At 40.9% G+C, this 72,089-nt stretch overlaps 1 protein-coding gene across 1 annotated transcript; it reads left to right on the top strand.

Moving 5' to 3' along the window:
- Window positions 1-40,339: 40,339 nt before the first annotated feature.
- RAB12 (RAB12, member RAS oncogene family) lies at window positions 40,340-65,955 on the top strand. Its single transcript, XM_075023018.1, has 6 exons — window positions 40,340-40,834; window positions 54,420-54,480; window positions 62,339-62,477; window positions 63,029-63,118; window positions 64,082-64,186; window positions 64,711-65,955. Exons 1-6 carry the CDS (start codon window positions 40,591-40,593, stop codon window positions 64,822-64,824), a joined length of 753 nt encoding a protein of 250 aa, XP_074879119.1. The 5' UTR covers window positions 40,340-40,590; the 3' UTR covers window positions 64,825-65,955.
- Window positions 65,956-72,089: the final 6,134 nt, after the last annotated feature.

Genomic DNA, 72,089 nt, shown 5'->3' with positions numbered 1-72,089 from the left:
AGGCAATATGATCCCAAATATGAATGACATTTATTGAAATGCAGCAAGAATCATGGCAATCTCTCCCAAGGACGGACACTGCCAGTGTCTGCCAGACATTATTTCAGCTGCTGTACTCTTGGAGACGTACTTTGCACAGGTAGGTCTTTGGGGATGAGAGGGGGAAAGGAGACAAGGAGGAGAGAGTTCTGCAGTGTTTCTTATTGTTTTACTGATATTACTTTTTTTCTTGTTCTTCTTCAGACATAGGCATAGTCAAACCCATGTTACAGAGTTAGTGTGATGTTGTCCCAAAAGGCATTCTGTGAACTACAATGCCTTAAAACTGGAGCCAGCTAAAGAAAGCACACCAAGCAGCTTTGTGTCCTCACTCACATACTACAGCTATCAGTCAAAACAAATGATAGAGAAATCCAGGCTTAGGTAAAACAATATTTTGTCAAGAGGAAAAAACAGATGAGGACTTCAGGAGTTATGAATAGAGAAAACATAAGGAATCAGGAGCAGAAAGAAGAGATGAACGTGGGGGACAGGTATTCAAGAAGCAGCATGGAGCTTATGATAGTTACCTGGAGGGTGGCATTTTAGAGGAGACAACAGAAAGAAAACAGCAGTGACAGCTACTTTAAGTTTTCGTAAACCAACTTCCCTTTTTAGAAGAAAGTTACACAATTACAAGCCCAGTACAGCTGCAGAACTTAAGGAGACATCAGCCCTAGATTGGGAGGAACAGAGGAAGGGATGTCTTCTTCAATCTCCAGTATATGAGGTACATAAATGAATAAAGAGATACTTTGAATGGTTAGTGTTATGGGTTTGTGTGGCACGGGGGTTTTTTTTGGTAGCAGGGGAGGGGCCGCAGGGGTGGCTCCTGTGAGAAGCTGCTCGAAGCTTCCCCGGCTCCAAGTCGGACCCGACTCTGGCCCAGGCCGAGCCCATCAGTGACGGTGGTAGCACCTCTGGGAGAATGGATTTAAGAAGGGGAACCTGCAGTGAGTGGGGGGAGTGGGATGTGAGAGGAACTCCTCTGCAGACACCGAGGACAGTGAGGAGGAAGGAGGGGGATGAGGGCTTGTCCCTGCAGCCTGTGGTGAGACGGCAGGCTGCCCCCCCCAGCCCATGGAGGGGAGTGGGGGAGTGGAGGCCCCCCAAGATGGCCGTGACTCCATGGGAAAGCCCGCGCTGGAGCAGTCTGTGACTGAAGGACTGCAGCCCATGGAAAGGACCCACCCCAGGGAAGTTTGGGAAGAGCTGAAGCCCACAGAAGGGACCCACATCAGGGAAGTTAATGAAGAACTGCAGCCCGTGGAAAGGACCCACGTTGGAGAGGTTCATGGAGGACCATCTCCCGTGGGAGGGACCCCCCGGTGGAGCAGGGGCCAAGTGCGGAGTCCTCCTCCCCCCGAGGAGGAAGGAGCGGCAGAGACCAGGTGTGGGGAGCTGACCCCAACCCCCATCCCCTGTTCCCCTGCGCCGCCGGGGGGAGGAGGTGGAGAGAACCAGGAGTGGGGTTGAGGGCTGGGGGGAAGGTGTTCTAAGGTTTGGGTTTACTTCTCAGTGTCCTTGTTTTGTTTTGATTGGTAGTCAATGAAATTGATTTTGTTTCTTCCCCAAGTTGAGCCTGTCTTTTGCCCATGACCATCAGTGATGAGTGATCCCTCCCTGTCCTTATCTCAACCCACGAGCCTGCCTTTGTATTTTCTCCTCATCCTGACGGGGGCAGAGGGAGTGAGCAAGCGGCTGCTTGGTGCTTTGTAACCGGCTGGGCTGAAACCACGACAGTTAGCCATATGTATCACACAACTCATCATCTCTCCGGGATTTGAAGTAGTGATTTTTGCTAAGCTATTCTGAAAGAGCAGCAATGGGATGGTGAGCAAGGTGATTGCATGCAGGTATTCTGTATCTTTTTAACAGCAATGCTTCGGACAGCTTCCTGGGCTTTTTATCAGCAAAATGAGTATCACCAGCAGGATAGCGTCACAGAGTACTCACCCAAAGCTTAAGGACTACATATAGTAAGATTAAAAAAATAAGCATAGAAAAAACTTCCTACCTAGCTGTACACAGTGTGGCTCAGAAGGGTCCCCGTGCCACAAAGACTTGATCTGAAGCTATGGAGCATCAAGACCACCTTCATTTTGGATTTCTTCTTCAGCTGGTTAGGGCTCATCTTTAATATCTCTGAAATGTTTGCTGCTTGTTTCACTGTAGGTGGGTGTTCTCCCAAGTCTAACTGCTTAGTAAAGGAAAGTAAGTGATTTGAAAGTTTACTTGAGGTTCTACAGCCTCATTAGTTTTCTGATTCAAAGGTAGTTTGGTTGCTCTGCCTCCCAGAGTAGCTTCTCCATGTAATTGTGCATTTGCCTTCAGAAACAGTGAGGTATGTAGGCAGATCACTGTAACAGAATGATTCGTCTTATCATTTTACATTTATTGTTGGTTTTACACTTATTTTATCAACTTGGAGCTACTTGGAGCTTTTTGGAACTACAAAATCTCGTGCAGCCCATATCTGATGCCAGACACTCAGCTTTATTAAAAGAAAAATAAAATTAGGAATAGAAGAAAAATATACAGCTTAATTCTGTTGTTTGATGCTTGTTAAAGAAGCCAATGACTGCTGTCATTTTGGGGGCAGAGTACCAGTAAAACCCAACAGACCATGTGAAAAATAAGGCTGTTTCTATTGGAGCTCATTTGTTTGTTTGTTTTTCATAGCCTAGACCTTGTCTATATGGTGAAATTGTAAGCTGATTGGGTGCATTTGCATTGCCTCAGCCATTCACATGCTCTACCTGTGGGAGCTTTCCATATGCCACTGGCATGAGGCACTCACCTTCAGCATCCTAGCCCACTTTAATGAAGGAACCTTTCCAAAACCTTGTCAACCCTTTGCAAACTGCAATAAACAGTAACAGCAAAATGCCTTCCTCATCCCTGGTGGGAATTTCCAAGCAGACTTTTCTGTGGAATGCTGAAAAGGCAGCTCCTGTGCTGGTTATTTCCCCAGATTTGCCTGATCTGCTCTAAGCCTGAAAGCCAACCCCTGCCACCCCCACTTCCTTCAGTCCACCTCTCCAGCTCCTCACCCACTCTAAGGGCAAGGCTGTCCCATTTCCCTGGTCCAACCTGACCGGGCAGAGCAGGAGAGCTGCAGTGCTACACTGCTTTCAGGTCTGTATCTTCCATCAGAGCCTCCAAGGGCCCTCCTGGAAGATGTATTGCCTCTGGTGCCACAGTTCTGCCTCTCATACCAGGATCATGTATAACCCGCCCCATGAGCCTCCATCCAGCTTCCCTCCCAGTCCTGTCACTGCAGCACATGATGCTCTTTCCAGGTAATATAACTTGAAATAGGTGGAAAGAAGATGTGAGGCTGGAGGAGGTTGGGGTCTGTAAACACCCTGCCATGATTTTGTTTAATATTTTTGATAGTACCTGATGCACAAAAGGTGGGCTTTTACAATGAAGAGTGAGAGCAATGTTTGCTGTAGCTTGTCTAAGGGAATGTGTCAGGGGAGATTATTATCTCATGTTCATTGACAGTCTTTCCAAGCAATGGTATTTTACTTCTGAAACTCTTCTATTGATGTGTTTTCAGTAGCAGACTTTTAATTGTATCTCTACAGTCGTGATATTTCTGGTAATTGGGTTGTTTGTGAAGATGTGCTCAGGGACCACAATTAAAGCATAAGTCTCATTCATGCTAGACATACATTAATCCTGCTGCCAGGCCTGAGTAAATGCAATCAGAACTCCTAGTCCTACAAACATTTACAATAATATCCTCTTATCTAATTCCACTTGCATAGAAAAAAATCAATCTGATAGTCACACACCTTTTGCATCTGAGCTCCTAAGTCCTTGTACATGTCATATCATGATGCTGTATTGGGTCTGGCTGGGATGAAGTTAATTTTCTTCATAGCAGCCCATATGGTGCTGTATTTTGGATTTGTGACTAAAAGTGTCGATAGCACACAAACATTTTAGCTATTGCTGATCAGTGTTTGCACGGCATCAAGGCCTTCTCTGTTTCTCACTCTGCTTCCGCCCCAGCGAGTAGGCTGGGGGTGGTCAAGAAGTCGGGAGGGGACACAGCTGGGACAGCTGACTCCAACTGACCAAAGAAGGGATATTCCATACTGTACAACATCATACTCAGCAACAAAAGGGCGGGGGGGGGGGGGGTGGTGGGGGGTGGGGAGCAATTTCTAGGAGACTGGCTGGGCACTAGTCTGCTTGTGGGAGGTGGTGGGTGAATGCCTTTGCATCAGTTGTTTGGGGGTTTTTTCCCCCTCTCTTCTTCCTCTTTCCTTCACTTACTAAACTATCTTTATCTCAGCCCATGAGTTTCCATGCTTTTGCTCTTCCTATTCTCTCCCCCATCCCACCAGGGGTGGAGGGATTATGCAAGTGGCTGTGTGGAGACTTAGCTGCTGGCTGAGGTAAGCCCACCACAGATGGCATAGAAGTGTTTGTAGGACTAAGGTCTACAGCTGTCAGTCAATGATATGCTTCAATAAAAAGTTTTAAATATGAGCTAACTTGTCATAAAATGAATAGGATTGCTGAGGTGCTTAAAAGTAAGCCCATGATGTATGTTATTAAAAGCATGTTTTTAAAATGATTGATCCACTCAAGTGATAAAAACATGGAATTGAATTGTGTGTGGTGGAAAATTTGGGGCAGATACTTGGCCTTCTCTGTATATGTACAGTATTTCATCCATTTTAAGTGTTGTCTATAACCAGCAGTTACTACCACAAAAAAACTCTGCTAGTGTTTTTGCTATGCCATGAATGACCGTTACAGGTGCAGCAGAGTCCTGCCTGAGAATTTCCAAACCTGCATGACTGTAGACGCTGTACAAGGAGGTGGCATTTGACCCTGATGAGTTGCTCCCACAGAAGCTATTAACTTCAGATAACTCAGAATGCAGAGCACCATGCTGGATCATGTACTTAATACTCATATTACACATCGGGTTAGTTATTACAGCCTCTGAAGAGGCATTGGGATGTATCCAGTCTTGTTACTCTCTGTATTTGTGACCTTTAGAAGTTGAGCTGAATGCATAGAGAACTAGCCTACTGTTGTGTCCCCTTGAAATTCTGATTTATACGGTATGTAACTATCAGCCTATAATATAAAGCCTTTTGAGGATGAAAAGTCTTGGGAGTGAAGTATAGTTACTGCCTTGCCACATGAGAAATGGGATGAAATTTGATGTTGGTCCTTGAAGATTTCATTATCTTCTCATCTCCATGTTATCCAGTCTACGTAGTTTGGTGGGAACACCTGTGAAACTCTCACGCAGCCGGGTGTAAGGAGAGTGACCTTTGTTGGCCATGTACAGGAATTTAATCAATATTACACACCACATAAAACAAAATGTAGCTTTTCCGTTACAGGGGATCAGCACAGATTCAGCCATGCTGGTGGATTGCAGCCTTGTATTTTGGAACGATTACAGTCTCCATCTGAAAACGACCAGCTTTTTAGCAAACCCACAGAGACAGCACAGCTAAACTGTCTGGCAATGGCTTGCAACTCTTTTGCTTCATGATATGCAGTTTGTGAATACATTTGCTTTCTCATAGTAGGATAAGAGCAAAATACAAGCCATCCCCCAAACTAGATACTTTTCACATCCTGGTACTTCTAGGCTGGCTGTACCAATCTCTGTCGAGATCTAGCGAGAAGATAGGACACGCATAAATCTGTATCTCTTTCAATGACAATGAGTGAATGAACTGCTATCAGTCTGCCTTCTTTAGGCTGCCTAGTGTGGAGCTATGCCTCAGTCTGGCAGCCAAAAGTGTCAGTAAGTGAGTGCTGTTGTAATTGATTTGAATAAAAGCTTTTGGTATATTAAACTGTACTGTCTTTCTATCAGATGACAAAGCCTGCTGGTCAAGTTGAGCTTTCCTCTCCTGTTGGCACTCGTCCCTTCCTTCCTCCCTCCCCACTGCCAACATCTCCTCTTGCCAAATCACTCTGGCCCACATTCTGAATATCTGACTACACTTCAAGGATCGGTCTGTGGTCATTCTGTGTCTGTTTTGATAGGTGGCTTTGCCAAACACGTGTTCTCCAGCGAAGGCTCTCATTCATGCTAACAGTATTGCTCTCCCGTCTGCCATCCCACCACATCTGTCAGCAGCGCAGCCAGGGCAGAGCGTCATCTGCTGAAGGTGGGCAGTTTTATTGGTTTGGATGGTGTTTACCTTCTGTGTTTTTAAACAGAGCATTCTCTCCCCTCCCAAAACCTCTGCCAAGAATGCTCTTTTTCAACACATGGGCTCGTTGCATGAGGTTTCCATTTAGCCGAGACTCTTAGGAAGAATTAGACACCCTCCCCTAACCAGTACTGCTGATACAACTGCGATTTCATTTGTTACACTTCATCTGGACTATAGAGATATAACTTAGTCCAACCTTGCACATAAAGCTACTAAATACTTCTTGTAACCAAGCAGTCAGAACAATATTATAATGTAATTTTCCACAATCAGCTGTGTCAAATGTACTGAGGTTATGGTGGTTACCTTCTAGAGGCGGTAGGGCAAGAGCTGTGTCTTCCCATTACAACTGATAAATGGCTACATGATTTGGCACCAGATTATTCAAGCAGACAAATTAACTTCAAATATTAATACATTCAGCAGCCAGTCAGACAAATTGCTTGTTCTACAAGTGCCAGAGTGGTCACAGGGGGATTTTCCTTCTGCTTTCAGGAAACCTAACCTTCAGAGCACTGCTCAGCCAGGCCAGCAAGCCCATCAATCAGCTAATGAAGTTGGCAGCAGTTAAATGGATCTTCATTTCTCTCTGGAAAGGGGCGGGGGGGTAGAAAAAAAGACTTGGCCAACTTGGCCAATGTCTACCAGGGTTGTCAGAAAGCTGTATTTCGAATGAAACACACGTGCCAAGGCTCTGACTCAGTCATTAAATCATGGCCACTTGACCAAGGACCTTGCTAGGAGTCTGCCTACCCCAAGACTGTTTTCCTGTGGCGACAGTGATGGCCACAGGGTGAGTCATCCTCAAAGGAGTCCATCTGCCTCCACAGGCTGATGTAGATGGTGTATAGGTAACAAGGCCCACCATCATGTCTCCTCTCCTCTTGCATATTTTACACCTAAATCCTCTTAGGAAGGATGAACCTACTGGTTGGTTAGATTTAAAGTAACTTGCTATATGACAATATAACTTAAACAATTGGGGAAATGGAGTTATATATATATATGTAATTATAGCAGTAGGTTTAAATTAAAATGCTCTTATCAGTTAATGAGAATGAAAAATCCCTGGATCACTTTAACTCTTTCCAGTTTTCAAGCTTCTGCACATTTACGTATTTTTTGAACAGCAATGTTCTCTTAAAACTGATGGTAACTGAGTTGAATATGGACTTGGAAGCCAGTCTATCGGTGTAGCATATCACTAGATCAAATAAACTAAAAGGAAGAAATACATTACCACACATGACACAACACTGGCTGTGTGAAGTAATTATTGTGCTCTTTGTACTCACTTAATTGTCTGGTTGTAGAGCTTCAAAAAACACTTCTAGTAAGGGAATATTTGAAGAAAGCCTTTAGGGGCGAAAACAAGAGACAAGATGACTGTTGCAACACAACCAAGATAAGATTACAAATATAAATTCTGTGTTCAACAGGCGGAAAATGTTTTTATAATTTTATCATTGTACTCAAGGCTTCCCTACAATTTATACCTTCATTGAGTATGAATACATTTTCTATACAACATATGGCAATGAACTAAGCCAATCAGGAGGCACAATTTGTGTTCTGAGCACTAGAGCAATTTCATAAATTATGCGATATATTTTGTCAGTAAATGTATAGATGGGAAAGTCATTAACATCACAAATGACACCTTATTGCTGTATATGTTAGCATATTTTTTATTATAACTCACAGGTGTGAAGCTCTAAATACACTTCGCATGGTGATGAGATATGTGCATCCAACTTACTTGATCTGGCTTCTAGAAGACATTTAACTGTACTTACCCATGGGGATGGGTTTGCTCCACCACTGGACTTTGAATTAGTTGCATTGCTGCTCCAGGACTAGCAGTAACCTGAAGCAAGCCATGGTCTGCTACCCATGCGGTGCATTCACATTACTGACTGAGAGAGGCTTGGTGGTGCCAGCACATCCAAGACACAAATATGCTTACAGACCTTGACTGTCCTGCGTCCATCCCTATGCTGAATAAATATGGCTAAGTCCTTTGGGACGAGAGGTGTGTAACTACTCCAGACTTGGTCTCCACACTTTAATTTAGATGTGAACGTCAATAATGTAGTCTTAATTTAAACAAAGGATTTTTATATCCCTAACAGCAGGGATATAGTGTAGAAGATCCTTTATCAATATCACACGGGGAATATGCATATTTAACTTGATTAAGAGATTGTCTTCCCTCAGAAGAGACCATAACAAGATAAAACCTCTGTGAATTGTCCTGATTGCTTGAGATCGAAGAGCAGTTTTGGTGCCTCGAGTAAGTGCATGCATCTCTGAGCCTTCATGGCTCCTTTGCTCTCCCCCTGACAAGCCCAGGATCCCACTGGGAGAAGGCTATCCAGAAGAACACACAGAGGCAAGCTAGTGCAAACAGCAACTGGCAAACACCAGCCTTGCTGAAGTTTACGCCCAGACTATTAGGAACTGTAGCCTTTTTAGGATATTTGTCCAGACAGATCTGGCTGTGAGTTAGTTTATTACAGGACAGACTTTGCATTCAGCCAGCACTGCACCACAGGCTCAGATGCAGCATGCACAGGACATGGCATGCTGCTCCACAGGCATCTCCTCTGAGCACCAGGGCTGCGACCCTGCCATAGGCCCCTGCAAGAACAGCGGTGCTATAAAATGAGCAGAAAAAAGGTCAAGAAAAGCTGCAGGTCCTCTGAAGGATGTTAGTAATTAATGGGAGGAGGCTCCCAGCAGCCAGGCCAGCACATGAAACTCACCTTCTGACCACTGACCCTGGGCTGTGCTTCTGGCCCAAGGAAAGCAGACTGCAGAGAGGGAAAGACAAGCTGTGCTGCACGTGGTAGGTGGACTTTGTTTTCCCTTTGCAGGGTTCATGCCATTCACTGCTGTTCTTCTTGGCACCTCCTCAACTTATTTTCCCAGCAGCTATGCAGATGCTTTACAGAAAGAAAGGGTAGCATCTAAATTAAACTCTCTCTCTGCAAGGTACCACAAATCACCCTCATCTTATTGTTTACATTAGACTGTGTGGTGCTACCATTTTTGGGTTAAGTTCTTTAAATGCAGTTATTTTACCCTAAGCACATACACATATATCTATATCTGGTTTGATATGGATTTTTTACTTATGGAAAAGGGCAACTGCCTATGAGTAGTTTAAGTCATTTATATTAACTTGCTGCCTAGACAACTATTCATAGATTTGTTCAAAAACCAAACTGATATGACTTCAAATATTTCTTCAAAAGGAAATTATTTTTTCACTATCATGTTTCCACTCCACACACCCCACCCCAAACTATTCTAGTCCATAAGCAAGTTTTTATTTCTCATTTGGAAGAGGAAACCACTACCACTCTCCAAACAATGATGACAAGGGTTCAGCATTTAGTCTGAAAGGAAAGGCAGTGGGGGAAAACCCATTGAAAATTTTCAGAGGAAAAGCCACTGCAGGCACCCCTTTTTGTCTGCAGCTACCACACGTGGGACAAGCTTACATTTCCGATTTCACTTCCAGGAAGCTTGTGCTAAGCAGCAGCACCACCTTGCTCTCGTATGTAAAACCCAGTCTCATCAATATTTTTTCAACAGATATTCACTGTATTAAAGAGTTTTCAAGAGACATCAATCTTCAAAGCCCAGCTTTCATCAGTGAAATTAATTTACAGAAATAACCTCTTCTCTGATTCCCTGTCTCATGGGTTAAGCCCTGAGCCTTGAGTTGAGGGAAAGGCAGAGGGAAGTCAAAACTACCCAACTGCATAAGGACACTTTCCCTCCCTATATGGCAGTGTTTGTAGTTGACGTCAGCCTACTCAGCTGGAACAGCATCACTAATGTGAGCATCATGCTCCCATTTGTCAGAACTTCTCAAAGTATCTGACAGCAGCAAAGCAGCTGGCTCTTCAGTGCCACCCCACTGCCCAAAGGTGCTTGCACCGCAGAGGGCTTCGATTCGTGGTGTGGGGACCCAAACAGCAGGACCTCGCCAGTCACTCAACCTAAAGCAGCTGTGGTGGGTACACAGTGCAAAACAACACTGCCACACGAGTGTCCTGGGGTTAATGACATCACTAATGATGCATCCTTCTGGAGAGCTTCTGGTGCTGGCACCCACTGCCCACTGTCATCCTTGCTTCATCCTGCACTGTGGGGTGTCGTGGTTTAACCCCAGCCAGCAACTAAGCACCACACAGCCGCTCACTCACTCCCCCCCCACCCAATGGGATGGGAGAGAAAATCAGGAAAAGAAGTAAAACTCATGAGTTGAGATAAGAACGGTTTAATAGAACAGAAAAGAAGAAACTAATAATGATAACGATAACACTAATAAAATGACAACAGTAATAATAAAAGGATTGGAATGTACAAATGATGCGCAGGGCAATTGCTCACCACCCGCCAACCGACACCCAGCTAGTCCCCCAGCGGCAATCCCCCGCCCCCACCCCCCAGTTCCTATACTAGATGTGACGTCCCATGGTATGGAATACACCGTTGGCCACTTTGGGTCAGGTGCCTTGGCTGAATCCTGTGCCAACTTCTTGTGCCCCTCCAGCTTTCTCGCTGGCTGGGCAGGAGAAGCTGAAAAATCCTTGACTTTAGTCTAAACACTACTTAGCAACAACTGAAAACATCAGTGTTATCAACATTCTTCGCATACTAAACTCAAAACATAGCACTGTACCAGCTACTAGGAAGACAGTTAACTCTGTCCCAGCTGAAACCAGGACACGGGGCAAGGGGAAAAGATTCCCCTCTCATACCGAGCTGTGCATGTAACACTTCTGCCTCTCTGAAGGATGGCTCTGAATGACAAACAGTATAAGCCAGGAATTTTGGCAAATTAAAAAGTTTAATTTATGAAGCTGCATAATTTTAGCTGCTTAGCAGGTGTGCCATTACTTGCTTATTTGAAAGCCAAAAGAGGTAAATTAGATGAAAATGTGCTTTTTAGGAGACTGTCAATCAGAAAGAACCACTGGCTCCTTCAAACCCCAGGTGTTTTGACCCAGTGGACTGTGCCACCATCAGGGACCTCCTAACCCCACGGATTCATGGCTGCCCATGAGAGCTGTTCATCTTGGTGGTTCAGGCAGCAGCTGACAGGTCTTTAACAAGGCAGCTTTCCCTTAGAAGGGCTCATCTCTTACTGCCTTTTTTCCCCAACAGAAGAGCTGATCACTGATTCTCAGCAGGAACTGGCACTGCTCCTTGGCTTCTTCAGTATCCTACAAATAGCTGCTGAGCAAAGCGATTCTAGAGAAAGAGAGAGGATAACAGTCTAGAGCCATTCCCGCCCAGTGTCATAGCAAAGTTCATCAGTCAGGAGTTTTCTTTTCTATCCAAAAAGAGTAACATTAATCTCTGTAACAGAAGAAAATTAGTCTCTCTGTGTGGCAAGGTTATACTATCACTCATGGCTGCTACTACACTTGCTCAAAAATCTAAAAACACCTGAAAAAATGAGTCATAGAAGGTCCAAGACCTTCAGAATAGAAATTGCTACAACACATATAAAGGAATAAAAGGCACTTTCCAGGTCTACAAGTGGTTTCAGCCAAGCACATTTGGGAGTAAACGTTAATACTCTGGTGGAGGAAGGGAATTAAGTGTCTATAGGAAGTTAGAATGGCACTCATTTGTAAGGCATCAAGGGCTCAGGGATCTGTGCTAGGCTACACCACAGACCCACGCTGGTCTTTTAGCTTGGTTGCGTCACCTCTCATTTCTCCAAGTGTAGGACACAAAGAAAAAAAAAGATCATACCTACCCTATTATTTAGTAATACCTTGGAACCTGGTGGTACAGATGTCATGTGGACAGCCATGAGATATCTTTAATTCAGCAGCAGTGAATACAGGAGTGGGCAAGCGAAGTGACCTTTTATGCAATGTGGCATAGAAACTGTTCCCTGCTCCCTTCCCCTGGCACTGAGCAGGGCAGGGCACTGCCACCCCATCTGGCTTATCTGAGGATGTGGGTTACCTGTCTGCTTATTTTCAAGAAGTAATCTTTTCAAAAGGTGCAGATTACCTGAGAGGTGGGAAGAAGATGCTATTTATTATTGAAGGCACATAGAAATGGGAGTAAAAATCAGTACAGCAAAGCTGTATTTGAAGCCTAGTTTCATCAGCACTCTGCAGACAGGACTTTCCTGTGACATGATACGAAACATTCCTGCCTACTTCTTAAAATATCCTTTTTTCTGTTCTATGTGAGTCGGATTGCTAATTTTTCTTCTCTTCGATTCCCATCTGTACAGGTCTCTTCTGCCTTCTCAGCCTTCCAAGCAGAGCACAGCTGTCAGACAAAGCAAGCTGTGAGAGAGAACCAAAACCCACAGCCCAGAAGGTCCCCCCAGCTGGACAAGATGGGCTGAAGCATCAGTCAGCTGGTCAAGAGGTCTCCTCCCATTTTCTGCACCAAGGTTTGTGCTGACCTCACCATGTCACTCCTTCCAGGCACACATTTCAGTCCTGCTGTTTCCTTCCCCTTTTCCCAGTGTATTAGGTTTGGTTTGGGTTTTTACAGGGTGACCAGGGTGGGGGTGGGGGTGTTGCTGAGTGAATCTGAGGCTGAGGGGAAATTCATCTTCCTACTAATTCCTGCTCATATTTCTAACTCAGTTGAATCTCCTAATTTACTGTCACCTCCACCTCTGATAACAGCTCCCTAATAGGGCATGAGATACCAGTGAAATGAACACTGGATTTTGGAGAGCCCAGACAAAATACCTCCTTTTGGTTTGTCATTGTCATTTATTTTTTGAACTTTCCCTCCCCTTAAGTCCTTGATTCAATCCGCAGCTCTCATGACAGTTTCTTTGCAGCTCAGATGGCTACTCATTTTTCACACCAGATTTTGTGACACATTATATCAAATACCTTACTGAAAGCTCAGAACTGTTTAATCGATTTCATTCCCATCATCCATTAATTTAGTAATTCTATCAAAAAATAATCTAGCTTGGGTGGTACAATTTGTTCTTTCTAAATCTGCACAGATTTTTTTCTGGGGGTTTTCTATCTCCCAGACATGGATGGTGCTCTTTTCCCCTTAGTATTCCATTATTGAACAACAGACTGATATTAGACTCACCAGAAGGCACACTCTGACAGCTGTGGCAGGTGGGAAGAGGTTTCAGGATCCTTCCAGTCATTTTACTGCAGTATGGTGGGAATTGGTAAACTAGATTTCAAGACAGGTGATCTCCTACAGCACATGGGGAATCTGGTGGTTTCAGTCCTATCATTGCAAGAATCCCGATTACTGCTTTCCCTCCCAACAGTTTTATATCTAAGTCCCCTGAATGTTTTTACCATCTTCTGAAATCCCAGAATCCATTTCACAATGCACTACATAGCCTTTGCTTTTAATCCCATAGGGTAACACTCAATGTTCCCAAACAGCAAAGCCTTTTTGTATCTCAATCAAACTATCAGCAGACAGCAGTTTTTAAAAGAAACATTTTTAAGGGGAATTATTTCTCATTTCCTTCCACTGAGACCTGGAGTGTAACAGGACAGGATAAACATAGTAAACTTGCAAACAAATTAGATATTCTTACACATTTTGGTCAAGCAACTTCTTCAGCTTTATCTTCTAGGTGAGTAAAGCACTATAAAGCCTAATGATGCAACTAAACAATGAACTGCTCACAGGCTGTCATTTTCAGTTCATCAGATGGGAATCTTTTCTGATCCTGGGCCCTTCATTTCTCAGCCAGGGCATTAAGCAGCTGGGATGTGTCACATTCAAGCTTTAACTGGTGTTCACCTGTTATGATTGCAGGTACTGTCCCTCAGTGCTGACCACTGGCCAACTTAACCTGCAGTGGATGGTTGCTGACCATGGACAAAGATTTCTTTTCTTGTGGGAGCCCACAGAGAAGCAACATTGGGATTAATAATTTTCAGGCACTTGAGTCAGGCACACTCAAGTGGCAGGTTTGAAATGCAATTGTTGAAGGGTAAGGGCTGTGTTTTACATTGGCATTAAAGAACAAGAGTTGATCACAGCCTTTTCTTGTGTGGAAAAAAATAAGCCTAGGGCTTGGATCTTGGTCTGAACTCTTCTGGGTAAGGAATGAGAAAACTGAGGGACTCTGTGCAGTTTTCTTTAGTTTTGTCAGTAAGATGACTAGAACAACTTGGTACTACGTTAATCCACCGCTAGAGAAGGAGGACATGACTATTAAGGGCTCTTTACTGAGCTCAGTCTTAGGACAGAACAGACTTCAGGGGACTGTGTTCACTGTTCCTCTTGAAATGCAGAAAGAAAGGAGGTCCTACATCTTTGGAGTCACTACCTTTGGATTATTTTTCAGCAGACTGTTTGAGGTGTAGATAAGTAACCCACTCTTAGAGAGAGATTCCTACAGCTCTTCCTGATCTTGTACATGTCTGGAAGCAGGTGCCACAGGGCAGTGTGGACTTGCCAGCTTAAATCAGTGTTGGCTTGGGGACCGCCATGCTCCAGTCTCAGGAGTTTTATTGGCCTTATTTCCCTCCCCATTACATTTTTTACTGAATGTTCTGATAGCCTAATTGCCATATGGTTTGCATTAGCTACATTTTTGCTTTAGACGAGCCATCTTAAAGTCTCTGTTAATGTGGATAATCAAGAACTGATTGCATGATGCCATGCGGGACAGAAAATGTTGAAAACAAATGATCTGTAACACATACTTTATCCCCTCCTTTCCATTTGCTGTTTTCTGGTCCCAGTCCAGAAATTTTTTCCTAGATGTTGTTGGGAACCACTCAGCTCCAAGAGCACCTCAGGCACAGCAGCTAGAGCCTGGCAGAGCTTGAGGAGCAGGGAGAAGGGAGAGCTGAAAGAGGAAGGGAGGGGGAGAAGCAAATACATGTATTTCTCCACTCTTACAAAAACTGAAAAAAGCTGGGCAAAAGGGTAGAAACTTCACTTAAAAAGCTCTGTTAACATTTTTTTTTCCAAAGGAAATTTTCCTCTACATCTTATGACAAGATCAGAGATGGTTCATATGTACTGCAGTCTGTGGTCACAAATCACATTCACGCTGAACAACCATTTTGATTTCTATATGCTGTCTCTTTGCCATACAGAGACACTATCAACACCTGCATGCAGACCATGGACCTCAGCCCAGCAGGAACTCCAGAGATGTTAACAAATCTCATCTAGCCTCCCCAGTCTCTGCTAGGAAGCTGTGATTTTCACTGTAAATAACAAAATGTCCTATACACACTATTTCTGAAATCTGAGGACAGCGAGACCACAGAACTGGCTGATGCCTGGCCTAATGTTTGCTACGACTTTCTGTAAAAGATCCCCATTGGGAAAGAGATTGAGAGCCTTCTTCCTGGGAGCGAGCTATCACAAACACCACACTCACTTCTTCCTGTCAGCCAGCTTCTCAAAACTTGCTTTCTGAAGCTCCTGAATAGCACTGCTCTACTCAATTGCACAGGCCATCATACACCATGACAGGAGGCACTACCTATCCTTCATCCGTCCAGTTCCCCTGCACTTCCCCAGTTAGGTTAAAGCTTGTCTGAAGGGCAACAGAAACACTGTGAGGGTCCCCACAGGGACAAAGAACATTTCCAGGGTGGGCTGAACTTATTTTATGATTCCCTCTGGCCCCTCTTTCCCAGGCCCTGGCCTCTACTGGGCTTTGCGCCCAAAGACAGATTTTTCTCTCAGGAAGGTGCAGGCAGCAATGTCTAGATTTTCCCTGTTTATGTCGGATTGGCTCAGGGCTTGAAATGATTAAAGGTGATTAGTCTGACCACTAAGGCATTTATTGCAAGCTTGCCAACTGGATCCCATCTGATTTTCATCAAGAAAAACAAAGCAAACCACCATTTCGATGACTTAGAATGAGGTACTGATTTATATTTATTTCAGTAGAAAATTTAAGCCTTTACGAAGAGGATAAAGTTCCACTGAGACTGAGTGACAGATCCTAACATAAGAAGCTTTAGCATTTTATTCATTTATAAGAGTGTATTTGTAGTCACTGTAATGCGTGACAATTCCAAATAACCATCTTTCTTTTAATGTGCTTTTATTGAAATAGAAGAAATATGTTAACAGAAGCCTGTGTTCATAAATCCAGTATTTGCAATGTATTTTATGCAAATAGCTATCCTTCAAGGTTACTGTCTGGTCTCCAAAGGTGGGGAGAGAGCTCTTACAGTCTTGCTAGAGTGAGACACTGAACTTGCAACCAGCAGAAAAAGGAGGGTTCAATCCTGATTTCCCCTTGGTCTACCTGATACAATGCATTGACCTCAGTGCTGACAGACTAACTCAGGTTTAACTAGGTCTGCTAGTGTTAAAAATTGTTTCCCTCACAGCTGTACTAACATTACCTCTCTTCAAGCTTGCACTGTGCCTCCTGCTCCATCCCTGCTCTACGTTTTCTCCTGCTTTTCTGGTAGCTATGCTGTGGTTTATGACTGAGTAAATATAAGGGACAAGTGTGAAAGGCTAAAATCTTTCATCCAGCTCTTCAGAGGTGAAAGAGCTAATGTACTAACCAGCATTGCCATGGAGTAGAGGCATCTTGAGATAAATGAACAGAAGACAGTATGAAACCAACATTTTGAAAAATGACCTATAACTTCAAAAGAGCATTAATCTCCCTACGGATAAATGTACTGAGGTTAGAGAACACTGGGGATGTTTAATGATTCAGCGGGAGAACTTTTCAAAGGCAAAAATAGGAGTAATTGCCTCCCTGGCATTCATATTTCTTGTTATTGTTGGGGTTTATTATTATTATTATTATTATTATTATTATTATTATTAAATATTTGTGTTTCAAAATTTCCTCTGCAGTGCCTAAAGGGGATGATGACAGACACTACGGGAAAGCTTAAAACAGATATTTTAACTATAAGGATGTGAAAAAAATAGAAGCAAATTGCAGGAAAACAGCTACATCTTTTTTTTTTTTTTTTTTTTTTTTTGTCTTAGATGCTGAGTTAGATCTCCAAACTAAATGTCTTCAAAAGTTGACCAGAGGATGACATTTCTGTTTTGTGGCAGCTCTTCAGGTTGTGACGTTTATTGTTGCTGCTGTGTTTTTTACTCTGTACAAGGATAAAAACAACCTGTTTCCATTGTTTGCACAAAACAGAGCTGTGTCGAAATGCCAGTTTTCAGTATCCGACACCTGCGCTTGTGAGTCCTGGCAATGGCGGGGCTGCCCTGGGACACACGGCTTTTATCTCTCGCTTTTCAAGCCTTCAGAAAAAGCCTTGCTGAAACAGATACCTTCCTGTAAATCATTTGACCAGTGAAGCAGCCTATTTCCTGTATGATAAATGAACAGCACGTACTAACCAGCTCTAACAGGCAGGATATGGGTGAGTGGCTCGAAATTGGTATAAGAATTGGAACAAATGGAATGAACTGAAGGATAGGAAAAATGCCCATTTGCAGTGTATTTCTTGTCACAAGAATAGAGATAGGTTTCTCAAAGCACGGTGATAGCCCCTCTTGCCCTAGTGTAGCATTTTTTAAGAGGGTGCTGCCACTGCAATCTCTGATTCAATGGGAACAGAATGAAAATGACACCAAGGGTATTTAAAATTCGCATCTCAAATATTTTTTTCTTTGCATATTTACACTCTTGATTGGCATTAGCATGCAGTCTAGTACCAGATGAAAGCACAGGCTAAGTTCATCAAAGATAACAAGTAATTCTGAGTAACAACTAAATGGCATTCCCAGGTATCTACATTTAAAAAAGGAAATGAATAGTTCTGGTTGTAATTACCAACTCAGGTTCCATATACAAAGCTAGCATTTATGAATATCCAACTAGGCTCTATTTGACTATGTTTGGTATGTGCCAGTTTACTTTCCTAATGCAAAAAAAAATCAGTCATTATCACTAGAACTGTTTGTTAAAGTTGAAAAGAGATAAATCATTAATAGGGATGTCATTTATTCATTACGGTTAAAATATATATATCCACTTGTCACTTGGATGAATCTAGTTTCTTGTCTCATCTCAGCTTATTGACATCACAGATGAAAAGAGCTTCCTTACTGCATTCCTGTTGGAGCTGGAAGCCTTTACAATGGTTTATTGATGAACTAGTATTTTGAAAATCAAGACTGCTGAGGCTTAAGATTGTAGTGACAATTACATGGTGTTTTGTTGCAAAGCTAACAATTTGCATGGGACTGATGACAGCTTGACATTAAGCAAATAAAGGATTATTATTATAATTTAGTACAGAATTTTGTAGAAAACACTGCCTTGGACCAATGCACAGTCATCTACTGTAGTGCTATGGTATCTCTTTCATGCAAAAAATTAACCACTTATATACCATTCAACTTGGCATTTGTAACTGCACGATGCAAATACAGAACTGCCAAGTCCTGTACGCACTGAGGCATGTGAGTAACTTCTTCCAGGGGATTAGTTCTGCTGCAGATTATTTATCTGTATGAAGGAACTCGTGCACCCCGATGCTTAGAGGACTGACCCTGGAAGACCTGCTATGAGTGTAAGTGGTAGCGTGCAAGCCTGAAAGATATTGTTGCTAGATGAAGAGATCTTTTTAACTTATTTATTGCTGTCTCTGCTAATAGCTACATCCTCACTAGAAAACACCTAAAGACATTAATTGTACTGAATATATTTTGACAGAGCACTGATTTTAAAATAACATCTGAAAATCATGGCACCACAACAGAGAACCAGGCAAGAGGCTTTTCCTGACATACCCAGTACTAGGTGTCAGGAACAGCTTTAAGACATTCAAGGTAGGTCTAAAATACTACATATGCCTGTCCTTATATCTACTGATAGGAAAACAATTGTATTCAACACAAAAAATATTGTGTGGCAAAGCACGATAAAGCCTGGGAATTCTGAACCTCAGCTCTTACACCTGTAGCTCTTTCACCACTAAGGAATTTATGGTGTACAGTGGAAAACATTTGTTCTTTCTCAGGAGATGCACTTTGGGATTTGGTGCTACAGCCTCTTGGCTTTTGATACATATTCTTCAAAGTGATATTAGTAGTCTCACTCAGGGTTAATCTTTTATTTGTCCTAGCTGGATGAGTGCAAGAGAAAACCAAGAGGGCACTGCCCACTCCAGTGCTACTCACTCAAGAGCAGCCTGATGCTGATGTGCATCCTCTTGGAACATGTGATTTGATGGCTTGACGGTGTGTCAGCAGCCCAACCTTCAGTATTTCAACTTCTAACTGAAAATTAATGGTCTTGATGTCTGATTAGACTTGATCGTGTGAGGACATAGAGGGACCCTCAGTTCCAATACAGGTCCAGCTGCACAAGCACTGGGAAGTCAAATTGTCCATTCAGTATATCCCTTGAGCGAATACCTTCATCAACATTAGCTTCGCATTACACCTTTCAGTTAAAATTGGGCATGTGCTGGTGGCACTCCTCAGCTTTAATAATGAGAAAAGAAAGGTCTCTGGTGCCCTGTCAGCTGTCTAGGAACATAAACTCCCCACATGGAGGGGGGAAAAAATGTTGCCTCTTCTAATGCTGATTAGCGGTGTGACATCTTCACAGAGACTGAGAGATCTAAGAAAATATTATACACTTTGATAAACCACATGCACCTACGTAACCTAGTATCACACTGGGGGCATGTATAGATTAATGATACAGATCTCACAAGATGAAATACATTGGCTGATGCTTTAATATCCTGAGAATATTATTCACTGCTGACTAAGTCAATTGAGTGTTTTTTTAAGAGGCAAGCATTTTTCTCAAACAAGTATCTGCTCCTCCTATCTCCACACTGCCTCTGAAAGCAATGAGGACATCTCCATAATTTTCCTTCCTGTTGTTCCCTATTGTGGCTTTACTTGTTGAGTCCATGTTGATGCAATTTCTGTGTTCTGTATGAGCCACTGTTTTGTGCTTTATCACTTAGGACTTTCAAGTATCATCACTTGAGTCACAGACTGTAAATTTCACAATATAGCAGTGATACATTTGAACACCACAGATGAAATTTATTGTGTTTTATTTTCACGTATACTGAATTCACTCAAATTGCTAACTTTTGAACATGCACTGAGTATACTGTTACACTTCTATTTACAAGGCATTGCTATTGTTTTCATTTTTAATATTCTATAGTTTAATCATAAAACAGTTTTTAAAAGACATTTTTCTTCCACTTAATTCTGCAAAGATTTGTAATTTTTAACCTAGAACAAGATCATAAGATTTCTACTGTGTTGTATTTGTTTCCAGTTGTCTCCATGATACACCAACTGTAATGATAATTTGTCCTGTGCATCCCAAAACATCACTTGCCAAAGAGCAATACAGCATATTGCATGTTCCAGCTGGCCAAGCCATTTTTGTCATTTTAAGTTTTAATAACAAATTTTTAAACAGAAATAAGTGTAACAACATATGTAACATACTTGTCATGTTCTTTATCCTTATTCTTTATATATTAAAAAATCCATTGTTCTTGTAAATATATAGCAGTAGACAAAAAAGTCCATGTTATGATTTACCAAAGATAAACATGGGAGAGGGCTGTAATTTCTCAAAGGCACTGCCCAGTGCAACAAGTCTGCTCCAGATCACAAGACACTCCTGCAGGACTGTGCTTACTGCTGTTCCCACTGCAGCAACACCAGAGTCTAGAAGCCCTTGTGCAACCTGTGCTGCACACTGCTGTCATGGTTTAACCTCAGCCAGCAACTAAGCACCATGCAGCCACTCTATCACTCCTCCTCCTCAACTGGACAGGGGAGAGAAAATATAACAAAAGGCTCGTGGGTCGAGATAAGGACAGGGAGAGATCACTCAACCAATTACTGTCACGGGCAAAACAGGCTCGACTTAGGGAAAATTAACTTAATTTATTGCCAATCAAACCACAGTAGGTAATGAGAAATAAAACCAAATCCTAAAAAACCTTCCCCCCCACCCCTCCCTTCTTCCCAGGCTTAACTTTACTCCCAATTTTCTCTATCTCCTCCCTGCCAGCAGTGCTGGGGGACAGGGAATGGGCGTTGCGGTTGGTTCATCACATGCTGTCTCTGCCACTCCATCCTCTTCAGGGGCAGGACTCCTCACACTCTTCCCCTGCTCCAGTGTTGGGTCCCTCCCATGGGAGACAGTCCTCCATGAACTTCTCCAGTGTGGGTCCTTCCCACAGGCTGCAGTTCTTCATGAACTGCTCCAGCACGTGTCACTTCCACGGGCTTCAGTCCTTCAGGAACAGATTGCTCCACTGTGGGTCGCCCACAGGGTCAGAAGTCCTGCCAGAAAATATGCTCCAACATGGGCTCCTCTCTCCACAGGTCCTGCCAGGAACAGGGTCACAGCCTCCTTTGGACATCCACCTGCTCCAGTGTGGGGTCCTCCATGGGCTGCAGATAGATATCTGCTCCACTGCGGACCTCCCTGGGCTGCAGGGGGACAGCCTGCCTCACCATGGTCTTCATCATGGGCTGCAGGGGAATCTCTGCTCCGGTGCCTGGAGCATGTCCTCCCCCTCCTTCTTCACTGACCTTGGTGTCTGCAGGGTTGTTTCTCTCACATGTTCTCACTCCTCTCTCCGCCTGCAGTTTCTGTCCTGCAGCAACTTTTTTCCCTTCTTAAATATGTTATCCCAGAGGCACTACCACTGTCACTGATTGGCTTGGCCTTGGCCAGCAGCTGGTCCGTCTCGGAGCTGGCATTGCCATTGGCTCTGTCGGACATAGGGGAAGCTTCTAGCAGTTTCTCACAGAAGCCACCCCTGTAGTCCCCCCAGCACCAAAACCTTGCCACGCAAACCCAATACAATTGGGTAGAAGACCCAGCTAGTTCCAAACTTCTCTGTTGGGTTTTCTGCAGAAGCAAGTGTACGTTTTCTTTTGCCTTATACCCACAGAGACACCAATTTCTTGTTTGTATTCACACTCTGACAGCACTCTTCCTAGTGCTGCTGAGAAGGCTGGCATTGCTGGACCGGCAGTGTTTTCATTGCTGTGCCACCTAGTTCAGTTCTGAGCCAGGTAAGTAAGAATAGAGCCCAATTCCTCAGTGTTTCCCACGGATGCACTGGTGATGGTCCATCCTCTGAGGCAGAAGCTGCTGACAGTGGCTAGGTGCAAAAACCATGCTACATCCATAGGTGCAAATGAAAGAAGCTGACAAACTCAGCAGAGACAGTCTTGCAAAGGGCTGGTGGAGAATGAAGAATCTTATTGCTCTTCTCCATGTTCGCTGAAGTATTTCAGCAGGTACATGGCTAGGACAGGTAAGTGTGCAAAGGGTGGAAGCAGAGTCAAGCATCCCAGGAAGAGTATAGAGTCTGTCTGATTGTGCAGAGATAGGGTTAGAAAAGCCAAGGCTGACTTGGAGTTGAGTCTGGCAAGTAATGTGAAGGACAGCAAGAAAGGATTCTACAAGTTCATAAACAGCAAAAGGAAGACCACGGAAAATGTGGCCCTGGTGCTGAATGCAGCAAGGGAACCGATGACAAATGATTTGGAGAAGGCTGAGGTACTCAGTGCCTTCTTTGCCTCAATCTTTACCAGGAAAACAGTCCTTCGGGAATCCCAGGCACCTGAGACCAGAGGGAAAGTCTGGGACAAGGAAGACTTACCTTGGTGGAGGAGGAACAGTTACAGAGCACTTCTTAAACAAACTGGATGTACGTAACTGCATGGGGCCTGATGGGCTGCACTCATGAGTGATGAGGGAGCTGACTGATATTGCAAGGACATTCTTAATTATCTTCAAATGGTCATAGCAACTGGGAAAGGTTCCTGAAGACTAGAAGAGAGCAAATATCACTCCTATCTTCAAGAAGGCAAGAACAACAATCCAGGGAACTACAGGCCAGTTAGCCTCACCTCAGTCTCTGGAAAGGTGATGGAGAAAATCGTGGAAAGCATTTCGAAATACATGAAGGACAAGAAGGTGATGAGGAGTAGTCAGCAAGGATTTACAAAGGGGAGAACATCCTTGACCAACCTGATAGCCTTCTACAATGATATGACTAGCTTAGTGGACAAGGGGAGAGCAGTGGACACTGTTTACCTTGACTTTAGTAAAGCCTTTGACATCAACTCCTGTAACATCATCATAGACAAGCTGACAAAATACGGGTTAGAAAAGTGGATAGTGAGGTGGATTAAAAGCCAGCTGAATGACAAGATCCAGAGGGTTGTGATCTGTGGCCCGAAGTCCAGTTGGAGGCAAGTCACTAGTGGCACAAGTCACAGGTCTCAATACTGGGGCCAATACTGGTCAACTTCTTCATTAATGACCTCAACAATGGGACAGAGTGCATCCTCAACAAGTTCACAGATAATACAAAGCAGGGAGGGGTGGCTGATACACCAGATGGTTGTGCCACTGTTGAAGGACTTCAACAGGAGAACTGGGCAGAGAGGAATCTCATGAAGTTCAACAAGGGGAAATGCAGAGTTCCACATATGGGGAGGAATAATCCCAGGCACGAGCACACACTGGGTGCAATTGGCTGGAAAGCAGGTTTGCCAAGAAAGACCTAGGGTTCCTGGTGGATAACAAGCTGACCATGAGTCAGCAATGCACCCCTGTGGCAAAAAAGGCCAACAGTATCCTGGGCTATGCATTAGGACAAGTATTGCCAGCAGGTAAGGTGATCCCTCCTACGTATTCAGCACTGGTGAGACCACACCTGGAGTGCTGAGTCCACTTCGGGCCTCCCCAGTACAAGACAAATATGGACTTACTGGAGCAAGTCCAGCTAAGGGCCATTAAGATGATGAAGGGACTGCAGCATCTCTCATATAAGGAAAGGCTGAAAGAGCTGGGACTGCTGAGCCTGGAGAAGAGAAGGCGCAGGGGGATCTTATCAATTTATGTAAATAATTTATGGGAAGGAGTGAAGAAGACAGAGCCAAGTTCCTGTCAGTGGTGCCCAGTGACAGGACAAGAGGCAAAGGACACAAATTAAAACACCTGAAATTCCATCTGAACACAAGAAAACACTTTTTTACTGTGAGGGTGGTCAAACACTGGAGCAGGTTGCCCAGAGAGCTTGCAGAGTCTCCACCTGTGAAGCTAAGCAAAGCCTGACTGGACATGGTACTAGGCAACCTGCTCTAGGTGGCCCTGCTTGAGCAGTGGGGTTGGAACAGATGGTCCCTTCTAACCTCAACTGTTCTGTTGTTCTGTAACAATGGATATAATCTGGCTGGTCCATCCCACAGATCTAGGGATCCTTTTTCGTTCAGTACCACCTAAAATGGGCCATTTTAATCAGATTAAGTTTTGCACCAGATTGTAACTGAAGGTTACCCTTCCAATGAAGACTGCAATCAGGGTGTTATAAGAGTAGTAGGGAAGGAATCAGCTGTGACCTCAAGTTTAAAACAGCCATTTCAGTGTCTAGTACATCATCTCACTTGGTGTTAGTCAACAGTCACAGTCTATCCCATGATTTCACATGGGCAATCAAACAATGGTCACATCACAACAAGTTAGGAGAATTCCGCTAGCATTGTCTGTAACCTTAGCTCACCACTGTGAAAGACGATTTACCTGAAGGGCAGTAACAAAAGAGGCCAGCTTGGCAACAAGAGCCCTTTATGAGAAACCTGGACAGGGTTAGGGCTGAGGAACTGCAAGGCACAACTTTTATCACAGTAATTTTGCTGTACTGCTCCTCAGGGAGCTGTAGAGAGAGCTAGGGAGTCTCAGAGTAGACACTTCAGGATCTGTAAGTTTATAAATACTTTCCCTGAACCAAAGTCACCATTCAGAACACCACTAAACTTTAGGAAAGTCTAGATTCCATTTTATACAGCTTAGGATCATTTCTTATTAGAGCTGGGAAGACTAGATATAAATCTCTGTTCAAAACAGTAATCCCCTTATATTTCATTACTAGCACCACAAACCTCTGAAGTGGTTTCTATCAGAACCATAATAACAATGGGTTGTGGCTAAGCTCTCTATCCCAAGTTCAGTCACAGCAAACCCACTAACACATTAAATCTGTGCCTGCCTTTGATTTATTAGTACTCCCTAAGCCTTTCCACAGTCAGGTACTGGGTCTGAGGCAGCAGCTAGCAGCTGAGAGGGAAGGAAAAATCTTCTAGCATCACATCTCTGCTATGCTTGACTATGGGAGCACTTCATTTCAGGACACGTTATCTTAACAAGCTGCTGAAGATAGCTGAAACTAATCTGTTATTTTGCCTTGCTAGGAATTGGATAGTGTGTAACTCTTAGCTGAGAGCTGGTAACTGACTACAAGGGCTCTTCTGCTCCATCTAGGGGAAAATTCAAAGAGGTGAATTTAAACTGATCTGTTCAATTTTTGTCCTCACACAGAACAGAAGGGCTCACGCAGGCAATTACTGAAGTGCAGCTAGCAGCCATGGCTAACAGATGAGGAGCAGCTAAGGATAGTTTCTGACTTTCTCCTCGGTTCCATGTGTCCCGGTCTGCACAGCAATAATGGGGGACAGTCTTAGATGCTGACCCAGTTTCTTACACCGCACTGTTAAATTTTCACTTAAGGTCCTAGGGGAGTTCAACTGGACTAGACTAGTCAAGTTAGACTAGTCTCTCTGCCTTTTGAGTGTCCAGGGCATGAATTGTCCTGTGCTGGGACTGTGTAGACCTGCTGAATGTCTCCCCCAAAATGGACACTGCCTTTAAAAGAACTGAAGTTTCTTTTAGCCTTTGCTACAGGCAGGGAAGTTCTACTTTTTACAGTCATCTATGAGATGAAGGATGAAAAATACAAAAGTTTGGTGCTTCATCTCTAGCAAAGTCAGTGCATACTTCTTGGGAGATGGCCTTTCCTAGAAGTCACTTTTGACTGTACCTGTTTAAGACTATTACTGCACACAGTTGTGGTTGATACTTCTATTGAGTATGTATTTTCCACATGCATATTCTCTCCCCACACTTCTGAACACATGCAAATCTTTGTTTCCAACCTGTACATTGGTCAAATAATAGCTATGTACATATATTTTTGCAAATAAATGGAATTTTGGAATGTGCTTATCTTCCTTTTAAAAGGCCAGCAGAAAACAAAATAGTACAAAGTAAGAACAAATGCTTCACTTTTTTCACTCAAATTTGGATATAAATTATTTTGAAATTGTTCTTCAGCTAAAAATGCCATTCAGTTCTTGAGTTGTCACACTTAGCATCTACATCACAAATACACTGTTAACTTGTCACAGGTAGGCATGGCTATTTAATGTTGAACCTTCAAGCAAGTGCTGTTATATCCTAGTTGCTTCCTGTAAGCAAATAATACCAGAACATCCTCCCCTCCACACACACACACACACACACACACACCCGTGATTCATTTGGTATTCTCCTCAGCTCCAATGGCACCATGCACAGGTCTGTACCAGTGAACTTACTCCCAGTCAGAGCTGAACAACTATTTCTAGAACAAGCTTGGGATTTTTTTACTATTTTTGTTGTTAGAGAGCCATCTTGTGGTGCATCTTATTAACAATAAATAATAATAAAAAAGTCTATTACGGTTCAGAAATTGTGGTCCACAAAGACTCTGGTGGTTTTGCATCTTCCATGTATCCACTCTTCTCAAAGCTCCTTTTGAAATGGTAATAACCTAATCTCAAATTGCACTTCTGAATCATAGCAGTATTTGTTAGGGACTGGGGAAGAGGACGTATTTCTCTTTGCTTTTTTAAAAAAAATGAATTGAAAGGGTTTGGAGTGCAAACAAATAGCTATGATTTACAGCACAGAGTTATCCCTTCCCTAACAACTGATGCATTGATCAAGGCAGGAGGCAGGTGGTCTAGCTTTGTTAATGTGATATATATAGGTTTTTGCAGCCACAAACTTATTAAATATTCTGAAAACCATTTAAATTCAAATAATGCCTGTTGTTACTGGAGTTATATTAAAAAAAAGATATTTAAAAATATCAAAAGCACATATTGAAATGTCATTTCAGATACTTGCAGATTGCAAGAGTTTTCCAGTGACAGGGATGCTTTACATTGTAATTAAAATTCCTGTTTTCAAACTTGTAGTTAACTGAAAAAGATAGACCCACTTGAACTAAAGTCAATAAAATAATTCAGAAACTGCTTTGAATTTTGGTAGATTTCCCATTCCATAAGATGCAAATCCTCACACAATGCTAAATAACAAAATAATGCAGTGTGCAAAATGTTACTGAGCCTCTGAAGAAGCAGTGTTTAAAGGAAAACCAAAAAACTGAGTCTTTGCATAAAACTAAATGTCTCTATGTATTGAAAGTTTTCCCTCTGCAGCCTTGAATAAGACCCTAACATTCTTCCTGTATGTATATAACTGTTCTCTTGTCCATTAGTAAGCTATAATTATCTATTGTCCTTTCATTGAAAGCAAAAAAGCACTGTGTAGCCAAAGATCATTACTGGTCCACCCTCTGCTATCAGTGAAGTCCATGAAAATTAAAAGGTAATTATAGAGTGTCTTTAGAATAGTATACAATGATTAACAACTGTTCTAAAACATTCAGGTTTAAATTTTAAAAAGCACAGCATTATGCAATTGCCTCTGCAGCACTTAATTAGTTAATCTCATTTACTCATCTAATATTTGTTCTAGGTGGGCAATAGGCTCTCATAAAAAGAAGGTCACAAGATAAGGACCATTTAAGAATCAAATGGGAAGGGAAAGCACAAGGAAGAGGAGCAACAGTGGGGTGAACCCTGAAGAGAAACTCTGCTTCAGGACATGAACTGGAGAGCAGACAGATGTGATTCTCAGAACAATGCTGAATACTTTTAGCTCAGACTTTTTCTAACGAAGTAATGAACAGTCCACTCAAGTGAAGTTAAGAACATGGGCCACTGCTGAAAAGGTATTCTGCTTTCTTTCAAACTGCCTGAAAGTTAGAAGCAATAATACAAGCAGAGATAGCCACAGACCTCATCACGACATTGCTCTGTATCCTTCTGTATCCTTCAACCATATCCCCATGTCCTTCTAGAAGTGTAGCTATGAAAAATGAAGACAGTATTCTAGTAATGCTGTTACTATTGATATATGTACTGGCAAAGTCACTTCGCCATTTCCCTTTGCTCCTTCTTCTTAAAACCTAGCATTAATGTTTGATTTTGACATGATCACCTACAGTGAACTTTCAACTCTTCTTTGAGTCACTCATCTACCAAGACAGAGTAAGCAACACAATGCAATATACGTACGTGAGGTGGCCCTGAAAGAGTTAATTTGAATAGGAAGGACAGAATAGCCAAAACCACAGCCAAGCAAAGTAGCCCTGCTGAAGAGTACTCGGCACTGGCTCAGATTTTGCTGTGCCTTCTAATGACCCCTAGTTACAAATGGGGCTCTTCTGAATCACAGTTCTTTGGACTGGGTAATTGTATTTAATTAGGTAACTCAGTCCTCTCTGTAAAGCAACTTGTTTTCATTATCTACTTCCTGGTCAATCTTTATGTCATCTTTAAACCATCCAGGCGAAGATTCTGTATCATCATCTACACAAGTGATCTTAAAAAGATCTGCTGGAGACACCCAGCTCTGTCAGCCTAGTATCAGTTGCATTTCAAGGCCTATCAGTAATCCAGTTTTAAACCTATAAGCTGTGCACACTGGTTGTCCCACATGAATCACATCTTTTATTCAGAATGTGAGGTATTATATCAAACGGTCATTGTTTAACCCCAGCCAGCAACTAAGCACCACGCAGCTGCTCACTCACTTCCCCTCCACTCAGTGGGTTGGGGGAGAGAATCGGAAAAAAAAAAAGCTAAAACTCATGGCTTGAGATAAGAACAGTTTAACAGGACAGAAAGGAAGAAATTATGATAATAGTAACAATAATAAAATGACAATAATAATGAAAGGATTGGAATATACAAAACAAGTGATGCACAATGCAATTGCTCACCACTCGCTGACCGATGCCCAGTCAGATCCTGAGCAGCAATCCACCCCTCCCCGGCCAACTGCCCCCAGTTTATATACTGGACATGACATCACATGGTATGGAATATTCCTTTGGCCAGTTTGGGTCAGCTGTCCTGGCTGTTACCCCTCCCAACTTCTTGTGCCCCTCCAGCCTTCTTGCTGGCTGGACAGGAGAAGCTGAAAAATCCTTGACTTAGTCTAAACACTACTTAGCAGCAACTGAAAACATCAGTGTGTTATCAACATTCTTGCTTACTGAATCCAAAACATAACATTGTACCAGCTACTAGGAAGAAAATTAACTCTATCCCAGCCAAAAGCAGGATACAAACCCACTGGAGAAATCCAACACTACTGTTTCAATACAACTGCCTTGTTCTATCAGATCCACAGTTCACTCTACCTTCCACGAAATTATGTTGATCGACAATTTAAGTTTATAATTTTATTTTTAACAAAATTAACAGGTTTGTTACTTTGCAGGAGATTTAAGCAAATAAGTAGATCACTCTGCTTCCTTCACTTTCTCTAGAACAATGCTGGAAATCCTCACTGGGATGTCTTCAGGTTTCCAAGATAATTTGAAAATTAGTGTTATTTAATATAATTTCAAGACCTTGAACAGCACATGAATTATCCATATAAATATATTTAATTTCAGAAGATGCTACCAGATATTCTCCTTTCTATTGTCCTTAGGTAGAAGAAATGTTCTGCTCTATCCAGAAAATGAGATGTTTGTTACAGTGATCTTGTCATCACTGTCATACAGAAGACAGTTTCACTACAAATAAAGGTCTACACCTTGTAAGTTGGGCAAACGTGTGATCAGACACGAGCCTGGCATTTACACACTAATCTCTGAACAGTGACATTCACTAAGCAGGTTCTTTGCTCAAGCTTGCCATGTGTAACTGAAAATAACACCGTTAAATAGCTGATGGGTTTTCAGGAATTTGGAATTTAAAGCTTTGACACCACACAGCTGGTCACTGTTCACTGTGGCAGGCTCTGCCATCACTAACTCTTCAGTACCCTAGACATGATTTAAAGCTGTTTTCTGGCAGATCTCCTGGAGAAGGGAATGATGCAAACAATGAGAATCTTCCCCAAATCATGCTCATTTTTACTGCTGGAAAACAAAATGCACACTACAATAAAGTAGTGACATGGACCAGATGAACTTAACTGTTCCCACCTCCAGTACATACCATTTTTCTTTTGACCACATTTGTATAAATGTCATACAACGCTGCCAGTATGAATAGCTGATGCCAAGTCTCTTGCTCTGCAAAAGGAGAGAACATCTGCAGCAGAGAACACTGTGACTGTATGGCCCCAAACCTGGCAGTGGCTGTGAAAAACAGGGGGTTTGGAAACATGGATGGCAATGTCATGCCTGTTCCACACAGCTGGTAGCAGCCTGTACTTCCTAGCTAGCGCTTAACATGAAAGAACAGCCAAAGCACTAATGGATGAGGCCTCACCATACTGAAATTAGAGGTAAAAAAAATAACCTCCCATTAGCTGAAATGGATTGAGTGTATTTTGATTCATGTTACATTTTCTGGATCATAACTGTATTGGTTTTATGTGGCAAGGTTTTGGTAGCGGGGGGGGTTACAGGGGTGGCTTCTGTAAGAAGCTGCTGGAAGCTTCCCCTGTGTTCGAGAGAGCCCATACCAGCCGGCTCTAAGACGGACCCGCCGCCGGCCAAGGCCGAGCCAATCAGTGATAGTGGTAACGCCTCTGTGATAACATTTTTTAAGAAGGAAAAAAAGTTGGGAGAGTGGGAAACAGCCGCGGGAGAGAGGAGTGAGAACATGTAAGAGAAACAAGCCTGCGGACACCAAGGTCAGTAAAGAAGGAGGGGGAGGAGGTGCTCCAGGCACCGGAGCAAAGATTCCCCTGCAGCCTGTGGTGAAGACCCTGGTGAGGCAGGCTGTCCCCCTGCAGTCCAGGGAGGTCCACGGTGGAGCAGATATACACCTGCAGCCTGTGGAGGACCCCACGCCGGAGCAGGTGGGTTCCCGAAGGAGGCTGTGACCCCGTGGGAACCCCGCACTGGAGCAGGTTCCTGGCAGGACCTGCGGATCTGCGGAGAGAGGAGCCCGTGGAGCAGGTTTTCTGGCAGGACTTGTGACCCCATGGGGGACCCGCGCTGGAGCAGTGTGCTCCTGAAGGACTGCACACCGTGGAAAGGACCCATGCTGGAGCAGTTCGTGAAGAACTGCAGCCTGTGGGAATGGCCCATGTTGGAGACGTTCGTGGAGGACTGACCCCGTGGGTGGGACCCCACGCTGGAGCAGGGGAAGAGTGTGATGAGCCCTCACCCTGAGGAGGTGAAGCGGCAGCAAATAACGTGTGATGACTGTAAACCCCATCCCTGTCCCCCTTGTGCCGCTGGGGGGGCTTGGTGGAGAAATCCGGGAGTGAAGTTGTGCCCGGGAAGAAGGGAGGGGTGGTGGGAAGGTGTTCTGAGATTTCGTTTTATTTCTCATTACCTTACTCTGGCTGATTTATAATAAATTGAGCTAATTTTCCCTAAGCTGAGTCTGTTTTGCCCGTGACAGTAATTAGTGAATGATCTCTCCTGTCCTTATCTCGACCCGCAAGCTTTATGTTATATATTTCTCTCCCCTGTCCAGCTGAGGATGGGGGAGTGATAGAACGGCTTTGGTGGGCACCTGGCGTCCAGTCAGGGTCAACCCATCACAATAACATCATTCTGGGATATATAATTTGCACCTTGCAATTAAAGAGAGGGGAAAGCAAAAGCTGAACATGCAGAGGTTTCTAAACTTTGCTTCAGAATCTGACCCATGCTCTTGGCATTAGTCTGCTCCCTTGGGCATTCTGTCACCTGACTACATATTCCCTTAAGACAATCTTTACATGAGTTACTAATAGACAGATATTTTACAGAAGTGAGTAATCTCTTCACCTAGACTACTAATTTTCTATATTTTATTGTTTACTCAAGCATTATTTCCTTTTTCCAGATCTTGAAAACAATGTGGGTACAGCTTCATTCTTACAGTCATTTTGCTGACATGGAGAGAACAATTTTCTCTTGCAATTTTTTATCTAAATCTTTGCAAAAACTTTTGATAAAGCTTGGTCTGCCTTTCAACATTAGTTTCACATCTCTGTTATTCTTCCTACTGAAAAAAATGGTCTACCTTAGTCAAAGGAAGAATGAAATATCATCTCCTCTTTGTTAGAAAAGAGAACAGTGGTATTAAACAGATGTTGCAGCAATAACCCTGCTTTCTGCATACTGCACATCTTATTTCAGTGTTTCATTTATCATAATACGCTAATATAGACACACTGTCCATGCCCTTTACTTCTATTTCTTGTCCCATAGTCATTTTCAGACCAGTCCATCTTCTAGGAGATAGGTATACAGGTTTGTTAAGCACAACAAAACCACAAAGGTTTCCAAGACATTTCATGCAGCCAGGAGCTTCCATTTGTCTGTGGATAGGTGAATCACATGTTGTGATTGCTGTTGGGATTTCACCCTTAAGCATATTTACAACTATCACAGATAGGTTTGTTTAAAGCTAGAGATTTATATTAGTTCTTTCTATTATAACGATGCAGAAAAACTTTCTTCTTCTATTCCTGTCTGTTCTTAATCTACAGTTGCACATACGGAATTAGCAGGTAATGAAATACATCAGGAAGGATTGAGTGTTAACTCTAAGAACCCAGCTCTTCACATGTTATTTAAAAAACAATAGATGTCACATTTAAGATGATAAAGTGCATCAGAGCTAAAGTAAGATTAGAAACTTTTAAGTGAACCTTCATTATATTTTTCAATTTTCAGTAATCGCCTGACAGTAAATCCCTCCTATGCCAGTCAGACCAGAATATGAGAGGGCTTTTTGTGTTTTCCTTTCTTAAAACATTGGAAAGGCTTTTTGCAGGACTTTCTTGATACCTTTTATTCACCATGTCACTAATTGAGGGCTCAAAACTAAGCGGCTGAAGAAATGTTTCTCCTAATTACACAACATAAGCCCTCTACCATATTTTTAGCTTTGTTCTCAGTTGTTCAGATTATTTGGGGAAGCAAAAGGCCTCAAATTCATTTTGATACTATGAATTATTCACATATTTCCTCTCACTCACTCTAAGAGACTGTAAGGTTTGCTGCAGTGAATAGGCAGTACCCAGTGGTCTTGAAATGCATAAACAGTTCAACTTCTTAGCAGTTCCAAATTCTTGAAATAAACATTTCATTAACTATAAGCAAGCATTCATTTTCATACGTGTATGTGTGTGCATGTGCGAGCATATGTGTACATGTGTTTGCACAGGAGAGAAAACATTCCATTTCTGACTTGCTCTGAGATCTAGATCTTCATCTGAAGGGAATTTATCCTTTAGTATTTCACAGACAAATACAAGGAAGAAAACAAACCCTTGAATTTTCAAAAGCCATTGGTTACAATGGAGCCAACCCATATAAAGACTCCACATTTTACAAAAATTCTGCTATTCTTTACAGTGAGTAAAGTACTTTAATGCCTTCATCTAATTGTAAACCTTCAATTTTAAATTCAAGGCCTCCAAGTTAATCATAGTAATTAGCAATACTGATTATCAAACCTTGGAGTTTATTTCTGTTTAAATGAATCAAAAATTTGAAAGCTATCCAACAAATAGCTCCCTGGAATTGCTAGGAAAAGCATAGAATTAAAAGTAAGGAGGCAACTTGGTCAGTTAAGCTTATTATAACAACCTGAGCTCCACAAGATTGCACACCTTGAAGGTATGTTTCATGTTTTATCATATTACACTAGTCAGAGATTATTGGATCATTAGCTTTAATTTTATTCTAAGAATTTGTTTGTAGATCCATTTATCTGCAGGATTTATTTTTTGCTCTCTGCTGAGTTTCTCACTTCAAGAGCAAATATATTATATCTAAGACTCTGGAGCATTGCTAGAAACAGGATTGAGGTAAACATGCTTACATCAGCAAAACCACTCTGTACATTTTTTAGTGTTCTTCTGAACTTTATTGGAAACTTTGATATAAAAAAAGGTATGCACCAGTTTGATTCCATAGAAGCCAATGAACACAGTCTCTATTTCCATTTTTGGGTGTCACGAAAGGCCATGACACAGGTGGACCAAGAGAAGAGTGGGAATTGCTTTGAACACTGGTAGCCAGAAGCTGCAGCAGCCACCCAAGCCACTTACTTCCCATGGATGGACTTCTCTGTTCTCCCTTACTACATCCCACAGTTCATCTAGAGTAAGCCAGCTTTACCTGGATGGATGGATGGATGGATGGATGGAGTGAGTTTCATATTTATACATCTACTGAAGCTTTCAAAACTGTCAACTTCTTTTACAATGAATCTCCTGTTACATTTAAAACAAATACAGAACTGGAAAGCTGAATGTAAAGCATGACTACAGAACTAAGGCCAAATCTGAAGCCACTGTGTAGCTATGCAGCCATTCCACTGAAGTCAATTATGAGAAAGATGTTGCTCCTTTGTGATAATAATTTTCTGTGAACCAAGGAATTCAGCAAAATATAATTTTAAGAGACCTTTTCATCAGGGATGGGGAGCTGCCTGCCTTCATAGAACAGACCAGAGTTCCTGTGGCAGAGCACACAAATCCATGACAATAGCTAAAGGGTATTAGGTGTTTTGCATCTCCAAATTTGTTAAAAAATTAAGGCTAAGTGAGTGCCTGTTTCTCCTGCTTATTTCCTTCCAGTTTTCCCAAGTATCTCTGCATATGTAGAAGTCAATCCTGAACCCAGGAAGATGTGGAAAGCTGTTCACTCCTGCATGAAGAAAGGTATGAACTACATGCATACAGCCTGTTGTCTATGTGCATGATCTGCATGATGTGTCAAAGGACAACTTATCCAGAAGTGACAGTGATCAGAATACAGCCCATTAACTCTCACACTAATGGTACTAGTAAAAATCCCTCCCTCACATAAAATCCTTTTATTGTCTCTGTACAAATTTTAAGATACAATCAGGAGGCCATCACGTACCATTGATTTTAACCAAACTCCACACTGAAATCAATGAGGAGACCTGATTAAAATTGATAGTACAATAAAGAATCTGCAGAGCTGTTTACAGTAGGAATTTTTCTAATTTTTGTTTGTTTTCTTTTTTGATTTAATCATACTCAATCTGTCGTGTTGATACTTGATGACAAATATCCCATACGTGTATGGAATTTGTCAAACATGAGAACAATATGGATGCATGAATTTTCAGGGGGAAAAAAGATATTAAGGAACTAAAACAGGGTGTGATATCACTAATAATTGCTATCCTTTCAAATCTCAGAATGGGTTCTGATGGCCTAGGAAAAAGGTTCTTTCAGTTCACTCACACAGTAAATAAAGTATTAAAGTCTGGAAAGGACCAAACATATTAAAAAGGCAGTTTATTGCTCAGAATAAAAACAGTTCAGAAAGTATATCTAAAATTCACATGGGGATCACAGTTGATCACCTTGAAAAAAGAAGGAAAAATATTCAGAGTTATGAAGTTTCTGAAAACGGGGGAAAAAGTGATTGTTTATTTCCACCAAAGAAAAAAGTTGCATATAGATCCTGAGTGCTGATATCTTTTCATAAATTTATAGAGTAGAGAAAGGAGAAATGAAGATAACAGAAGCCACTGAGTTAATTTATTTTTGAGACGAGATTGTCTTAGGATATTAATCTGGGAGGGAGAATCTGCATCCTGCTACGCACCTTGAAGAAGCTGTATAAAACTTTGAACTCTGTGGGGAAGAGAGATGGTAGCTATACCCCTGTGCTTAGCATTTCTTGCAGAGTAGCTCAAAACTATATTTCTTGATTACTCTTCTGAGGTGCTATAACTTTTCCAATGTACTATAGCACAAGCCTTGAAATCCTGCTTTTAGACTACTCTGGCAACGTGAGCATGTAAGCTTGCAGTCCCTATCTTGTATTCATTTTGACTGCCATTGCCTTAAAAATTATTTTGCCACCCTTTCCAAACCAGCAAATTCCAATCAGTTTATGAAGGAAATCCTCAAGATTTAACACATTAATAACCATCTAAATAAATAACCATCTAAAATGTTTCAAATCAGTCTAAAATAGTACACAGCCAAAAACATAAGGGCCTCAGTTTCCCATCTGTAATAGAGGCATAATGGTATCCCTTTACAAGTGTACTGAAAAGAGAAATTAATTATAATGGTAACATAGTTCAGATGTTATGTCATAAGTATCACATAACAGACTGTAAGAAAGACTGATTAAAGAGATATTTAAATTAACAATACTGCTGACTCAGTTGAGTAGCAAGAGCTCCTTCCACTGGAACGATGACCAGACTGTCAATATTCTAACAATATCCTTTAAGCTTAGAGAGACTGCGTTTGACAGCCATGGAGGCTGATCTAGCCAATCAACACTGCTCTTCTGCCTCCCTCCAAAACAATACTTCATGTACTTTCTTTTAAATATTTCTCTTGAAATAAATTCAACCTGGATCAAACCTAGAAGAGTACAAGACATAGCGGAAGGCAAAAGAAACTGCATGAAAATAAAAGAGTTTAGGCCTAGGGCACAAGAGATGACATATAGGGGACATATACTAAAGGCTGTACAGTGCAAATTAACTGTACAGACACAAAGTGACATATCCAAACAGCTCATCACATTGAAGCAAGTCTCCTTTCACATTTCTAAACATAAACACATACGCTAGCTGCCCTAAATGTGTCTGGGATTTAGAGGAGGGATGGAAAAATTAACTACAATTTGCCCTAAGAACACAGCATGAAAATGTATTAAAATAGCCCTTTTTTCCATACATCTGCTTATTAATAAAATGAGAGGTTTGGGGGCTGCTTTTTTTTTTTTTCCTTTTGTTCTTTGCTTTTTAAGTGTTCAGAAGCTGTTTTTCTATTTCAACCATGCTGCTGTACCGATCCTGTGGGCTTTGCCCCAAGCTTTTTTCTGCTGGCCAATATCAATTTAATTTATAATGAAAACATTGCAACTCAGACTATACTACCTACTAGCATATTGATTACTTTTCACCAAACAATTACAACGAAATCAAAATCCCATCTCTTTCTCTGCTTTTCAAGCTAGTTTTTGATTGTTATTTTTTTCCATGTTGATCTTTTATTTGTGTACATAAATGAGTTGAAGTGTAAGCCAGGGTATCCATAACAGTTGCACAGCTTTACCAACACTTTTTTATACAGTAATATCAGTACATCTTTCTCATGTAGGTATGATTCTACTGATGCACATACACTTAATACATCATACATACAGACTCTCATTTAGGGAAAAGTGTATGAACCACACCAATGCAAATCTCTTTATAACAGTAAAAGAGTAATCACATTATGAACGGTAACAGTATTTTGGTTTAAAAAAATTGATCAAGTTGATCCATGTTATAACCGTGCAGCTCAGATCCCAGCCCCTTCTATCCCTGAAATCAAATAAATTTTTAAAACTTATTAAAAAGTTAAACAAGCTCATCTGAGATGATTGCAACTAATTAAAATTGTATTTAATCTTAATGCAGAATAATTTGTTTATGCCACAGATCATACTTTACAGTTCCTAAATGTCATCTCCGGTTCCTAAATATCATCACTTTCAGCTCAGCCAAATAACCCATTTTTCATGTTTTTGATAATGACTCTTCCTCTAATGATCACTTGGTGGCATGGGTAGGAGAGAAAGCAATCTAGATGAAGGCAGCAGTCCCTCCCAACTCTCACAGCCAGAGAGATTAAAATGCTGATCAGGTCACCCAGAGATGGCAAGTAACACCAACAAACTAATACTGTGGCACATCCAATTCCTTGGAAAAGGAATTCTTTTCCAAGCAATGAATGATGCTGTCTGATATAAAGCAGCAAAATTCAGAAGACCATTTTGAAAGTCTATTTGAAAAACTTTCCATCAGCAGCTACTGGCAGTATTGTCCATTTTCTAAAGAAAATCCAAGCCCAGCTATTGGGGGGGCAGGAGGGGCGGAAAGCTGCAACAAAAATACTTGTTCTGTTTGCAGTGAAATAGTTGAGGGTACGACAAACTCATTTTGGCAGTACTGCAGGTTGTCCAGATGCTTCTTACACCACCAAGCCTGTCAGAGTTCAAGGAGCATCTGGATGACGCTCCTAATCATATGTTTTAGTTTTAGGTAGTCATGCGAGAAGCAGGGGGTTGCCCTTGACAATACTTATGGTTCCCTTCCGACTTGAGATATTCTGTGATTCTATGATTCTTGGTACCTAGCTATGCATGTCAGTGTGGGAAAGCTGAGAACAGATGCTGAAGGAAAAGTTTGGATGCCACAAACTAGCCAATGTGAAAAATCTACGCATGCTTGCTGAGATCGCCCCACTGAATAGCCAGAGAGGAATAAAAACAAGCTAGAACACACATGACAGACTGGAGGCACAAAGGAATTCACTTCATGTATGTTGGTCCTCTGCAGCTGCTGACTCATCAGGAAAAAGGTCTCCTGCTGCACAGAAGATAGAACCACTCAAGGCTATTCAATTGAAGCCTGGTATTCACAGTTCAGTTCATTCAACGAGAGACTGAAAATGAGTATTGATGTTGCTGAATATCTATGTGAGTTGGTAGCACATAAAACAGTATGTGGAACTGGGGCTACTCTGAATGTATTATGTAATTATGTCGGGAAACAGACTACACCATACCTAGTGGTCTGCATGATTTCGGAAGAGCTGAGCAATGTTGAGGATCTATCAGAGTTACAGAGGGGTCACAGCAAGTGCCTGATTTTGGAGAACATCATAATTCTAGAGGAAGGACCTAAGGCGAAAAAAAAAACCCTCACACTAAAAAGGTTATCTTCTTGTGGTGCTCTACTTGCTAGATTATTTCACCCCCAGTGATGGATTGCCCCTTCAAATACCTAATTATAGCATTACAGATAATCAATAAGAAGTGGGTGGGAGGAGAGTAACACACAAGGAGTGTTAAGCTTTTTTTTTTTAAGGTTTAGACCATTTTCTTTGTTTGAAGAACTGCCAATATGTCTGGTAATGAAAATTAGTGACAATTAAGAAAAATGTTAAACTCGTGCTAGTTCTCTCTTTTTTTTCTTTTTTGCTCTTGACAACATAGCCATACTGTCAAACTGCCTCGTTTCTTCAAGAAAATTAACTCTTGACAAAATCATTCCTGTCCAACAATGGCTTCCTAAGTGTAAAGCCCAATTTGATACTCCCTCGTAGAACTTTCTTAGCTTACAAATGGTAGTGAGAATCTAGAAAGTGGGACCAAATTTTCTCAAATATCCACTAGCGTTGGCTGCCCTCACCTCCGATATTCAGAGGCACACTGCATCTACCTGTAGATCTCCGTTACAATGGTGAATCCTTCCTACCTCTGGCAGTCAGGCCTGCATCTTTGCGCTGGCTGTTGCTGAAAGATCTGGATTCTGTGAACTCTAGGTCCTCAGTGCTTGGAGAGGTAGAAATTTCCTCAGAAGTTACAGTGAGCAACGCTCATGCTGACCATTTTCCTTCACATGATTTATTACACTACTTCCTCTAATGTCATTTTTTCCCTTCGCTTGGAATTTTAACAACTGAGCTAGCACAGCCGATTGTTATGAAACGGTCCATGCCCAGGAGGAAGCACATCCCCCTGATACACAGGTGTCAGATTTGGCTTTGATGGTGAAATGCACCCCCAGCCGACACCAGAACGGCGTGTGCTGCTGTACGCATCTGGGGTTGCGGCCTGTTTGACTACTCGAAGGTAAATTTAGGGGAGACCCCACCGTCCCGGCAGTGACAGGCTGCACCGGGGCTTTGAATCAAGACCCAACTGCGCAGGCTCCGGGCGCGCCAGGCCGAAGTCCGCCACGATCACCTCATTAAAGGGGGCTGAGGCAACGCGGGGGGTAGCCCCGCTCCGGGCGGGCTCCGGGCCCTGAGGCGCAGACCCGCTCTCCTCACCCCTCACGCTTCCGGGGTGCGCCCAGGCGGGGGCCGGGTCGGCAGCGCCGGCAGGGACCCTCGGCCGGCCCGAGCGCGGCGGAGAGGCGGCGCGGGCGGCCCTTCCCCGCCCCCGGCACTGCGGCGCGGGGCTGCGGCTCCGGCGCTGTAGAGGGCGCTGCGCGGCCGGGCGCGGGGTTGGGCGCGCCGCTCCCGGCGGCGGCGGCGGCGGTGGCGGCGCAGTTCCCGTTCCTGTTGCTGTTCCCGTTCCCCTCGGGCCGAGCCGGGCGCAGGGCCGGGCGGCGGTCGCGTCTCGTCTCGTCCTCGCTGCCCCCTCCTCCCCCTGCCTCGTAGTCGTCTGCGCCGGTGGCGGCGGGGGCGGGGAGGGAGCGCGGCGCCAGCGCGGCGCCGCCGCATGCGTCGCTGATGGAGCCGGGCTCGGGGCTGCCGCAGCGCAGGGTGGGGGGCGGCGGGCTGGACCTCGGGGCGGGCTCGGCGGGAGGGTCGCCGGCGCTCTCCGGGGGGCAGTCCCGTCGCAGGAAGCAGCCGCCGCGCCCGGCCGACTTCAAGCTGCAGGTGATCATCATCGGGTCGCGGGGGGTGGGCAAGACCAGCCTCATGGAGCGCTTCACCGACGACACCTTCTGCGAGGCTTGCAAGTCCACCGTGGGTAAGGGAGCCCGCCGGGCCGCGCACGCCCCGTCCCGGGGGAGGGGGACGTCCTCGCTCCGGTGCTCGCCGTGCCCACCCTGCCGCAGGGCCCGGCCGTGGGAACGCGGGGCTCGGTGTGGCGGCTGCCTTCCCTGGCCCCTTTCCCCAAGTGTGGGGCCCTTCCCCACGTGCCGGGCCGAGGCTTTCCCCTCAGGGGCCCCCCAGCCCTCGTCCCCCTCAGGGTGCGTGGTGGTCCCCTTCCCGCCCAGCCTCCCGTATGGCGGGGTGGGGTTGTGTCGCCTCGGGTGGGTTCCTCGACCATGTGCCATGTCACAGTGGGAAGCTCACGGGGTTTCTGGCGAGGGAGCCCTTGGTGACAAACTTCGCAGCTCTTGGCGGAAAGGTCGTGGAGGTCCTAGTTATCTTTGCAAGTTTTGAGAAGGTGTTCGGTGTCCTGTTTCAGCCTTACTAATGACAAACCAAAAACACAGTTTAAAAAAAATTAGGGATGGTTGGTAAAACATTCTGTTGTGCTCAAGTTTTAGGTGTTGCACGTAGGGAAACGGAAGCATTTTTGGGAGTTGAAAGGTGCACAGTGCATATTCAGCATAGTCAGTGGGACTTCAAATGCTCTTCCAGACCATAGTCTGATTAACTCCAGATTGGTGTTACGCCTTCATCAAGAACCCCCCCGCCGTGGTGATGTTAGATCTGAGGAAGTCAATGTTTTGTTTTATAGTATCTCTTGAGCACACTGTGTGTTTTGCTCCTCGCACGACTAACTGGAGAGCAACATCCTAGTTCTGTAGTATGCTGCCTTATTCATGGTTTAGTCAGCTGTACGAGCATTGGAGGTAATTTAATGCCTGCTGTCTTTTAATACACAATATGTGTAAAGGGAGGAAGACAAGCTAGTTAGTCTGCATTGTTATTAGAGTCCTGTGCTTGAACTCCTGAGTATTGCAGCAAGGCAGTTGTTAAGTCTGTGTCATTGGAAAATATGTGTGCTTAGCTTAATTGTAGCTTGGAATGTGAGGAAGCTCATCACATCTGATGGAAAGTGATTGTATTGCCTTTTAAAAGCTGAATTATTACTATGCAAAACTGTCTTCCTGTGACAAAATAATTCACAGTTACTCTTACTTTAGTTTTAATGTGTATTTTTCCAATTGTTTCATTCTTTCCTAGGTCCTCTAAAAATCCAAAACTGGTAATGCAGATTAGCACTGTTAGTGTTGATATATTTTTGTTTTGAAGCTGGTAACTTAACCTCGTAGAACTTAGAAAGACAGTGTAGCATATCAGAGGCATTAATCCTCAAGTGATATGTTGTAATGAAGAAATGCTGATGGCTTCTGTAGACAGACAGATTTAATTAAATGTATGGTACAGCTGAGGAAGTAGGACTAGTAGTGGAATGTATTCTTTATAGTTTCTCCAGGTCTATGTATTGTTTTGAACTCGCATGCATCTTCTTTGGGTTGACCTACATTAACGGTTCCTTCAAGGCTGGGCTGCTCTCTGTAACTAGGGTTAATTTTCTGATGCAAATATTGAGAAGTGAGAGGAGGTACTCTAGACCCTGGTCCAGACTTCCAGTCTGGTGCCTTGTAAGCAAAACTGATTTGTTAGATAACTGAGACAGTGATTGAAGCAGAGAAGCTTACTTATTTTAGAAAAGAAACAGGAAATGAATGGTGGATCCTGCTACATGAAAGATTACATAATGTTGGATGTACAAAGTGTGCCGACATAAAGATCATAGGGAGATCAACTTGTGCCAAAATACATGTAGAAAGACTTGAGAGTAATGGCATTCTTTCAAGGTTCTCAGACTACACTTGAGAGCTGTTGAGATTCCCCCAGATCCTTTGACTGCTAATTGAAAGAGCTTTTCCCGGTTGGCTTGCACCCTGCTTTTTTGCACTGTAGAGTAAGAAAAAACAACCTCTGCTATTTACCATTCATGTAGATTGAAAATAACCCACACTTCAAAATGACCTGAGGTCAGACTTTGATACATGGTTGAAATCATAAAGCTCTTTCTTTGTCACCACTTAGTGCAGTGGTTTTCAAGAATTACAAGTGGAAGATGTGTTTTGAAACATTTTTGAAAACCCTGTGACTGATCCAGTTTCAGAGGAAGTTATGTAAACTGAATATACCTTGAGATTAAATTTGAAAAGGCTATGTAACCAAACAAATGACTAAAATCTGCTGCGTCTACCTTATATTAGTGAAGCTGTATTTTAAATGGAATGCTAGAATACATATTTACTCCCTTACCTTGATATTAATGGTCTCAACCTTACTACTTTGATTTTATATTAAACCTGTGGAAATACAGGCCAAACAGGACAACATTTAACACCTTAACCTTTTGTATGAAAGTGTACAGGCTACTTGGAGGTCTTTTCCAACAGTGGAAGAATTGCAAATGTCCAAAAACTTTGGCTGTCTCCTGTCCCTAAGTGCTGTTTAGGATAATAACGCTGTGTCATTGAGAAGCAGAGTGTTTCTGCTGAAGAGGGGAGGTGTGGATTCAATTAAGAAAGATACAGTATTTTGATGCTAATTTAAGAAGACTACATTGCCAGATTGGTAAAGTAAATTCTATAATAAAAACACATCAACATGTCTTCAGTCTTATCTCAAATACTGAAGTTCTTTGAAAGTGTTCAAAAATAGCTTGGCAGATTTCAGCACATTATTTGTAACGGCACACGATGTGCTGTTGATCTGAAATTCTTTTGATGTATTTATTTTGGGCATTAAATTAGTTGCATAGAATATTGTGTCTACTTAATCTGCTATTTACATAGTAGTGAGAATGCTCAATATGCTCAAATATTTACTGATTTTTGCATGTGGTTGTCAGATGAGAAATAAATGTTGCTGTTCCCAATTTTATGTGCTAGGTCTGAATGTTTGTTCTTACTATGAGGTTATAACTTATTTTTATTACTTGTTTGGGCAAAGAAATTGTTTTTAGAAATGTTCTTCTGTATCTGCAATGATGTAAAATTACTCTTTTCTTGCCAGTGTTAAATCCAGAGTAGCTAAGGTAACTTCTTTTCTATAATGGAGTAATGCTTGTGCGAGGGTAACATTGGCATGATATTACTTTGTCAACAAACATAAATATACACTTTTAAAATAATTTGATCTCCATTTATGTTTGTTACCTGACCCCATGCACCTGCATTATTCACACAGGAGCAGAACTGTCCAATCCAAAACTATCACTTGGAGGTTTTTCAGACTCTTGACGATTAAAAACAAGTATGTCAAATTCAGCATGAAAAAGGATCATCTTTCCAAAGGTAGTGGATAAATACTCCTTGCCACATTTGTGAGGAGATTCAAAGATGGGTGGTGAAGGAAAGGTGCTTGCCTTTGCTTCTTTCCCCCCTCCTTACCCCACCCCAAGTAGTTCCTATCCTGAAGGAAATACATCTTAATTCAGATCTCCCTCCATAGTGGTCATGTTATAATTTATATATTAATTTTTAAAAATGGTGCTCTCTCACCCTCTTTTTCATCAGAGTCCCTTTACTTTAATAGTCAAAGGCCTCTATTCTCTTCCCGGCGTCTGTCCAACTACTGCTCAGTGTCACGGTTGTCTGTCCTACCTGCATCCACCAAATCTTAGCTCATTCCCAATCTCTCTGCTGTTTTTCTTCCATGACAGATCTACAGAATTCCTGTAATCAGCAGTATTTCCTGTCCATCTAATTTTGCTGCAGGCATTACGCTTCTCTCTGGGTTTTAATCTCTGAACCTGAGGTTCCTGCTCACCCAAACCTGAGGCCACGCGCTGACTCACGTCTCGGGCGGCTGACTCTCCTGCTCCCTCAAATCAAGTTGAGCTCCTTGGCTTTTCTTTTACGTGCTGGCTTAGTATGTAAAGTTTCTGAGGCCTAGTCTTATTCTTCAGCTCTTTTCCACCAGGTCTGACAGCATCCCAGGAAGGAGGCCTTGCCCTTGATAATATCAGAGCAGTTTGGGTGCCTCATGCATTGCTGTCTCCTTGTAGCAGCTATTCACAGGAAACTACAGTACTGCTTGTAGTAAACACTAAAGCTTCCTTCAGTCCTGATTTACAAGCAAAATCCTAAGTAGAGCTACTCAGCTAAGTTTGTAATGGGAAGAAGGTTTGTGGTGGATCAGGATGGGAATGTTGTGACCTGTGATCTGTTTTGGATTAATTGTAGCCTGTGGGATCCAGATCAGTGGCATGCAAATGCACTGTGGTATAAGACTCCTTTGACTTCACAAAAATGCTCTTTGACCTTGTTTCACCTTACTTTGATGTTAGTGCTAAATGATACGTAAGTTGGGAACTCGTTACATTTACAGAGCTCCATAGCTTTTTCTTCCAAGCAGTCTTTTCCCTATCAGTTCTTTTTAAAATACCCATGTCCATGCAAAAATGCCTAACATCCATCGAATAAACAATAGTAATAGTGAAAAGTTTAGGTTTATCTTTTATCAGAGCAATCTTAAGTAAGGCAGCTTCTGGTTTTAATACATATACACACATGTATATGATATATGAATATATACATCTATATAATTACATAGATGTATACATGTTTGGGGTTTCTGTCACAGTTCAAACCCTTTTTTAATTCTCTTTATCCTTAAAAAATGTGGATTAACAACATAAATGTTAATTTTCATTCCCATAAGCTTGTCATAGAATTATATTCACTTAAAATTATCAGTCTAGTCATTTTAAAAGTATCAGTTGGTCATTTTTCAGAACTGGCCTTTAAGTCGCTCCTCAGGTTTTTTAGTTACCTAGTCAGTATTTGTTCTCGCAAGCACTGTAAACATGGTATGTGGCTTACTAACCATTTGAAAATTAGTTTTTCAGTATATAATAATAAAAATCACGTTTTAAAAACAAGTTTAGTAATTTGATGTAATCTGAGGTGAGGAACAACCTACATAAATTTTTCAGGAAAACATCCTGCATCAACTAGAAGAACACTTATCTTTTCGCTACACTTGTATGTGCCTGTGGGCTCTTTCTGACAAATATAATTAATTTTCATTTTTCTTTAAATATTTGTTTTTTCTTTCCAAAGATGGCACTGAAAACTTAGTTGGGGTGGGGAAGGGAAGAAAGGGTGGAAATAGATGTCTCTTGCTTTACTGCAACGTGAAGAGGTAGCAGTAAGATGTCCTTGCTTTATACACAAAATCAGCTCTGTATTCATACTGAGAAATTTCTGCTGTTGTACAAAAAAAGGAAGAAAGTTCTGATTAATGATAAGTATTTCTTTGAAAATTGAGCCTTCTTAGCTTCACATGTCCAGGGTGTTAATACCTATCTGTTCTTACATACTGGCTTTTTGGCTAGTGCAGAATAGTGTAAAAAACCATCTGATTAATGGTGTGCTGCAATTACTTGACAAACTACAAATAGAGGAGAGCAGGAGGCTGGAAACTTGCACAGAAAACAGTTTTGTCTTACATAAAACCTTAAGATAATTAGGATGCTTGTATGAACCTGCCTTGTTTGTCTTCAGTTCTGCAACTGTAAGTTTAGGAAATGCAACTTGCAACAGAAGCCTGTGTTCCCTGGAAGCTGCCTCTTACCTTCAGGAGTAGGTTTGTCACTTGTAGCTGACACCAAAGACTACAGCAACTGAAAGCACCTTGCAAGTAATGGTTTGCCTCGGATTTGTCAACTAAGCATATTTTACAGCATTTGGTGTAGTCAGCAATTGTTGTCTATGCGTAATCATTTGAAACCTCACAAGGTAACAAAACTATATTCTAAAATAGGAAAATATAGTAGGTGGATGATATAAATTATCAGGGTTCAGGAATAGAGTTTTGGAGAGGTATGGCATTTTTAATTAACAAGAGGTTGCGAAGAAGAGTAAATTTGAAATTGACTTTTTCTTCATTTGTAAACTAGATGTTAACTTCAGCTGATAGAAATATTCAGGTACTGGGTTATATCAACACTAGAGAACTGTCAGAGTACCTTGTAGTCCCTAGTCAGTACATACATGAGAATACACAAGTAAAACAGCAGGCAAAATGAAGAGGCCACTTGAATGGTGTCAAATGCAGAGTTTAGTTTGCAAGGACAGTGGAATGCAGCTGTCAAACTCAGTCTCTGCTGTGAACAGCTGAGCATGTCAGTAGCAAAGAAGGAAAAAAAGAAAGTAGGGCCATTTGATTCTTGGTTATGGACTTCCTTATTTTTTTCTGGGAGTTGTAAGCTTAAACATTCATTTAATGAAAATAGTGCATGCACTATGCAGAATAATTATGGATTTTTCTAAACCATAAAATGGAAGAGACAGTTTTTTAGAGTGCCTTTCATCACAAAAATCCTGATGTCTTTGTAAACTATCTTCACTAGGCTGTCCTTAAACAAGAAAAATTATTAATATTCTCAGTTGTTAAGATTCCAACTATTTAACAGCATATAGCAACACTTTTTCAATTTATTTCTTCTGATAGCCCAAGGAGTGGGAAAATTGATACCCAAACCAAAATGCTAACTTCAGTCTCATTTTGAAATAGATTCTGCCTTTTTAAAAATCTGGATAGTGTTGCTAGTGAAATAAGCTTAATTTTTCTTCACATTCAATTTTTCTTTCAGGTCAGGTACTTGTAGACCAGTAGCTCACTATGTTTTCCTGTTCTGTAATCAGAAATTTTGAAAATAAGTCTTGTTCAAGAAGGTACAGAGTGTCTTAGTCCTTCTGAGTTCCCTTTCTACCTCATTCTGTTTATCAAAATTTTGGTGCATGCTTTGAACTTAATACCACAAGTAGTGTCAAAAGCCTACATCTTGTGAAAGGCTTTATAATTTCACTGTCCACAAGAATGTAAAGAAATGATAACTTCCTCCATTCTCACTGAGTTTGGAAGTACCAAGCATCTGAGATGTTTAGAAGCTGTATATTGGACATTCAAAAATTAATGACAGTTTCGGAAAAACTCACTATAATTACACCTTCAAAATTTAGTCACTGCATGTATATTACTAAATCTTTTTTCTTTTTTTTTTTTTCTCTCTGTTGTTGGTGTATCTGTTTCATTCTGGTCTGTAGCACAGTTGCCAGTTGAGATGCGGGTACGCTCTTATTTTAGGCGAGTAGTCTCAAATGTCTGCATGTTAATCATTCTAGAATTACACGCCAAAGCTTTATGGACAACGTACTTTACCTGCCTCTAAAATAATCCCCAAACTGGCTTATATCTGACTCATACTTAATGCTTCCAAATATCTTTAAAATCTTTAAATTTATAATATGCAGTTTGAAAGAAGTATTTCTGCTTTAGTGTGTTTTAAAATTAACTGCATGTCCTACAGCTTCAATTAAAATAAGATACAATGGTTTTGGTTTTTTTCTTGAAACAGTTTTTGTAACCTTGCCCTCTGCCCCCCATGTACCTTTTATTGTCGCTTGCTTCCCCCCCACCCAAGCGAGATGGTAGAAATCAATATCAAAGCTATTGAGCATCTTTTCATTGGCTTCAGAAGTTTCTTGATAGGTGTAAGTATTGTATTGCGTTTAGTTACAAACCAGGACTAACAAAGGTGGTTCTTACCTCAAGAAGCATGTGACCTCAGTCATCAATTGTAGGGGATGTAAGAAAATTTCTCTGTATAATTCTGTCAGATGTCCAAATTAAATAAACTGTCATAGCCTTTGAACTGTGTGTCTGTTCTAATGGTTAATTAGTATATATGCAACCTCTGAATTTTTAAACTAATTGTGTTTCTTTAAACATAGTCTGATTATTTTTCACTGATTGAATTGCTTTGATGCAAATCATTAATAGGCCTCTGAAAATTTAATCTATTGGAATTGATTTTAGTTGGAGGGGGTTTTTGTGCTCTACTTGCGTCTGTTTTCCTAGTTCCTCCTTTAACTTTATCAGGAAATCTTGGCCTCTGAAAGGTCGCTCTGTGCATTAAGCAAAACAGTTTCCACTTCCATTTCCTGCCACTTAGGCCAAAAAAAAAAAAAAAAAAAAAAGAAAATTGAAAACGTAAATGCAAAATGCATAGTAAGAAGTTTCTTCACTATTTGTTTTATTTCTAAACAAATTCTTTTACTATTAAAAAGGGAGGCTAGACCCAGTTGTGTGTGTTTCAGTTTGTGCTTTAGTAGGTAACTTTTAGTTTCTGTTTGGGGCGAGAAATTAATATATTATAAAACTGTTCTGGGCTAAACTTCATTTTTATTGGATTTCAGTCTCAAGTTTGGAACAGTCTCAAGTTTGGTTCAGTGACTAGATACGTCATCCTCACCAACTTGCCCTTATCTAAAACTTCATTAGTGCACTTCTATTTTGAGTATCTGTTCTCTTTCTTTTAAGGCTGTTTATTTTGGAAAGGAGTGCAGACAGTTTGCTTAGCTGTGTGTTTAATATACTTTTAAACCCCCCTTCTGTTCTACTAGCCCTTTATTTTCCCCAGAAAAAGCATAGTTTCAGTTTAGTGCATGTTGTAACAGATGTTCTCATTTGCATGAAGCATATTTTTAAACTAAAGTTCATGTGCTATTAACAAAAACAATGTGCTTTGTATATAATTTTGAAAATCCCTAACTAATAATCTTGCCTTACACACACCCCAAAGTGCTGCTGTACTTAATACCTTATTTGACATTTATCTAGCCTGTGAGGAGAGGGCAGCAGTGTATTTGCAGTTTTAAGTGGTAGGGCAAGCTGAATTGGTATACTTTGAAATGCTTAACAGATACAAAATCAGAAACCCAAACCAGAGCTGAGATCTGTATTTTTGTGCCTTTTTCATTCGTTCTTATATGTGTATGGGATGTGTGTTTGGATTCCTGAAAAAGGCCTTTCCAGAGAAAAATGGGAGTCAAAATCTGACATCAAAATGCACACCTTTTAATTCATAAAAAGAGAGGTGGTGGTCTAGATTTACTCATGGTGTGAGTGTAATAATTTTAGAAAAACTGAACACATTCATTGCTTGTGCTCCACGCAAGCCTGATATATGGAGAGGAGGCCGAGTTTTTAATGGGAGGGGAGACTGTGATAAACCTTTTGGTTCCGCTCACATCACTATGACCTGGGAAAGGGCATGCTTCAGTATGATTATAAGCACATGCACTTGTTGGCTGCATGGCATGTGTACTTTTGGTTATGCATTGACAACAAATTAGCCAGCAGGCATTTAAAATACAAACTAGGTAGCATGCAAACCAGCAATAGTTTCCCAGTGTTGTAGCAGCTAAAGAGAGCCTTTTAAAATCCTTTTGTTTTGCAAGATGTGTTGTTCAGATTTAATGCAGTTGTCAACAGTAATTATTGATTCCTCTGTTATATTGAACTACATATAAACCCATGCTCTCCGTTCTATTTGCATAATTAAGGACACAAGGTGCTTAAGTGGCTTGTATTAGCTGTTATTGACATCCTTTTAGGGGATACCTGCCATAACTGGAGGCACACGGTGGGGAATATGTTGGCGTAGCTGTGCTAGTACAGTGTTATCCCAGGGCTAGTAAGTCCTGACTGTCAGCGTGCGCATTCAGGCACACCACTCTGCAGCTATATAGCTTCAAGACTGGAGCAGCCTCTGGCAGGATTGAACAGAACAAATGCACAGGTTTATTAAATTTGGGCATTAATTGTGTTGTGGTATCTGGCTTAAGGGAGTAGCAACTTGCAAGGACTACCAGTATCATCAAACAGCGTGAAACTTGAAAAAATTCTGACAATTTGTCTGTACTTAACAGGTCTTAGAATTAGGTTTAGCAAGACTGAGAAACGCATGTCTTGCTTAGAGCAACTGTAAATTAAGTGTTTGTTGAAGCAAGGGTTTTAAAGAATTTATCAAATATTGCTGGCATCAACACTATAGTATTACAGAGCACTTCTTCAAAAAAATCCACCATTTTCTAAGAACAGGCTTAATGCCTTCTCTATCCTGTGCTGAGTGGAAAGGCTTAAAAGAACTGTTTGCAGTTATTTTGCTGAAGAATGGGAGTTTTCAGCAGTTGGTCCAAATCTTCTGTTCTGCAACTGCAAATATAAAGAACATATAAGACTGGCTTAGCATATGTGAATGGAAAGGTGCAGTTGTCTAACTCTCAACGTCATGTGTGACTAATAAGTTTTTCTTATCTGTAATAGTTGAAAGTGTTAGTTTCCTGATAGACTTTTAGAGAATATTAGCAGTTTTTCCTCTTGTTTTTAATAGTTGGAGTAATTGTATGGATAGCAAAACTTTTCATTTGGGTATTGTCATTGACATTAATCAAGCTAAATAATTTGTTTCATTGAACTTCTTAACTCAAGATGATATTTGAAATTCAAGTGGAAAAATTATTGTGGCGGTGTTTTAATTAAATTACTGATTTGCACGTAAACTCAAAGCACTACCTTTGGCAGGTCTGTGGAGAAATATGGTAATGAAACCTGACAGGCTTAGGAATTTGTTTCTTCATGTGCAAAAGGAAAGTTGCCAGATTTTTTTTCCTTCAGTATTGGCAGACATGAAGCTTTTGGTATTGTGTTGATGCTTGCAGAGCACTACCAATTATAAAAAGCAGTTGAGCAACCTTTGCTTAGTTCTGGCAAGCTATTTGACTTGTGTTAAATGATTCAAACAGTTTTGTAGAAGAATCTGCTTTTCCAAAACTGTTACTGGTTTGCATCATTCGTTGCAAAATTTAACAGTAGGGAAACGTTTCATGGTATGACTTTAAGGTTGATAGTAAAAAGATCTGCCTTTGAAGTAAGAATGCTGTTGACATATTATTTATTTTGAAACCATCTCTTTAATATCTAGGCTTTTTTCTACTTCATTTCATTCATATGTTGTGCCTACGAGTCCCAGGAAGTGCCCAGCTGAAGATTTACTTTATCAGAAGAGTTGGATTTTCTCCCCATAGTTCATTATTTATTTTTCCTTTTGAAAAATACAACAGAACCTTTTTGTTCCTTGGTTTGTTGTAAGATAGCAGTGTATAAACCATGTCTGTAAAAATAAAAATATTTTGTTGGAGTTGGTGAAACTTATGTGAAATTCCTGTGATGGTTTTCAATACACAGTTTTGGATCGGAGATGGTTTAGACTTTTTTGTGTGTGTGACAATAGGACTTTTTCTTCACACAGCAGAGCTGTATTCTCTCTGTGCTCAGATCAAGCTGCTCTACAAGTATAATTGCTAGCCTAAGACTAGTACACCCACCTGTATGAGCATCATAGATTCTTTTTTCTATTTATGTTTCTGTGGGAGAGAAAAGAAAAAATTTTTAACCTGAGTTCTCAGATGAATGACAAATCATACAGTATGTTGTGAATGAGATAATGGCAGGATTGGGAATTGGGGTTGAGACATGTGGGCAATTATATTCAGACTTCCTTGAGGAAGAGAGAGGTTTGAAGCAATTTCAGTTAATACTGATTATGTCCTTAGCAAGTAAAATTGCTGTCTTGTTGTAGACAAAGCTGTGACCTTTGAGACAACTGCATTTTATAGTTTAAATGGACTTACATAGAGAAGAGGCTTTTAACAGTAGAAATGGATGTGTTTCTTTAAAAAAAACAACAACTCGTTAATAGAAAAGCAGTAATTACAAGAATTCTTATTTCCCACATTTTGGATAGTAGAGCATAGCTGGATCACTTCACTTGCTTCTGCTTTTACACTGACACAGATGGTGGTGTTTCGAAAGTGTAGAAAAATATTTCTTAAAGTTAGGACTAATAAATGCTCTGAAATTTTTAGTCATTCTAGTAATTTTTCTCAATTTGCATATGCATACTTGAAAATTGCCATTAAAATTGTAGACTGTATGGTACAAATCAGTTTAACACTTTAGCTCCTGTATTGCCCAAGAACCCTGCTGAGGTTTGAATGGGATACATTTTGATAAGTGAAGTATAAGCATCATATGACCAGAATAGCTCTCCAAGAATTGGTGAATAAGCGTGCTAGATGCTTTTAAGGACATGGAGAAGGAGCACAAATATTGTGGTGATAACCAGTACTTTTATCACTATGTAATGTGCAACTGCAAGCTGTTTGAACGGGTTTTTGTTTAGGAGAATGAAGATCAGGGATCATTCCATTTATTTAGTCTAGCTGAACAGTGGCAACCTGCTTTGCAAACTAAAACCAGAATTGAGTTTATCCTTTACAGTGCAATTAGTAAAATGTGTCTAGTTTTTTTTTAAAACGGAGTCCATTTTATTGTCTCATCCAAAAACTTTACAGACATAACTATCTTTAAAAGCGCTTTGAAATAAATGCCAAGTCAACAATGTGTAACTATTTTTCAGGATGTAAAATGCACTTTTTTTTTTCCCCCTACCTAAATTTTCAGGCGTTTTGCAAAGCTTTGCATGAGGGCCAAGTTCAGTCCTTTCTGTCAAAGTTACAATCCAGTTTTGACTTGGTAAAATATCAGCAGGGACACTTGGCTTTTACCAAGGGTAGACATTAGGAAAACGCATAGCTTTTGTTAGGGAGAATAAAAATCTTTTTTTCCTCTTCACTTCCATCCCTATCCTTGGTATACAATTGTATGTGAAGTAGCAAAAGTGTTTCCAACACACTACGCTCCTACACTTCTGTGTGAGTTTAAGTGTACCAGTCTGAATCATGTTCTTTTGTCTTTTTATTTGCCCCTTTTTGATTTAGCACTGTTAGGAGGGATGGTGTTCAGAAGGAAGAACTGAAGCAAAAATCTTCATACAAATGTATACTAAAAAGAACAGGTTCACAATCTACAAATGCTATGATATTCTAGGACATTTATACCCTGAAATATTCTCGTAGTCCAGGTGGTAATCTTTTGTGTCTAGGTATTGTTTCACTATAGTATGTCTCATGTGTTGATTACCAGCATTATTTTTTTTTATAGAAGTATAATCTTTCTGTATAACAAAGTCTTCATGGTTCTATCTTTGATATTTAGCATGCATTCAAAATGTGGCTGGAGTTTTCAGATGATGGATAAAAGTACCATACAGGTATAAAAGAAATTCTAAAAGTCAAATACCCTCTCTAAATCTAAGCAGTTTGCTAATAAATATTTGCAGGAATTAAGAATGACAGTGCTGATAAACTTCTTCATAAACCAACCACAATTCCAGCACTTCTTCTAAAGCACTTTACAGGTGCTAAGCATCTAACCTGGAAATCAGATGTGTATTGTTCCCACTTCACAGACAGCAAAACTGATGTGGAGGGATTGGTTTTGCTCCATGCCTCCAGGGCATCTGTGCCAGTTGGAAGTAGGGCAGGCTTGTCCTTCATAGTCAAGGTGAACAGGGGAGAAACAAACATACTGTGCCTGTTGTTTTACTGTTATGTTGGGTTTACCTGCTGCTGCAAGTGTTGCACAAAGTGGAAGGTTTATGTTGTGATGCTGCCAAATTGGATGGCTCACAGACTATATAGTGGTTGTTAAATCCCAATGATGTTCCTGAGGTGACCCATAGTGGTGCAAACCCTTCTGCTTGTTCAGACTGTTACAAGTTGATATATATATATATATATTAAAAAAAAATAGAAATAATTACACCCTCGTTACTTTTGCTTCTTATTCCTCCTTTTCTGTTTACTGTATTTTATTTATAGGTGTTGATTTTAAAATCAAAACAGTAGAGCTAAGAGGAAAGAAAATTAGATTACAAATCTGGTAAGTAAAACAAACGTGCAACCAGCAGTATGTTTTAATTTTTGTGTTCTAGCATGAATTAATATGCCTGTCTAATACTATTAACTGTTATAAGCTGGTTTAGCTCTTACCCTATTCCTCCCTTCCTCCATTCTCACAAGACTTAGGCAAAACAAAATAGCCCTTAGATTTTTGTGAGGGTAAAGGAGGAGAAGGAGAGATAAAGTTAGAAATAGGACATGAAAGTAATTATTGAAATGTTAATGCATCACAGAGGTCTCAAGCCCCTTTTCCTAGAGGAAGGATATCACCTACACAAGAAATAGGAGTTCTACAAACAACAGAAGGTGGCTGTGTTAAATAGACACTACAGAAAGTACACTTTGGTTGGTTTGGTTTTTTGTTGTTTGGTTGGGTTTTTTTAATTTATTTTCTGGACTGTTTAAAGCTGACCTTCATTGTAACAGCAATTATAAAACAACTGTGAAACATTTTCTAAACTGTTTTTCTAAAACTTCGTATAGGCAGTGCTGTTTCTTTGATGCTATATTAAATAACTTCAAAGTGAAGGGCATTCAAGACTAAGTAAATTATATCCACTCTAAACAGCACTGAGAAGTAAAATGATCCCATACAAATAAGACTCTATACCTTAACTGGTACCGATATCCTATTACAGAAAGCTCCAAGTGTGAGCTAAGCTTTTCCCTTCTGGAGTAGGTTACATGTTTCCTGATATCAATTAATACACTTTTTATTGTTTACAAATTATTGAGCTTATTAAGAGCTCCTTTGTTTTGCAGAGTAGTACAATACATGAACATTGTTATGAGAGAATAAACCAGCTATGTTCTATACATTAATCTTACATACTACTATGTAGAAGCTTAGCTTTGGTTTATTAACAGTGTGTGATGCATAATTGGCATTGTAGTTAAACTGTTAAAGCTAACAATCCACAGAGGGGGAAGAAAGCTCTAAATATACTCTTTGGGGATATTCTGGTGGGTTTTCATTCTTAACTACATGGATGCAGTGAATTCAGCTTACTAACTCCTCTTGGCAGGTCACCATCAACTCTGTTTGTCACACCATGTGTCTGTCTTGCTTTCCTCTGAGTTAACTGCAGCTTCATGTTTGGTATCATCAGTCACCTAACACTTGAATGTTAGTGGCATGTCTTCATCCATCATCAGTCCCTGTTTGGAAACCTATGACCACAAGGCTGGCAGTTGAGCCAGCAATTATTAGCCAGGGTCTGCTGGAGCTGACAGAGGTAATAAAAAAAATTCTGATATGGAGATGCTACTGTATGCCTTATAGGAATTCTTGCTGTGAAATGTGCTAAGCTTATCAAACAATTTCTTCATGTTGAATAAATACTTTAAAGGAGAGGTATTTTGTTGGAGAAGAGATGTTTAAACCATTATTTTCCACATATTGAGAATATGCTAGTGGGATATAGGAAACTTTTAAAACTAAAAATTGATAGGTTGCTAAAATATGACCATTACTCCTGTGTGAAGCCCTGCTAAAATGGTGGAGAAAACACAATGTAAAGAGACAATATTTTAAAATATAAAATCCATGAACACAACATCCCGCTCCTAAGTGTCACTTACTCTCCAACAGTGGCTGTTAAAATGCAGTTCTTGTACTAAATCCTTACAACTGTCTTGGCATACTTATAATTTTTTGGAAAAGCAGTTAGATAAGCACTCCTCTTGCTAATTTATCCTTAATTATGTTGCATATGTTGTTGGCCCTGTTTATAAACTCTTATCATAGAATCATTTAGGTTGGAAAAGACCCTTGAGATGATAGAGTCCAACCGTAAACCCAACACTACCAAGTCCGCCACTAAACCATGTCCCCAAGTGCCATGTCTGCATGTCTTTTAAATGCTTACAGGGATGGTGACTCAACCACTTTCCCGGGCAGCCTGTCCCAGTGCTTGATAACCTGAAGAAATTTTTCCTAATACCCAATCGAAACTTCCCCTGGTACAACTTGAGGCTGTTTCCTCTTGTCCTGTCACTTGCTCTTTGGGAAAAGAGACTGACACCCACCTCACTGCAACCTCCTTTCAGGTGGTTGTAGAAAGCGATAAGGTCTCCCCTCAGCCTCCTCTACTCCAGACTAAACAACCCGAGTTCCTTTGGCTCCTTATTGTACCTTCAGTTGTTAGATTAAAAGAGGAGAGCATTTACCAAGTCAAACACTTAGAAGTTTAGAAATACAGACTTAAGTTGCATGGCTGATCCTCAGTCAGTCTTCTTTCATACCTACACAGAGACAGAATTAAGGTTGCCTCATACTTCTGGTAGTCTTATATACAATGATTACAGTAACTTTACTACAAAAAACTGTTTTATTTAGTGAACAGGTAATTTCTGAAGTTTATGCTTATGTGTTTTCTTAAAATGACTAAGGTTATGTCTTGAAGCATCGAAGTTTGATTATATTTTTCTTACTCATTTGATGATTCTACTTAAAAAATCAAACAAGAACAGTTTTAAAAAAATTTAACTTTGGTATTTTTATGGTCACTTGACCTGTCTCCACTGACCACTCTATCAGCAGAGTGTTCTCCACAGAACTATACCACTTGAATTTATCAAAAAACGGCAGTACTGTGTTGAATGTATCAAGCCATTACATGTGCAAGAAGTCCTTTTGAAAGCAGCTTTCACACCTGCTGCTGTTAGTAGAGTGTTAGTAGAGTAGCAGACAAATTGGACTTGTCTCCCCTGTTTCACAATGGGATACTGTGTGCTAAGGATCACAGAGGTATCTGCTCTTGCCTCTAGCTTACCTGTTCATATCTGGTCCCTGCTACCTCACAGTGCCTCTTCCTCTCTTTCCCTGACTTTCAGTCAGGAAACAACCTCCTGCTCCTTAGATTATGAAATGGTAGAGCAGCAGTGAGGACACGAAGTAGTGTCTATCTTTTCTGTGCCACCTGGAACAGTGGTAGTGCCCCTTGGGCTGCCAGAAGTAGTAGATACAGTACATCTGCTTCTGCATTGCAGTTCCTGGCTGAAATAAGTTCATATGTTCTGTGAGAAGTAATGCATGCACGCAGCTCAGGTCATGGAGTAAAGTAACCAGAACTACTGGATAGCATACGCGTCCAAGTGAATCTGAGCACTGATTAGTGCTTTTTCAAAGCTTGAAAACTAGGCCACATAATAGGAACCCTACTTCCATGCTTTGAAGCATAGGTGTGCCGGGAGTTGCTTGGCAGGACAGTAGGGTGTCTGACTGTGCCCTCTTACTTGAGTAATCTGGGCACTCGACTGACACAAGCAGCAGTCACTTCTGGCTTCCCCTCTGAAAGGACCTGGTTGCTGGAAACCGTGGTGCCCTGCCACTGCTGGCGAGCCAGAGGGACTCTCTGGTATCTCCACAGGTTTAATGTCCAAGGAAGCCAGTGATCTGGCAAGAAGTCTTGACCTGCTTCTGAAGGTTGTTTCAATTGGTGCATTCTCATAAAAAGTTCACGTTCTGCCAGGTCAGCATTTTCTAATGGACAGTTGTTGTTTTAGAAGATCTCTGGGATAAGGACTAGTCTGAGGAAAAGTTCACCTGTCCTGGAATATAACAGAATGTAGTTCCTCCTGTTCAGTACTTCTGAAACAAATTATTTCATGTCATAAAAGATCTTACATATATTTGTGGTTTATGGGAGGAAAAAGCTCAGCTTGACACGTAGAATTAACCTCTAAAATGACTTAATATTTTAAAAAAATATTGCCTGTAGGTTCCATAAAAGCACAGAGTGTGTGAAAGTGTTAAGTTAGTGTTAAATTTTTCTTTACGTTTAAAAATATTTTCCTTTCTGTTGCCACTTCACACCACTGCTCATAAAAAATTAATTTAACTTCAGAGCCAAAGACAGTTTGGAGTCTGTCCATGTGTTTGTTTCAAGCAACTGTTTTAGATAGACGGAGAAAACATTTATGTAAAACAAAAATTATCCAAATCTATTTTAACTAAGATCAACTATATTTGTATTGTATTTTATGCAGTCTGAAACGGTGAGAATATGACAAGTCAACACTTGAAAATGGACTTGGGGGGGGTATTTGCCTTTGGTGTAATGCTTGTATTTTTGGAGTGATGTCTAGTTTCTGTTTTGGAAGCAGAAAAATAGAGTCAAGCAGTGGGATTTTATTGCAGATTATAGATGATCAAGGTGTCATGTGTTGTATGTTTCTGATTACAGTTTAGAAATACCAGTGGTTTTCCATTAGAACAATTTCTTAAAAAACATCAATAAAAGAAAATGGCTTTTAGCATTAAAAAAGAAGTAATCTGTTGGGGGTTTTTTGGTGATGCCAAATCATTGATCAAGCTGTAGTAATTTATTATTTGGACTTCTGGAGTTTGAATTAAATTGAACTGACTTATTCTATTGAGTCTGACCAGAGCAAATAAAGAACTAGCAGCACTTAATACCACTTAATGAAATTCATGAACTTGTGTACTGTTAGCCAGTTAAATAATGCTCATCTCTTCTTCTCAGCTTTCCACTAGTGCCTCAATAGCTATCCTTACTAAAATACTCCAGCTGCAGGAGTATAATACATCAATGCAGATAGTATAACAAACTTAATTGCTCCAGCACTGCAAATGAAAGGAAGGCATTTTAAGTTGCATATGCTTTTAATACTTCTGCATTAGGAGTTGTCACTTTTTCTTCAATAGTGGAAGAATTTACTGCACATTTTCATGAAAAATAAGATAGTGCCTGGTAGAAGGTGAGATTGCCATGTGAAAGATGAACTTGATAGTCTCAAACTGCAGCTTATTTAGGTAGCTTGGGGTTGCATTCTAAACTTACTTATTGCAGAAATTGGTTTCTAATTTTCACCTTACTATTTGAAGGCTAGTACAATATTAATATAATGTTACAGACTGCAAATTCAGCTTATTTTCTTCCACTTTTCAAAGGAAACAAGGATTATCATATTTACAGTCAGAAACCTGTTGACTGGTTTAATTTAAACTTCCTGCAGCAGTAGAAACATTGATTTTGTGAAGTGTGGGGAATTCAATGACTTAAAGCAAGGCAAAGAAAGTCAGCCATAATCCACTGTAATTAGCACAACTGGCAGGTGACAGTCAGTGGCCATCTGGCCATTTAACTTATATAGTGGGCAGCCAGGTTCTCCATGGATGTTTTAAACTGGCCACAGCACATGGTGTGTCTTGAATAGCCAGCAAGATAGACTACAGGTTGTGTGATATTTGGGTGAACAGTCTACACAAAGGGGACTGTAGGACCTGAGGATGCAACGGCCTGGGAATACTATAAATTTTTAAGGAGCCTAGGGTTTTGTGGGGTGAGGAGAGGCTGATAGTACCACGTAGACTTGGAGATAGAGCACTCGGTAGGCTACGGCAAATGTAGAGTTGGAGATAGCTGGAGTAGCAGAGTATAATGTTGTGTAGTTGGCTCCATCGCTTACCCCTTAGCTTATCCAGTGTGTTGATGACTGTCTTTAGGGAGGGTAGTTGAACATTAGTGTGTTTATTTGCCCTCTGTTTTTCTAATGTGTGAACTGGTAGCCCCTCTGTGATGGAGTTGCTAAAGGTCCTTAGCACTGACCTGAAGGTACAGCCAGGTGACTCTGAAATAGCCCCTTTATTTCTGTGTTCCAGTAGGGGCACAGAGAAGAGCAGGAAGACCAGCCAGCCAGCCAAAAAAAAAAAAAACAAAACCCCAAAACAAAACAAAAAAAAGGCATTTCCATTATTCTGGCCAAAGCTAGAATTGATGCATTCCTCCACATCAGGTATGCCCTTCCACCTGCCATCTAGTTATGTCTGCTCAGAATGATGGAACTAAAGGGTTCCCATCCTCAATACACTTGATCAGTAGGCTGGATTAGCAACAGATGGCAGGGGCTGCTCTACGAGGTCATAATTTTGAGAAGTCTGTTCATAAGCACTAAAGCAATGTTATCCATATGTGGAAAATCAACGGTTCATACTAGAACTTCTAAATTTTTCATGGAGTGAACATCCAAAGGACCTTTCAAAAAATAAATCTAACCATATCAAAGAAGTAGTGGAAGAGAAAGAGTTACTTGCTCTGAGTAGTACTTATATATGTAATTTCAGCTGCCACAATGTGTATTGCTTTAATAAAAATGCCTCATTAGTGATAAGAAAGCAACCAATTAACCATCTGAAATATTACTAGAAATACTACTAGAGCTTGACCTTACTGAAACAGGCTACCTGTTTTCACCTTCTGTAGGGTCCTAAAGGTTTGTATGAATTTAATTCTGAAGTTCTGAGTAGAGAATGAGATTTGAATAAAAATAAAAATGGATGCTATAGGAATTTGTTCTCTTCTGCCCCATATTGCAATGCCATTGGCTTGCAGTGAAGTATAAGTCAATATTTTTCCACAGGCTATGAAGCGGAGGTTTCAAATCTTTTTCTAGTGGACTCTGGTTTACTTTGTGAAACCACTAGCAAAGATTTGTTGCTATCAGGTACAGCTGTGGCTATTTCAGGAAAAAGTTAATTACTTCACTTTTAAACCTGCTTAGTTGAAATTTTTAAAGATTTTGTGAAGAGCAAGATAGGTTTGTGGTAGTTTATTCTACTGTTTGTTGTGCATAGACTTTAAAAGAATTAATTCTTCAGGACAATCAATGTGGCATTTTGTGAACATGACTTTTTTTTTTTGGTAACAAGTGTTTTAGGTCTCCATTGTTAATCTCATTCCCAAATTCATCCTCCTCCTCCTTTTGTCTAAAATGTGACTGTTGAAGAGAGTTCCGTTTGAATTTTTGAGTCCCAACACACATGCACTCATTTTCCCCCATCGACTCTTCATTTTGGTCCATCTTTTGATATGCTGTAACAGTGAAATTTCAAAATTATCTGTTGACTCTGGGGGCTGAACTCAAGCAGCAAGTGCTTGATCACTTTGGAGCACCATGTAACTTAGTTTCCAGTTGTGATACCAGTCACATTTTAAGACTTAGGGTATACACCAGCTATTTTTTTAGTATAACTGCCAAAAATCTTCCATACGCAGGCTTGATGATATGATTAAAAGCAGTTCACAGGTTTTCATGGTTTAGTAAAAAATAACCCTTCTGTCTCATCTGCTTTGGAATATAAGCCATAGCTAGTACGGGCGACATGGTGTCATTGCTGGAAAATAGTCTACAGTGTAAATGCACCCTGTCTGAAATACCTACAATGCTGAAAGTGAGAATGGAAATGTTATTTGAACACCTCAGATTAGTAGATGTAAATGTGAAAGCCAGGTATCTACTTTCAAAAGCTGTACCATATAGTGGTTGCTCACTCTTTTCATTCACTTTTGCCAGTAGCTTCTGCATTAGTTTTAGAACCATGGCTGAATTGCTGTGGTTGATCCAAAAAGGCTCTGAAAGCTTGAATCATAATGATCAGTGCATTGCTCATTTTATAGTTGGGTGTCCAGCTGTGTTTGATAAGGGTGTATCCATTTCTTTTTTTCATTTTTTCAGGGCTATTTAAAAAAAAAAAAAAGGAAACAACAAACCCCAACAACACAAAACCAGCTTCATCTGCTGGTATATTTTCACTGGACAGCTTCATTCTCAGACGCATGTAGAACTGTTTGGTGGCCTTTCTTGGTGAAGTTAGTATGGGATAAGTAGTCCTGGTATGGAAACTTTTTAGCATTGAAAATACTGCTCCTTTTTTTTTTTTTTTTTTTTGCCTGAGATTCACACATATAGGAGGAAATGTTCAATATAGAGTGTCTAATGAGTGGGAGGGTGTTTTTATTAAAATGTAAACAAAGTTATTCTGTACTTTGCAAACTGGTGAAATGTTTGTGCTAATGTTTGCTGCTGCTTCTTAGGGACACAGCAGGTCAGGAGAGATTCAACAGCATTACCTCAGCTTATTACAGAAGTGCCAAGGGAATTATTTTGGTGTATGATATCACCAAGAAGGAAACATTTGATGATTTACCAAAATGGATGAAAATGATTGATAAGGTAGGCCTTAAGTATTTTCTTTTTACGTGGTTTTTTTTTAAGAAGCAATTCTTTTTCCTCAAAGGTACTCTAAGACTTTTAACAACATTGATATAGGATTATTAAACTAATGCCAACTAATTTTCACTGGATTTTTTTAGCCAGGATTTAACTTTAATGTGTTTTTGTTGCAAAATGGTTGTCCATTCCTGCTTCCTTGAACTAGAATTGTCCCAGCTGGAAGTGTCAGTGGAAATCTGTAACATTACTCATTTACCTGTGCATTGTGGGGGGTGGGGAAGAAAGGGAAGTTTTATTTCCTGTCTGTGAAATGAGGTCATTATGTTCATTCTTAGATAACCTAAAACAGCTGTTTCTCAAGTCATGTTTTAAAAATGGAATTTGAAAATTGAAGTTGAAAATTTTTGAAATGTTAGGGAAGAACATTTACATGTAGACTGTGTAGGTGTGGTTCCTTATTTAGTAGAAGAATTGCCCTTTTTTAATATCATGTTTGCATTACAAAATCTTACATTTCTAGGTTTAGTTAATTAAAAATGTTTTAACTGCAGTATGCTTCAGAAGATGCAGAGCTTCTATTAGTTGGAAATAAACTGGACTGTGAAGTTGATCGAGAGATAACTCGACAGCAGGGAGAAAAGGTGAGAACATGTCTAACCAAATTCTTAGTTACTGTTAGAAGCAAAACTGCTATGGCATTGCTTCTGATGGTCCGTGGCTACTCTTGTTCAGACTGTTAGACCTAAGGAGCCTATCGAGAGTGGTCGTGGTCTGTCAAAATCCATATAGTATTTACTTTTATAGAATGTGCAGTTATATGCATTCCTGCTGGAGCAGTATGTCTTTGATCTAAAGAAAGAGTAAACTACAAGTTGGCTTACACTACACAGGGGATACTCCTTTTTGGGCTCTGAAAGAGGATATAGTGAAGACTTGAATCACAAATGGAGATACCTCTGCTCAGGACATCTTTGTGAGCCTTCTTCTAGGTGCTTGCTTTTCAGTAGTATTTTAGGACAGGCAACAGCCCGGCTTGATTACTTAGTTCACCTTTGTTTTCATGTTTCTTTTGTTCTCTTCCAACTCCAAAAGTGGTAAGAAACCTGACAATAGAATACATTTTAGCATGATACTCAAAGCACCATCTTTATCAGGAGACTTTCAGTATGGACATACACATACATTTTCCTTCAGCTACCCATCATGCATTTGGAAGTGAAGCATTTTCTGTTAGAGTGTCAAGGCTAATTCTTACATCTGTACTTTCCTTTTCTGTATTTTAATAATATGGTTAAGATTAACTGTTCTGAAAAGTTCTTACTTTTTGGCAATCTGCAACAATCCATGTCAACTGAATATATCAATTTCTAAGATTTAAGTCTGGAAAAATGCAGCACACTTTTCCAGTAAACCAGTTTTAAGTGAAAATCAGCTATATGTGGCAGTATTTGCTGTACCTTGGAGATTCAGGATTATTAATCAAATTAGACTTCAGTCACAGATTTGGGGAAAGTTATGGGGTTTTTTTTAAAGGTTTTGTGAGGAGTGTGTATTTGCTGTTTGTGCGTATCTTCATGTAGTTATTGTATTTTCTCTCCCATCAGTTTGCACAGCAAATAACTGGGATGCGGTTCTGTGAAGCAAGTGCCAAGGATAATTTTAATGTGGATGAAATATTTCTAAAACTTGTTGATGACATTCTGAAAAAGGTAAAATGTTCAGGTGGGGGTAGTTCCTCTGACCACATAAATCATCAATGTTTAAATAATGACTGCAGGTACTTGTTGAGAAGACATAGAGGGTGAGTGCACACCATCAGGTGAAATTTTTGGTTAATATGTAGTGGGTGCGATGTAGTTCACAGGCTCTGCTGAACACTTCAGTTAAGTACTGCTGTTGATTTTAGTAAACATCTGCTCCTATTTGCTATACTTATTCTTTCCTATAATTTCACTATATGTCAGCAGCTGACTGTACGTTTGCCTGCTTTCATTTGCAGGCAGTTCTGTTGTGATTTGTTGTAATTGGTTTAGGAAGTGGCTTTATTTTGAAAATGTCTTGTAACTTTTTTCTTAGAGAAATTCTTAACACAACTTACTTGAATGTAGTTCACTAATAAGAACCAAAAGATCCTTAAATTGAGGCTTTGGCTGACAGTGAACTCTTGAAACAAGCTCTTTGTGCTGAGTTCTATGCAGATGACTGTTTACAGGTGATTTTTCTTTTCTTTAAGATGCCACTGGATGTTATAAGAAATGAGTTGTCCAACAGTATCCTGTCCCTGCAACCAGAGCCAGAAATCCCACCAGAACTGCCTCCTCCAAGGCCACATGTCCGTTGCTGTTGACTTGTTACTCCATACAGAGTGAAAAATAGGAGTGTGAGGGTAAAGAAAGTATCTGTACTACTCTGCACTACAATCCTTTGGCAGTTTCTTGTTGCACTTTGTTATTCGAGTCAGAGCTACACACTAACTTGTAAATATGCAAATATGCAATCCTGTGTAGGATTCAGCTATAACATTTAATTATTACCCCTCTCCCTCACAATGATGTTTCATTCATTGCCCCAGTGTTATAAATACTGTACAGTTGGTGGGGGTTTACCACACTTCCAGTCGAGGAGGAGGAGAAGTTAAATCTATACCTATTCTTGACATAAATGTTGTAATAGTTCTTTGTTATTATAAACAGGCAGGCAGAAACTCTTCTGGTATGAAGATAAGTATATGGTGCTTTGCTAACTATTTTAAAGAGAAATTTTTTAAAAACAGAGGACTTCATGTACAAAGCTTCCATAATCGGCATTATGTTTCCTTTTAATGTAGTGAAAACATTTTTGGCTGTAGCATCCTCTGCTGACTGGATTTATTGAAAAGCTAAGTTTAATTTTTGGCAGTCTTTTATTTATTTTGTTTAATGCTGCACCCTTTCTTTGTGTACCAAGACATCACATCTGGTGCAGATCTAAGATTGCACTCTGAAATAGCATATATAATTTTCTGCGTAAGCATAAATTTGGTTGCAAGAATCACTAAGTTTCAATAAAAGAATGGAGATATATTCAAGCTCTAAAAGAAGGTATAAAAAGCAATGCTGCTGTCCTAGACAAATTCTTAAAAAAAAAAAAAATAAATTAAGATGATACATTTTCCTGTGTTAAGGGATATATATGTGTATTTGTCTGGACATCTGTAGAGTTTGGGGGAAGGGAACCTAAGGTAAAATTATTTTCTTTCCTAGTGGTGGAAATTATTCCCATCAAGCAAATACTGTGTTAGGTTTTTGTCTGATAATGAATTTGTGAATTATATCTTTGGTATATCTTTTATTAAAACACACTGTTTAGTTTAGCTATGGTAAATCAGTAGTTACATATTTGAATAACTTGGTGTGTCCTGAATGTTGTGGTATTGAAAAACATTGTGGTCTTTCTAAACTAATGAAGTGCAAATAAAATTTTGTATTTATGAATGACAGTGGAACTGCACCTGTTCTTAGAATGGCAAGTATCAAATGATGGGTAAAATGTAGACTCTGGAATATGGAACAACACTTGTTTTAATTTTGTTATAATTTAATTTTCAGTTTGACAGTTTCTTTAGGTGTAGTTAGAAGAACAGCAGATGTTAGTTGTTCACCTTGGCTGCTGCTCTGTTGGGAGAGCAGCTGATGACCTAGCCCAGCTGGTATCTTCAAATAGCATGTGACTACTTGTCAAGCTATTTTAGCTGGTGGTCACCAAACTATTAATTATACTGCCAACACAAGTATGAACCAGTCTTTTTCACACTACAGCTTCTCTGCTTCTCACTCTCTGATGCTAGAACCCATTTTGTCACTTTTGCCACTCTCCTAGCCAGAACTCTGGCACTGACCAGTGAGGTTTACCACTGACTTAAACAGCTTCTCCTTGTTTTCTGGAAGGAAAAAAGACACAACAAACTTAAAATAAAAAAAAAGAAAAGACCCTTTATTTCACTGAGTAAGCTCTGATATTCTGAATACAATACCATGCGGGTCTTTAGCACACCTGGATTTCAACTGACAAATTAAGGAAGCGTGTTGATATTTGTGCTTATGTCTTCTGCCACCTTGTGCCTGAACGGTTTGCTTTTTTACATAGTAAACTTATGGTTTACTATCATATTTGTTAGATAAAATCAATTTCTAAAGCACTTGTGGGATTTCTGATGGTACTGTGGGCAATAGCAAGGAAGGGAAAATTATGGAAAATTAGTTTTAACTTGACAACCATTTTATTTTAGCTGGTTTGTTTTTATTTGTACTTAGAAACTTGTGATTTTTTTCCCTGCAGTTTTTGAATTTAATAAAAATTAAGAAATTTGACTTAGATAAACTTTCTTTTTGTAATTCTGTGCTGTTTGTATATAGGTAGATTGGGATCCCAGTCTCTTGTACCAAAAATTAAAAATTGATTGCATTTGAGAGACATATTTATGTAAGAGTGCTTGAATGTATTTGACTATTCATTGGAAATCATAAAAAGTTCAGGAAACCTGTTTGCTTTGCATCCATTATACTGTGAGACTGAAGGGGGGTTTTGCCTCCCAATTTTATCTCTGCAACTTTTATGAAAGTCAAAAAAAAGTTCATTTATGTCCTTGCTCTACCTAGCAGGCATTTGCAGTGTGGCGCAGAAAGATGGGTGGGGGAAAAAAAGTTATTCTTGCTGCTCCATTGACTCATGTAGAAGTTCAGCAGTCAGCCCAACCCTTGTTGACATCTAATGATGGACTGTTTGAATGGTCTGCACAACTATTGAGAAATCATAGGATTAAAAAAAAAGGGAAGATGAACACTAGCAGCTTGAAGTCTGTTCTAACTTGTGTTAGCAGATAGCTCCTTTTTAGGAGCCCTGGTTAAGGGTAGCCCATTCCCACTCTTTAGGGTGTGTGTGGGGATTGTTTCCTTCTAATACCAAGCCCAACACGCTTTACCACTAAACTTGTCAGATGCTGCTGAGGTCCTCTAGTCCCTGGTAGTTTCTTCATGCTGGAGAACATACACAGGAGTATCTTGATAAGCAAGCATGGCAAGCAGAAATCACAGGAGTGTCAGAAATAAGATAGTAACATCTGCAGGTAGTGGTGGTATCTTGACCTTAATGGAAAAATGGTAGATAGATTGTGGCCATTGAATGGTGGTTTGCCACTGATTTCAGTGTAGTTAGGATTTAATCCAGTAAATGCCTGAAATTGCACAATTACAGTGGTATGTCCAGTTAGCACTGCATCTTGTACAAAACCCAAAGTTCATACCTATCAAAAAACTGATACAATATTTGATTGTGTCCATAAAGTTTTAGATCTGCCTATAATGGACATTCAACCAGTGGGTTGAGTTAACAGATCATTTCTTCAGAGGTGAACAGAAGGAAAGTAGGAAGACTGGAAATTTCTCTTTTGTGTAATAGTGAGTCATGATATGGAAAAAGCTGAAAATGACTGGCTTACCAAGACATCTTGAATTATGCATTGTTGTGCTGCGTGCGCTAGAGGAATAGTGACAGTCACATCTTCCTTTCACCAGATGTTCTGCTTCTTCAGAGCAGAGATACACGACTAATGTCAACGTTTGGTACTTCTGACAAAGGAGGATGAGAAGAAGGTGGAAAAAAGGACTGGAAGTTAAAAGCCAGGATACAGTGACCTGCTAAAGCAAATTTAGGGCTATGTGTTTGTGCCCTTGCTGGAGATTTCAGCATTCCCTCATTTGTAGAATCATAGAATCAGAATTTTTAGGTTGGAAAAGACCTTTTAAGATCATCAAGTCCAACTGTTAACCCAACACTGCCAAGTCCACCTCTAAATCATGTCCCTAAGCACCACATCTACACATCTTTTAAATACCTCCAGGGATGGTGACTCAACCACTTCCCTGGGCAGGCTGTTCCAATGCTTGATAACCCTTTTAGTGAAGAAATTTTTCCTAATATCCAATCTAAAACTCCCCTGGCGCAGCTTGAGGCCATTTCCTCTTGTCCTATTGCTTGTTACTTGAGAAAAGAGACTGACACCCACCTCGCTACAACCTCCTTTCAGGTAGTTGTAGAGAGCAATAAGGTCTCCCCTTAGCCTCCTTTTCTCCAGACTGAACAACCCCAGTTCCCTCAGCCGCTCCTCATACGACTTTTTCTCTAGACACTTCACCAGCTTTGTTGCCCTTCTTTGGACATGCTCCACTACCTCAATGTCTTTCTTGTAGTGAGGAACCCAAAACAGAACACAGTATTTGAGGTGTGGCCTCACCAGTGCCAAGTACAGGGGACAATCCCTTCCCTGCTCCTGCTGGATACACTATTTCTGATGCAGGTCAGGATGGCATTGGACTTCTTGGCCACCTGGGCACACTGCTGGCTCGTATTCAGCTGATTGTTGACCAGGTCCTTTTCCACTGGCCAGCTTTCCAGCCACTTTTCCCCAAGCCTGTAGTGCTGCATGGGGTTTTTGTGACCCAAGTGTAGGACCTGGCACTTAGCCATGTTGAACCTCATACAATTGGCCTCAGCCCATCGATCCAGCCTGTCCAGATCCCTCTGTAGAGTCTTCCTACCCTCAAGCAGATCAACCCTCCCTCCCATCTTGGTGTTGTCTGCAAATGTACTGAGGGTACACTTGATTGCCTCGTCCACTTCATTGATAAAGATATTAAATAGAACTGACCCCAATACTGAGCCCTGGGGAACACCACTTGTGACCAGCCACCAACTGCATTTAACAGCATTCACCACAGCTCTTTGGGACCACCCATCCAGCCAGTTTTTAACCCAGCAAAGAGGCCAGCCATCTAGGCCATGAGCAGCTAGTTTCTCCAGGAGAATGCTGTGGGAAATGGTGTCAAAGGCTTTACTACACTCCAGGTAGACAACATGCACAGCTTTTCCCTCATCCACTAAGCGAGTCATCTCGTCATAGAAGGAGATCAGGTTAGTCAAGCAGGACCTGCCTTTCATAAACCCATGCTGACTGGGCCTGATCACCTGGTTGTCCTGTACATGCCGTGTGATGGCACTCAAGCTGATCCGTTCCATAGCCTTCCCTGGCACCAAAGTCAGACTGACAAGCCTGTAATTCCCAGGATCCTCCTTCCGGCCCTTCTTGTAGATGGGCATCACATTTGCTAACTTCCAGTCAACTGGGACCTCCCGGGCTAGGCAGGATTGCTGATAAATGATTGCAAGTGGCTTGGTGAGCACTTCTGCCAGCTCCCTCAGTACCCTTGGGTGGATGCCATCCAGCCCCATAGACTTGTGTGTGTCTAAGTGGTGTAGCAGGTCACTAACCATTTCCCCTTGGATTATGGGGGCCTCATTCTGCTCCTCGTCCCTGTCTTCCAGCTCAGGGGGCTGGGTACCTGGAGAACAATTGATCTTACTATTAAAGACTGAGGCAAAGAAGGCATTAAGTACCTCACCCTTTTCCTCACCCTTTGTTACTATGTTCCCCCCACACATCCAATAAAGGATGGCCCTTCTTTTGTTGTTAATGTATTTATAGCAACATTTTTTAATTGTCTTTTATGGCAGTAGCCAGATTAAGTTCTAGCTGGGCTTTGGCCCTTCTAATTTTCTCCCTGCATAGCCTCACAACATCCTTGTAGTCCTCCTAAGTTGCTTGCCCCTTCTTCCAAAGATCATAAACTCTCTTTTTTTTCCTGAGTTCCAGCCAAAGCTCTCTGTTCAGCCAGGCTGGTTTTCTTCCCCTCCAGCTTGTCTTTCAGCACATGGGAATGGCTTGCTCCTGTGCCTTTAAGATTTCCTTCTTGAAGAATGTCCACCCTTCCTGGATTCCTTTGCCCTTCAGGACTGCCTCCCAAGGGACTCTGTCAACCAGAGATTATTTTAATTTAATTTGATCTGTTATTTATGTCACTGCACTGAAGGGGCAGGAAATTCTGGCAGTAAAGGGTTTGCCTTAATTGGTTTGCCTTTTTATCATCATTATTTGTGCAAGTGGTATCATAAACTGATCATTACTTAGAGTGCTAGATTTAAGCAGATTGGGAATTTGGTAAGTCTTTCTGTCTTGGGCAAGGATTTCTAGTGAATCCAGTTAGCCTTGGAAGCCAATCGTTGTCTTACAGACTAGTGCTATTGGTTGTCTTAAATAGGGCTGTTCTGCTGGCTGTCAGTGCTAGCATCAGTTCTGTGATCTTTTTGTTCCACACCTTTACTTTTCTGTGGGTCAAAATCTCACTGAGATAGGAAGTTTTATAGCAGGTACATTCTGAGGTGGGAAGGAAAGCAAGGTACGCAGGAAAGGGGGAACAAATCAACTAAGCTAGTAAAGAAAGAACGTGAACAAAAACCTTTCTAGAAGGGGAATGGGGAATATAGCCCATTTCCAGCTTGGTCACTTTCCTGTATTGGGATTTCATTCACACAAGTTCATCTCTGCAGTTTGTGAAAGACAAAAAGAAACTGCACCAACCAGCATGAATTCATTCTCCCCTCTTGTGTTGGCAGTTTTTCATTCAGTGGAAACGGTAGTAGTTTTGCTGAAGCAAAGAATCCTTTGCCTGTAATGAAAACGGCTCATTATTGTACTAATGGTAGGTATAGTCTCACTTTGGGGAGAAAAGACAAATACTTGGCCGGTGTCTTTCAAATTACTACTGTCATTTACACAGACTCTTGATTGTGCTGATTGCAAATAGTTTAAATGGGTCAATTTGAGATGTTAGTCCTTGACATTTTTTTATTTCTCGTTGAAAGATGTAAAACCAATTGGCTCTAGTTTTTAACAAGTTGAATTTGCTTTGTCCTAACTAGCCGTCAAAATGACTGCATTAAACGTAGGGTTTGTTCACCTTTCTCTTCCTTCTGGCTGTGAACATTTCAAATTGTCCAAATACAAAGGTGGCATCCTAGTAGGTACAGTCATCTTGAGTGTGAGCTATAAGTATATTCACACTAAATAATGAAAAGCCGCAGTGCCAGAGTTCGTATTAGGCTGAAACGAGAAGTTGTGAGTACTGCGAGTTTTCACGGCGTGGCTTGCGTTTCCCGCGAGGTCAGGTGCACTGGTGGAAGTTGTCCATCGGGGGTCACTGAAGCTCCGCCAGAGAAGGAGCCTGTTCCCTGTCCCCTTGGGTTAGCAATTGCTTCTCGCTGCTTCCCGCCGAGTAAATGCCTCTTTTGTCAAAACTCCTGCTTTTCCAAAGCAGCAACTTGGAGTATAATAGTGGTGAATAGCTGCGGGCACTGAAAATATAGTCAAAGAAATGCTCGAGTGTGTTGCGTTGCTACAAGGAAGGAAGTATTGAAGGATTAAAAATAGACACTTCTCATTCTGCGTGGGAAGTTGTGTTTGCTTTAGTATCTTTACTGAGAGAAGGGATATTTTTAGATAGCTTCCAGTCATCTGTATGATAGATGCAATTTGTTTAGTTGTACTTCTTGAGGATCCCTTCTGATGACTTATTCAAAAATCATTAAGTACCCAGATGGGCCTTCTTCATTTCCTAATAAATGAATGAAAATGTAAAAAAACCTCAGTGTGATTTATTACTTGTGTTTCTATCAGGACTCATAATATCTTTTTCTATTCTTAAAATTGCCCTTGAATCTGTTCTTTGTACTGTTACTTGA

Source organism: Buteo buteo, chromosome 3, assembly GCF_964188355.1.
Source record: "Buteo buteo chromosome 3, bButBut1.hap1.1, whole genome shotgun sequence".
Classification (NCBI taxonomy): Eukaryota; Metazoa; Chordata; class Aves; order Accipitriformes; family Accipitridae; genus Buteo; species Buteo buteo.
This window is presented reverse-complemented; position numbering and strand designations above follow the sequence as displayed.

Excerpts from the sequence above, each read along its gene's own strand:
- RAB12 (XM_075023018.1), top strand. The coding sequence starts at position 40,591 with ATGGAGCCGGGCTCGGGGCTGCCGCAGCGCAGGGTGGGGGGCGGCGGG. Across the intron at positions 54,481-62,338 it reads AAAATTAGATTACAAATCTG|GGACACAGCAGGTCAGGAGA; the intron begins GTAAGTAAAACA and ends GCTGCTTCTTAG. Across the intron at positions 63,119-64,081 it reads CTCGACAGCAGGGAGAAAAG|TTTGCACAGCAAATAACTGG; the intron begins GTGAGAACATGT and ends CTCTCCCATCAG.